This window comes from Cricetulus griseus, chromosome X (assembly GCF_003668045.3).
Source record: "Cricetulus griseus strain 17A/GY chromosome X, alternate assembly CriGri-PICRH-1.0, whole genome shotgun sequence".
In the NCBI taxonomy this organism is placed as follows: Eukaryota; Metazoa; Chordata; class Mammalia; order Rodentia; family Cricetidae; genus Cricetulus; species Cricetulus griseus.
Genome location: NC_048604.1, coordinates 116,945,002 through 117,017,090, shown reverse-complemented (window position 1 = coordinate 117,017,090; position 72,089 = coordinate 116,945,002). Strand labels below are relative to the sequence as shown.

General features: G+C 44.6%; 1 long non-coding RNA gene across 1 annotated transcript; it reads right to left on the bottom strand.

Moving 5' to 3' along the window:
- Positions 1–41,184: 41,184 nt before the first annotated feature.
- On the bottom strand, positions 41,185–69,144 carry LOC107978812. Its single transcript, XR_004771486.1, has 7 exons — positions 68,850–69,144; positions 57,917–59,147; positions 57,228–57,406; positions 54,606–56,180; positions 51,766–52,054; positions 47,969–48,242; positions 41,185–42,975 (listed from the first exon to the last, which is right to left on the bottom strand). It is a non-coding gene; the product is annotated as an uncharacterized LOC107978812 (long non-coding RNA).
- Positions 69,145–72,089: the final 2,945 nt, after the last annotated feature.

The window sequence follows — 72,089 nt, the reverse complement described above, 5'->3', positions numbered from 1 at the left end:
GGTGTCCAGAGCCAATGTGAAAAAAGCCAGGTACTGCTGTGCTCATCTATAATTCAACCACAGAGGGAGCAGAGACAGACAGACCCTAGATCTGTTAAATCTGTGAGTTCCAGGCTAATGAGAGATGCTGTCTCAGAGCACAAGGTGTATAGCTTCTGAAGACTGACACCGAAGGCTGTCCTTTGGCATCTACATCACACACACACACACACACACACACACACACACACACACACACACACACACCACGCGCGCGCACAGCATATACACAAAGTAGAGAACCTCAAGTAGTTGTTCAGGAGTGTCTGATCCAGGTGCCTAGCTGGTGTCATGACTTTCCCCCTTGCCCTTGCCTTTCTAAGTGGTTTCCTACCTTTTTTGTTTTGTTTTGTTTTGTTTTGTTTTGTTTTGTTTTGTGACAGCATCCTAATTTGTAGCACAGGCTTGCTAGGACCTCATGATGTAGCCCAGGCAACCTAAGCCTCCTGGGTATAGGGATTATAGGTGTGAGCCACCATGCCTGGCTCTTATTAGTTTTTAACTTGACTCTTTTTTCCTATGGCAACCGTGATCTTATCTCCTAGGAACTCAGGAGCTTCACTGGGGAGACAGGTTCTTTCTCATTGTTTCTTTGGACATTTCCTGGCTCATATATCTTACTGATATAGCTTGAATAATATACTGAGTATGATCCAGCTCCTCTGGTCAGAGGGGGTGCTTGGTCTGCTCTAAGTGGCTAGGTCTGGAGCTGGGGATGGGATGATCTTCATTAGAATCCTGTGATGGAGAAGGAAGAAAGGTGATCTCTGTGGTGATATTTTGTTTATGATCTAATAAAGCTTGCCTGAATATCAGAGTGAAAAGCTAGCCACAGCCGTAGAGGCCAGGCAGTTGTGCTACACACTTTAATCACAGCAGCCACACTAGTTAGAGCCATGAGAGGCCAAGCAGTGGTGGCACACTCCTGTAATCCTAGCACTCAGGAAACAGAGGCAGATGGATCTCTGTGAGTTCAAGGCTACCCTGGGATACATGAGAGTGAACCAGTCTAAAAGAGAAAGAGAGCTCACACAAAGGTGATCTCAGCATTTTGAATCCCACTCCATTAATCCCAGCATTAGAAAGGAATATGAGGTGGAGGAGACAGGATCTGAAGGATGTCTGAGGTTTGGTGGAGACGGATGCAGTCTGAGGACAGGATCACCCATTTGGTCTGACCATTGGTAGAGGTGAGAACTCTGTAATGGCTGGCTGCTTTGCTTCTCTGATCTTCAGCTTTAACCCCAATATATGACTCGGAGTTTTTATTATTAAACCAACTATAATTCATGCTACAGATTTTCTAACTAAAATCTATGTTGGGAGAAAAAAATAGATGCTGTCTCAGTTAGTTGTTGTGAAAATATTACTATGTAACAAATCACTCTAAAACTCGGAGGTTTGGAATGGTTCTTCTGACTTCATCTTGTGGAAAGGACTAGTCACAAGTTGGCACTTCCTGGCCCAAGTGTTAAAAGAGGAAATAACATGTACAGAGCTTCTAAGTCTAGACAGCTCTTGATGTTTGGAAACCAAAGGTATACCAGTGTCAGGGAGGATGAGTGTGGCAGGGAGGGCCTTGCAGTAAGTGAGTTACAAGCAGGTCTTTTACTAGAGAAAACACTTCTCCAGATTGATTTCTGACTGCTGGGTGGAGAACCAGGGGATAGACTAGAAGGGGCAAGAGTCGAAGTGAGAGTCTTGTTTCCCAACCAAGGTGAGCAGACAGCTTGAAGGAACAGAGATGGCACGATGTGGATACAGTTGAGAGGCATTTTGAAGATGCGACTGAGAGTTATTGGGGCCACTATGGAGAGGGAGGAGGCCAAGCAGGGAGACCTCTGACATTGGGCCCTAGCACTACATCAAGGAATGCCTGGGAAGCTCATGGGCCATAGGACAATTGCATACTCCCAGGGGGCTAGTGGAAGCATTAATTAGTTCATATTTGTCTGCATATTCTCAGATGAAAGAGGCTTTATAGTCCTCTAGTGATGCATGAAATTCTGAGCTGAAAGAGGCCATGTAGTGCAAATGAAGACGGGAATGGTGGTGTTGGGTGGACAGGGTCATTAGTCAATTACAAGGAGCTTGAACCTACCCAGTCAGTGTCTCTCAGAGAGTGGGCATGTCTGATGGCCACCAAGGGTCTATTAATGACCAACCTTCCACTCCAGCTGTGATGGGGTCTTTTATTTCTTCCTGCCTAAGAGCCCTTTCCATGAAGATTGCACCTGCCATCAGGTTAATGCCTTCCAAAAGTAAGGAGGAATAAAGGAACGATTTCAGGGGTTCTGGGCAGACTCGAAGACTCATTAAAACTTCATTTCCACCTGAGGCAGCATCAACATTATTCAGAGAGGTTCTATAAGAGGTGCTGGAGAGGAAAGATGAGGGGCAGAGAAGGATGGCCAGAGGCCGGTTGGGGGGCATAGAAACCTTCCCACGAAACAGTTCTAGTGGCCTAAGACAAGATGAAAGTTTCATCTTTGGATATTTGATGTTTGCCCCTATCTTTTATCCTTACATTTTTTCCAAGTTGCTCAGATAAAACGTCAAAGGGTATATTAAATTGCTAGTTAGGAAACATCACCCTCAACAAACCCTGTTCATCAAAATGTTAGTGCTTTCTCTAGGGGCCCTGCGTTCAGTTTGTCAACAAGCTGAATCCGTTGAGCTGGGACTCTGTGAGGCCCGGGAGCATGATTTAATTAATATCCTACCCATAATACCTTGCTGGGTTTATGCCAACAAAGCCCTGTCACTCCTCACCTTAGGATTTCCCCTCTCCTTGAAGCAAGCATTTATTTACCCACAGTTTGACCTCATGATGGTGTTCAGCAGATGTGGATCTAACTTATTTGCATTGGTTTGTGACAGTTGCAAAATTCATTAGTGGCTCAGGGATAAATCCTCAGTGGACCTCCCCGAGAATAGGTGAAGAAAGAGGGCTGGTACTAATTAATCCTCTTCTTTGGTGAGATTGGGTGTTGAGGATGAGCTGGTACCCCTTTCAAAGATTGTCTGCATCCAGTTTGGAAGTTGGGGGGATAAGTGACATAAACTGACTCTTGGCTACCTTGGGCCAAAGGGGACCTTGGGTACTATTGAGAGCTTAGATGAATCGATGGGAGGGCAATAGCTCTGGGCAAAATCTAACTGAGCCATAGACAGTGTACAAGTTGGCCTGTACAGCACTTCTGGCAAAGTGGATGCCTTCTAAGTGTGCTTTTGGCTGTGTGTTGCTCCACACTGGAATCTCCCAGAACATTAAATAACATGATAGCCCTGTAATGGATGATGATAGTGATGGAGAAGACTCTTTGGCTTGTATGGACTCTAGGCAGGTTCAATGGGCATTTCTGCCATCCATTCATAGAACCCATGTAGGCAGAAGGAATTCCCTGTCAATATAACTGATTAAGCGATGAGCTACTAGAAGACAAAGAGTTACAAAAGTGCTCAATTTGGGTAGACATCCAGCACACTATGTATTGCCCATGAACCCAGGTTCTCAAGTTCTACAAGCATTGGGTATTCTCTTCCAAAATAGCATATCTGAGGCCAAATGAGGGGAAAGGTGGTTTTCCCACTCAACAACGACGACTTGGGTTGGAATGGGGGTTAATGGTGTCTAAGCCTACCTTCTCTTTAGGTCAGAGTTCGTCAGAGCAACTTGGTGGCAAGTCACACAATACCCAGGATCTTTGTCTTGTTTTATACAGAAGCTAAAGATGGGGCTCTCCTCACATGCTTTTCAGTCCACAGTGAGATATGTCTATGTGAGAAACTCCCATCAGACAAAGTGCTTGCCTGGAAAATAATGGCCAGCTTGTTTTCATCTATGCTGAAAGATAAAATGGAAGAAATGGACTATGTGACAGGCGTACTGACTGAGTAATCGCATGATAAAATGTCCTCTTCTAGTCCACATACCTGAGCTGCATGCCTATGGTGTAAAGACTAACTATTAGGGGGTAGAGTGTTTTATTGGGTGTGTTCTAGAGATAGGTGAACAGAGGAATGATTTCCCAAGTTCTCATATACCAGTGCCTCTTTTAAAGCAGCTTGTTCTAGACTAGATATTTTTGCCTGCAAGGGTGGGAAGAAACTGCCATTATTAGAAAAGCTCCTCAGACAAGGGCATCTGGTGCAGGGTACTATAGTCTGAATCTGGGGTGTCTGCTAAAGGCATATGCGATGAAGCTTGGCTCCTAACCTACAGCACTATTGGGAGTTTGTGGGACTCTTTAGATGGTGCCACCTACTGAAAGGTTTTAGGCCTCTTGGGACATGCCCTCAAAAGGGGTTCTGTGAGCCTTGTCTTCTCTGTTCCATGGCATGAGTCATATGCTCCAGCACGTGCTCTTGCCATGATGTGTATCTTCAATACAGGCCCAAGTGATCATGGGCTCAAACCTCTGAAATGGTGACTAGGAACAGCTTTTGGTGTGTGTGTGTGTGTGTGTGTGTGTGTGTGTGTGTGTGTGTGTGTGTGTGTGTGTGTGTGTGTGTGTGTGTGCGCGCGCGCGCGCGTGCGTGCGTGCGTGCGTGCGTGCGTGCGTGCGTGTGTGTGTGTGTGTGTGTGTGTGTTGAATGGACTTGCTAATAAGGATATATGCATATATGTGTGCACTTGCATGTGGAACCAGAGGCTGACACTGGTTTTCTTTCCTCAATCCCTTTCTACCTTTATTATTATTATTTTTTTTTTGAGCGAGTGTCTCTTCAAGGCTGGCCGGCCAATGAGCTTCAGGAATCTATCTCTTCCCTTCTTCAAAAAACTGGGGTTACAGGTATGTGTCACCCTGCTTTAAAAAAAAGTGTTCTGGGGATCTGAACTCAGGTTATCATGCTTGTATGGCAAGCACTTTACCAATGGAGCCATCTCCCTAGCCCAGGCCTTTCTTCATTATAAGCTGACTATCTTAGGTAATTGTTGCAGTAAGATAAATCTGTCCAGTACAAGGTAGAAAGCTAAGGATGGGATGAAGGAGTGGAAGAATTTTGAAGTCCCAAACATATTGAGAGTAGGGGTAAGAATGCCCTGAGCACGCTCTGTCTTTTTTCTGCCTAAGACTACCTGGAAGGGAGGGAGGGAAGGAGGAAGATAAGTTGGTTTGAGAGGGTTTGTGGAGCAGGGCTAAGAAGATGTGGCACATGGCCTAGAGTCTTTGAAGGAGAAGTTGCTTAAGTTTCCTCCTCAGCTTCTAGAGCTTTTCGTCTCCATTGGCTCTCTCTCTCTCTCTCTCTCTCTCTCTCTCTCTCTCTCTCTCTCTCTGGTTTTTGTGAGACAGGGTTTCTCTGTGTAACAGCCCTGGCTGTCCTGGAACTCACTTTGTAGATCAGGTTGGCCTAGAACTCACTGAGATCTGCCTCCCTCTGCTTCCCTAGTGCTGGGATTAAAGGTGTGTGCCACCACCACCCTGATCCCTTTGTCTTTCTGATGGCTTCAAAATGTTTATCTTGTGATCCAGAATAGTCCTCAACTCCAACTGCACACAATGATCAATAGGTTTTTGAATTTTCACTCTCAATTCGCTTACTTTTCCATCAATATTTACCATCTCAGCAAGTGGCAAATCCCTCTACACAAGTACTTGGCCTTGATACATCCCTGTCCATCACTCCTCCCTCCAAGAGCAAACTTGTTACTAAATTCTGCCAATTGCCCCTCCATAAACATGTAGGACATGTACAACCTGGCTATTACTCTCTATTTCGATGGATGCTGTACTGATGCAAGCTCCCTTGGCCTCCCTTTCAGTGACTGAAGTCTTGCTTTTCATAACAAGTAATCTAGTGCTCTCCAGCCCACGCATCAATTAGAGTGAATTTTGCAAATCTCTCAATCTTTTTTCAATGCACTTAGGAGCAAATCCCACCTCCAAGTCACTCCTGATGTGTTAGCCCAGGTCCAAAGCCGTCTTCTGTGTGTGTTCCATGTATCACCACCTTTACACACCCCATGGAATGAATACTGAAAGTGATCTCCTGCCTGGAAATCTGGACAAATCCTCCCGATCGTGTCATTGTGCTTTGCTTTGAGCTCATCTAACCTCATGACCATCTTTCATGGGAGGACTAGCATCTTTTCCTTTTGAGACCAGCTGGTGGGATGGACACCAGCCAAGCCACCAGGATCCCTGCTTTCCAAGAGATGTTTTAGACAATTGAACGAACTATCAGTGCCTGATTCACACTGATGCCATCATTTACTTTACAGAGAAGGAGGAGCCATGAAAAATGTCCCCCCCCAAATAAAAAAAAGAGTTACCAAAGATGTAAATGTCAACTGCTGTCAGAAACAAGAGTAGACTCCATCTCCCGACATGCTTCCATACCACACTGCCTCCCAGGCTGCCAAGAAAATGATGTAATCTGACCCACGAATTCCCCTCTGGAAGCTGCCCCAGCCTGTCTATCTGAGGATAAAAACAACCACAGATTCAGTTTACATCTTCTTTTGCTCCCTAGCCTGTCGGAGCCAAGGTTGAATGGTGCCAATTTGCCGATGGTGGTTTTTATGATGTGGGCTGGGGTCATTGGGGACTATTCTGAAACCATCAAATTCATTTCAATTAGAAGTGTAACTTAATGTCCAATTTTCAAACCAGATTCTCTGGGTAAAAGAAGGCCGTTTTGTTTGCTGGGCTGCTTCAATACAATGAGCAGTACTTTGTGGGTACCAGTGGTGCCTGGCTCTGTATTCTGGCTAGGGCATTTCTCCAGGTCAATATGAGGTACAAGTTAGGCTAAAGTGGAGGTGAAGAAATAAATGTGGAAAATGGAAGGGGGGCGTGAAATTTGAACCAGTACAGATCAATTCCAGAATGCTGCCCAGGGATTCCTAAAAATGAACCCAGGGAAAAATAAATACATCTCATCCTTATTAACACTCCAAGCCTTAAATGAGTCCCGATGTTAATTCCGAAGAGATGTCTAAATGCCTTCTTCAAATTGCCGCCCCACTTGCCCTATAAAACAACATGTACTTCTTTTTATTCTCTCCATGTTCAAAAAATAAAGGCAATTCCTTCTGCAGTCTAGGGCCAAGGAACAGCCCAGGTCTGGCTTTGATTACTGAGAGCTGGAGACTTTTGAGTGAAAGCTGCAGCCGGCTGCCAGCCTTGTTATTAGCAATAAGCATCAAGCCAGCCTCGGGAGAGCAGGGGCCTTAGAGAATGTCAGACAGCAGTCGGCACTCCCTTTGACAGCACCTGCAGTCACCACTGTAGGTGTGGGCCTGTCCAGAACACCCGTTCCCCCTTGGCTGAATCATCAGCACTAATCAACAGAGAAATAAGCCCTTCTATTTATATAATATCTACCCACAAGCAGCCCAAATTGCCATGTTCCTGTTTCAGAGTCTACAATGGCTCCCCATGGCCCCTCAGACCAGGTCCAATGCCCAGGTTCATTGTTCCAGGTCTCATGACGACAGAGCTCACCTTGGTCATGTGGGAGCTTTCTTTTTTTCCTTCCTTTCATTTTGTAAAAATAGAGTTCCAGCCAGGACATTCTTCCACAGCCCAACAGGGTTATTATGGTGAGATTGGAAAGGCCTGCTACTCAAACAGCTCTCTGCGATCCCAGCTTCAGCACTGGCTGAGCACTCCCAGCTCAGGGCTCACTTCCCATCTCATTGATAAAGTGAGGAGATGAACAGAGCAGATGACCTGATCCACTATGTACTTCATGAATCTGAAATCATACAAGGTTTCATAGCGGTCTTGGCCCTCTCTTGTTAGCTTTTCCCATCCTTGCTTCTGTTCTGGAGGCTGGGAAAGGATAGGTTCAGCTTTCCTAGCCTCTCTTACAGCTAGCAGTGACCAGTCTAGGTAGTTCTGACCAGGGAGGCACAGGCAACTCCAGCTGGGACAGATGACCTTAGTGCCCTGTGTTCCTTACCCACAGCCACTCTTGATTTCTGCAGCAGGTATGATGGGCAGATGATGCTGTTTAGGATCCCTCCATGCTGAATGCATCTGACCTCAAATGCAAGCTGTGCCTTGTCCTTCTATGTGCTCCCAGGCTTCAGCAACACTGTGGGAGCCCACCAGGCCAAGACACAAGCAACACCCAAAGTAGGGATGCCTGCCTGGGTTGCTCTCAACCCTTAGCTAGTGGAAGACAGGGGGCAGGTGTTTCAGCCACCTGTTTTTCAGGATTAAAAGTCTTGGAAGCATTGTGTATTCATCTCAGGAAGCCAAGGTGTAATGAAGCTCCTGTTGCTCAAGACAGAAACCTCCTTGTCACACATTCATATTGATCTCATTCTAGTCTTCTCCCTCCACCCATACTCTTCTTCCAGCTCTTCCTCTTCCTCCTCCTCCTCCATCCACTGCTCCCATACCTCTACTTTCTCCTGTTCCTTCATCTCGAATCTCCACCTCCAATCTGTTATCCTTTTCCTCTTTAGCCGTCACTCCCTCCTCTGCATTTTCCTTCTCTTCCTCTTCCTTCATTTTTCCTTTCGCTTCTCCATCTCTTCCTCTTACACCTCCTTCTCTTTTCCCTCCCACAAGGCCTCCTCTTCTAGCTTTTTCCTCCTCCTGCTTCTTTACCACCTCTTACAAGCTCTAAGCAAGTGATCTTCCACTGGGCTCTAGCTTTCTTTTTACTCTCTTATTTTGACACAGAGATTCATTAAGTTACTACGATGGCCTCGAACTCACTGTACAGCCTAGGCAGGCCTTGAGTTCAAAATCCTCCAGCTTTGGGTTCCTGAATAGTTGGCCTGTGTCAGCAGGTCTGGCTTCTATGACTTTTCTTGCTTCCTCATATGCTTCCAAAGTTAGCACCTAAACTCTCAGCATCCAAGTCCTTGGTTTGAGCTCTGCATTTGGAGGGACTCAAATTCAAGTAGCTGACATAATTCATCCCCCCCTCTTTCATCTTAAATGCAGATGTTAATGTGGTAGCCAGAGCTAAGCAACCAGTTTGGAATAAAAAATGAGAGAAAGGCTACAGAGGTGTCAGAGATTCCACATCTGGCATATTTGATTGGCTGATTCAATATGAGCAACTGCAAGGTATTATTTTTGAGACTCCATGAAACTAACCCCTATTTGTTTAAGCTACCCCTCCTTGCGTATTCTCTTACTTGCAGTTGAACACAATCCTCGTTGCTCTGTTGGAACCCAGCATGCTAGCAGTGGTAGCCATCCGTGTCTTTGCTCATGTTTTTCTCTTTGCCTGGTTCTCCCTTCCCAGTTTTCTGTTGCTCTCACTTGCCTGCTTTCCTTCATAAGCCAAATCAATACTCATTTCCCTCCCCCAAACCATGACAGTTTCTATTTGACAAAATTCTTAAAAATATTTGTATATATATAGACAAAATACAATCTTGTGTTGGTTATGAGGTACCCCTGGAACAGCTCCAAATTATGACTTTTAAGAGGATCTCACTTAAATTGAGACTTTCTTAAAAACAGAGGCTGCATTTGAGTGTGTGTGTGTGTGTGTGTGTGTGTGTGTGTGTGTGTGTGTGTACTCATGCGTGCATGTGTTTTCTACAGACTTCCACACATGATCAAAGGGCCCTGTGTAAATCGTGTGGGGGTAAAGGACACATGTTTTATTTAATCAAATTCCCCTCATGCTAGGGAAGGCAGTTTATGTGACACTGATGAAGGGAGAAAGTTGTATTCCTCCTGGGATGTTGGTCATGGGAGCCTTACGTGAAGAATGGACACTGCTCTTCACAGTGCTGTATCCCTAGGAGGGATGGAGACTGTATGTGATGGTGATGTTACCGATGGCTTTAATAACCTAGCCCCATGCACACACAGTGCACACTCCAGACTCTTTTCTGGAGTCCCAAGTTCTCTTCTCTGAATGTCACCCCTCTCTCTGGGTCATGTCCTCCACTGCCAAACACAGCTCTCTCTCAAATGTCTGGAGCCACATTGTAGGGGGCCTGCTGTTCATCTTCCCAGGTTCCCAGGACAGTTCTCCTTGTATATTGTAGCTCAAAGTGACTGGCCCATGTGCCCAGCCCTAGATTATCACTCAGCATTTCCTGCCAAGGCTATGGAAATGATCTCTTAACTGTTCCTTCACAGCTTGTCATGCCCCCATGTGACACCTAGAAATTATCCCTGGAAATAGCTCTGTTGAGCAAGACAACTCCTTGCTGGGACTCTTTTCTTGCTTCCCTTCTCCCACCAGATACAACTCAGATAGCTACCTTTCTCTTGTCTATTTAATTTTCTAGTCAACATGAATAAACCCCTAATGCAAGAAAATACCTAACCTTCACAGGCCTCCCTCCGTACTTAGGTTATAGGGCCAGGGCATTTCTTCTTGCCAAATATACCCCTCCCCACAGTGTTCCACTCCACCTTTGACTGTTTTGATCCTCCTTCCAATATGGCACCCTGCCCTTGAGATGACACAAGTCTTCAGTTACATTAAAAGGGCCCCACCTGGTTCTATGGAGCTCTGGGCACTTCTGTCATTGAATCTATCAGGCATGCCTTTGTCTTCTACTCACTTGGACATGATCCTGAGGTGGGATGCTTGGAATTTCTGCATATCCTGCTGTAGTTGGACTTTCTTTTACTCTAGCCCCACATTAGAATGCCAACAGGCTGTCCCCCCCTTTTTTTTCTCTTATTGCTCTTTTGGTCTTTTTACTTTTTGGGGGGCCCACCACCCAGCTCCCAAATAAATTATACATGGAAGCTTATTATTTCTTATAAATGCCTGGCCTTAGCTTGGCTTATTTCTTGCTAGCTTTCCTTAACTTAAATTATCCCACCTTGTTTTCGCCTTTGGGCTTTTCCCCTTTCTTACTTCTCTATATCTTACTTTCACTCTTATTCCGTGGCTGACTGGGTAGCTGGGTGACGTGCTTGTGACATCCTCCCCTCCTTGTTCTTTCTCCTTTTCCTCTCTTCCCAGATTTCGACTCCTACTTATTCTTGCTGCCTGTCAGGCCCACCTGTCCTTTCTCCTGCCTTGCTATTGGCCATCCAGCTCTTTATTAGACCACCAGGTGTTTTAGACAGGCAAAGAATCACATCTTCAGAGTTAAACAAATGTAGCATAAACAAGAGCAACACATCTTTACATCATTAAACAAATGTTCCACAGCATAAACAAATGTAACAGACCTTAAAATAATATTCAACAACACCATGCTTCAGTGAGCTTTGGCTTATGTTACCTATGTTACAACAGAAACCATAGGCCACAGTTACCCTGTATTCTCTATGTGCTGGGCAATGTGCTTACCTCATCCTTGGGAGTAGCTTACTGAGCTTCCATAAGAGTCCCAAGGAGTCTGAGAGTCCCCTTTATCAGATGAGGAAAAGGAACTGTGCTTCCTACCTTGGTCACCCTGCCGCATGTGTGCTGTGAGAACCAGCCTGTTCTATGCTTCATGGGTTCTTATTTGCACAAGAGATGAATGAATGTCAGGTCTACAGAGGGAACATTTTACTGGGAACCAGACTATCTGGGCCATTGTACCAGCTCTGCATGCTACTTTGCCATATCAGCTCTCACAAGAGACTTCCCAGCACTGAGCTTTAAAATCTGCCTTGACAAGTTTGGGATCAAAATCACTCCAGTTGTCCCCAGCTGAGGAGACTTCCGTGGGACTAGGCATGAGTTCAAGTCTGTAAAAGCTGTCTTCTGACAGTGAGCAGAGCAGCTGCCTGGTGTGTGACAGTGACAGAGGGCAGAGAGAGAGGGGGGAGAGAGAGAGAAGAGAGAGAGAGAGAGAGAGAGAGAGAGAGAGAGAGAGAGAGAGAGAACTTGTGGAAGGAGTTGGCCATGGTGAGGAGACAAAACTTGGCTGTGGAGTCATGGCCCTGGGGACTACAAGTCACAAATCTATTCCAAATACTTACATTTAAAAAACAGATTGATGGATTAATGTTTTTAATGGTCAGTTGATAACTGCTCATTGTTGTGGAGTATGAAGCAGTGCTTTGGAACTTCATACCTTGTGCAATGATCAACTCAGGATATTGCGCATATCTATCATCTCAGTTGCTTATCATTTCTTTATGGTGAGTGCATTCCAAATCCTTTCTTCTGGCTGTTTTGAATTATACACTATGACGCTGTTGACTGTAGTCACCCTTCTGTGTAATAAAACACCAGAATGTATTTCTCCTATCTGGGTGTGACTTTGTGCCCATTAGGCAATCATTTCCCCTTCCCTCCCTCCTGCCCTCTAAGGAGAATTCTGTCCATATACAAAGGAAGTTAAGGATGATTACCTCCACTAGTTAATTTTGAGTGTATTTTCCTTTGCACAAGAGTGCTATATCATACAAATCTGTCTAAATACATTTTAAAAGTGCTCTTTTAATAACTACACAATAAAAATCCTAAGAGGTATGAAAGTCTTATGTTATCAAATAGTGGATTTTTTTCTGATTGGTACCTAACATATTGATAGGTCTTCAAACTGAGGAATCTCAGACTCAGTAGAACAGGGGCATAAGGAGGGGCCCCTGACTGTATCTTGAGCATCTGGGGGGACTTCATTGAAGAAGTGATGTCAATTGAGACAAATACAGGGAAAAGTTATTAGAAAAGGGCCCTTTACTCTTCTTAGGAAGGAAGAAAGGCAAATGTAATCAGAATTTCCTCTCTATAAAAAAGATTTATTTTTTTAATTTCAGGTGTATTTGTGTTTTGCCTGCATGCATATGTACTACATGTGTGAAGTGTCTGTCCACAGAGGCCAGAAGAGGGTGCTTGATCATCTGGAGCTGAACCAAGGTCCTCTGGGGAGCAGTCTGTGCTCTTGACCTCTGAGGCATCGCTCCAGCCCTGTCTGCATTTCTTCTTACTCTCATGAAAGCTCCCTCCACTTAGGAGGTGTCTATGGCTGCTCAGGAGGCTCAACTACCCTCCCTCCCTAAGGCCGGTCAAGGTCAACTGTGCTGTGTTCAATGATGGTTTTACCTTTTAATCTAGGGATGAATGATTGACCAGAACAAGGAGAATCTAGGTGTTTTATTTTTGAGGGAGGTGAGCAAAAAGTCAGCAACTAGTTCCTCTAACTTAAATGTCTCCATGCTACTGTGACCTCCTGACCGCCATCTAAGATTGTGACTTTTGACTTTTCAGACCCTAAGCTTTCTTTTAACTTGGGACCCTATTTGTGAATGTTTGAAACCTTGAAAGATAACCACTAGTTTTAAAAATGCTTCCTTGTCAACACAACAGGAATTACTCACTGTTATAGCTGAAATCTGAAATGCCGGCCAAGGACTCGTGTGTTTGAACATGTGGTCCCCAGTTGGTAACACTGTTTTAGGAGGATGTGGGGTATGGCTGGTTGAGTTGGTTCCTCATGGATGGGCATTTTGCAGTTAGAACCTTTCTCTGTTTTTGTATAATTTGGGTCTTCATGATCACAATATGAATAAGCCTGTTTTACCCTATCACCAGTATGTGTAGGACCATCTCCACAGTCATGCCTTTCCTGCCATGATGGACCTAAATCCCCAGAAATCATGATCCTCCCAAAATCTTTCCTTCCTTAAGCTTCTTCTGTCAGACATTTTGTTACGGTCACAACAAGGGTAATTAATATACCAATCTTGAGTGCTCTCAGAAAGGAATCAAAAAGAGCCTCTGGAGGTTTCAAAGTGTTCTTCCAATTAGGAAGGAGAAAAAGGAGAGATTAACAAAACATCTTTATAATAATTATAAACCAATGGGCTAAGCTACAGTTACCCAGAAGCAGTGGTGAGGGTATTTCTCCAACCTTACTCCTGGAAGATATGGCTAATTCATTATGGGTCTATCTTCTTTCATGCCAGAATTCTCATCATACTGGTATTGGGCAGGTCTTGCTAACCAGTCATGGAACTGATGTCACCACTGGGAAACAGAGAACTGGAATCATAGCCAAGAGACCTGGCCAACAGGTCTAGCTTTGCTTCCAGCCAGCCACGTGGCCATGAATAATAATTGAATCTCTCTGAGCCTCAGCTTGCTTGTTTGTATAAAAGGAGGAGATGGTTCCCATGCTAGCTTAATCCTTTTCTAATTCTCATGTTCTAAGACTCTGAAAAGCAAGGAGCAGTGGCATTGGAAATCCATGTGGCCTTAGAAATCACACCTGCAGTTTAAAGGTCTGCCGTGTGTTCATTGTGTCTCTAAGAACAGAAACAGAGAAATGTAAACTTTGGCACTCAGGCGATTGTGGTCAGGTTTGGAAGGTGACACTCATGTTGATGAAAGAATGAGGAAACTGAGGAAGTTCCATACAGAGAGAGACAATGAGAATTCACAGAGCAGGAGTTTATCCTGGGCTTGATGGCATTATAGCTGTCTGCTATTGCCATAATAAAGCTGTGTAACAAAATCTCTACAATATCTCAGTGACCTATAACAATAAACATTTCTTTCTTTCCCAAGTGTTTAAGTTTCAGAGACTGTGGGTTGGAATCATGTGCTCCTGCATCCACAGTCGTCTGTGAGAAAGCTGTCTGATTTTGCTCATTGTGGCTAGTCTTGATCGTGTGTCTGAGGGTTGGATTTTTATCAGCCCATCTAGAAGGGTTTTGCTTGGTGTGACCGGGTGCTTTGGCTCTGCTCTTTCCATCATTCTTTATCTGGTTTCCTATAGCATGCTGTCATGATAATAGATTTAGTGGAAGCACAAGGCAGAAACACAGAGTGCATATTGCTGGCATTACAGGGCTGGTTCTCATGGAGAAAGACGGCCATTTTCAGAGTGTGCTCTGGTAACTTGAAGCTGTGTTGCCCTCGAGCTGTGTGATTATTTTCTTCACATGACAACTTGCTGAGCCTCTTCTGTACATGACAGGCAATCTCCACTGGTGGATGAGATGCTAAACTCCAGAACTTTCTAGCATCATAAGATAGTTTAGGGAGTCGATGGAGGAGGATACTTGGCCTTTTAGGCTTTGGGCCTGCGTGAGATGGGACTGGATAGACTGATCCTTAAGTCCATTCCTTTCTGATTTTTTCAACTGGGGCACAATGATCCTTCCAATCCAATTTGAAGCAACAGCATCATTTGGCTGAGCCCCATTGATCCCTACTCCCACTCATTGGCCGCTTGGACTTCCTAACCATTCATGCTGCCTACAGCTCGGAACTTCCACTTCACCTGCCCACTGGACTTCAGCTTGGCTTTATCTTACCAAGTGCAATGTTTCGAGCATCAGGTCTGGAACACAAATGTGTTGGCTTCTCTGGATACTCCTAAAGAAGCTTTGAATTATGGCCTGGAAGTGTGGGGAGTTATCATGCCCTGAAGGTGAACTGTGACAAACAAGAAAGAGATAAGTGGTCATGAACGATTGGCATTGGGTTTCTACCTCCTGTCAGAAGGCTCTAAATGCAGGCTTTTCTGCAGTGTCCTTGAAGTTTTCCAGTGTGACTGAGTTGTATACTATGTATCTCCAGCCTTCCTTTCCTTTTTCCTTTCCTTTCCTTTCCTTTCCTTTCCTTTCCTTTCCTTTCCTTTCCTTTCCTTTCCTTTCCTTTCCTTTCCCTTCCTTCCTTCCTTTCTTCCTTCCTTCCTCCCTTCTCTTTTGCCCTCATCCCCATGGAGCTGGCATAGGAGCACCTCCTCTCTACAGCACTAGCAAGGAAGTTGACCTCAGCCTCAGCTTCCTTGGAATCCCCAGCAGTGGCATCAATTAGACATGACTTATATAATTGGATTCTTCCAGTCCACAAATGCAGAGAATGGGTCCAGCTCTACTGAGACGTTTTATCACCCAGCAATCCCTTGACCTCAAATATGCAGACATTTTTGGTGAAATGGTATTTGAGATTCCAAACGGGTTTCCTGTTAGGCTGTTCTAGAAAGAAACAAACACCAGCAAGAGAATGCCAGCTGACAAAATGTGTCAGTGAGCCTGAGCTTGGGCCTTTGGCCTGAAGACTAACTTAGGACAAAGCAAGAAACAGAATGAGTATTTTTTCCCTTGGCACCTCCCTATCTTGCTTCCTTGGGACTCTCCGATCATCTCCCTACTCAAAGAGACCCTCTTCTGTGTACCTCCTAAATTCAGGCAGAGGACACAACAGAAAATCTGTGGTAACCCTGGGTTAGAGTGACAGTTCATCAGAACTCTACACACAGTCACTACCCAGAGCTTTCCACTTGAGGGTATACATTGGTTACTTTACTGGTACTGTGATCAGCCGTCTAAGCAAAGTCAGTTACATGCTGTCTACATCTCTGAAGTCCTACTCTGCCTGACCACTGGACTTTAGCTTGGCTTTATCTTACCCAGTGCATTGGTTCCAGAGGGGACACAATCCATCATGGTAGGGAAGGAGGCATGGTAGCATGACACTGGCCTGGCAGTCAGGAAGGAGAGAGACAGAGACACTGAGATGATGGGGGATGTCCTTCCGTATACATGTTTCTCTTAGTGGTTGATGAATAAAACACTGTTGGCTAATAGAGGTTGGAAGATAGGCAGGACTAAGAGGCGAGGATAATTCTGGGAAAGGTAGACAGGGGGAGACCTCTAGTAGATGCCATGTAGTGGAGGAAGGAATAAGAGGCCCGGGCCCTTCTCCGGTAAGATAAGACCATGTGGAAACACATAGATTAATAGAAATGGATTAATAATTAAGACAGATGTAGCCAATAAGAAACCTTAGCCATTGGCCAACAGTTTTATAATCAACACAAGTCTTTATGTGTTTATTTGGGGATGAAGGGGCTGTGGGACCTGGTGGGACAAGAAGCTCCAGCAACACAGAGAGAAAGACAGAGAGACAGAGACAGTAAAAGAGAAAATATAAACTGCAAGTGGAGTCATGCTATATCATACTATAAAACCTCAAACTCAGTGATGCACTTCCTTAAGCCAGGCTCCACCTTCTAAAGGTTACATGACCTTATCAAACAGTGCCACCAACTGGGGACCAGGTTCATATACATGAACCTATGGGGACACTTTACATTCAAACAACAACAGTAGAAGTCCTTCAAAAACAGAAGATTATCTCCATAAAGACACCAATGTCTAGTACAGAAGTTCAGGCACCCTAATAGTAGGTAATTAGGATACTCTGAGGTGAGCTTTTGCTTGAGTGATCACACACAGGTGACTCAACTGTCTCTTGCTCCCCTTTTGTTTTGATGTATGGCAAGCCAGAGGTGGTTGTCTTACCAGGAATTGAAAGGTAACATTTCTTGAACAAGTTCATTCAGCTATCTAGTACCAGAGCTTGGATCATCTTGTCGTCTTCTACCCCTACCCTAGGGTAAAATGCAGGAGCCAAAAACGGGTAGCCCTGTGGAATATTCCTTTATACTGTGCAAATATGTGTCACTGTGATTGGGTTAATGAAGAAGCTGACTGACCAATAGCTAGACAGAGGTTACAGAGAGAGAGAGAGAGAGAGAGAGAGAGAGAGAGAGAGAGAGAGAGAGAAGGAGGAGGAGGAGGAGGGAGAAGGAGGAGGAGGAGGAGGAGGAGGAGGAGGAGGAGGAAGATGAGGAGGAACCACTGAGAATCAGGAGAAGATGTGGAGAAAAGGAGATGAACTTGTACCAAAGTACCAAGCCATGTGGCAAAAGGTAGATAAGAAATTGGGATTAATTTAAAATATATGAGTGAGCTAATAAGAATCCTGAGCTATTGGCCAAGTGTTTATAATTAATAACAAGTTTCTGAATGGTTATTTGAGAGTGGCTGCAAAGACACATAGAAACTCCACCTACACAGTCCCTCTCAGCATATGACAGAAGTTGTCTGCAATCTGGTGGATTAAGAAGGTCACCAAATATAGGTCAAGAGGTGAAGTGGGCTGTGAGTGGCTTTTGCATCTTCTTCCTGAACCAAGTCCACTACTCCAAAGGGCATGGCTTTGGTTCCAGTGGCAATATCTGAGCAGCATCTCATCCCCAGGCAGAGAGGAGAGAAACTCCTGGAAGCAATAGATGTGCTCCTGCGTGAGAAGGTCCATAGTATGCAGAACCAGGAGCAAAGCAGGAGTGTGGATGGAACTACTTCCTTTGCCAATGTGCTGAGAAGTCTGGGACTTCTTTTGAGCCTCAGCTTCCTCAAAAACATTGAGCTAAGGCCTTCCTAAGCAACACTGACCATTGCTATGAGGGGCTGCCAAGAAAGCTCTAGGTTCAAGCACTGCACAAATCCAAGATGTCAAGGAGAAAAGCTGACCTTTTCACTCCAGAGCTCACTCAGTGGCTCAGTGGAAGAGGACTGTAGGGGTTTGCAGTTGTTTCTATAACACATGTAACCATGGCTTCACTGACTTAAAAGCAACATACACTTACTTTTTTTTTAATTTTAGAAGCACTCTTATTTTACATATCAATCCCCCCATTCCCTCACCCTCCCATCTTCCCGTGCCTCCTACCAACCCCCCCCCCCCCCCCGGCAACCCAGCTTCCCATCCTCAAGAATAGTGAGGCCTTCCATGGGGGAATCATTAAAGTCCTTTACCTCATTTGGGGGAGGGCTTTGGCCCTCTTTCGTGTATCTGGGCTGCAATAGTATCCCTCCATAGGGAATGGGCTCCCAGTGTCCATTTGTGCACTAGGGATAAACACTGGCTCCACTGTTAGAGGTCCTGTAGACTACCCAGGCCTCCTAGCACACATTTACTTTTACAGTTCTTGAAGTCAGGCACTGAAAATCAGTCTCACTAAGGCTTCAGCTAAGGTACATGGAAACCTGGTTCTTTCTGGAGGCTCTAAAAGGTGCTGCCTTCACTATCTGCCTTTCCCAGCTTCCAGATGCTGCCTGAATGGTGTGCTTCATGGCCCCTTCTTCATGGTTTCCTCTCTTCTTCCAACATCACACTTCCTATTGCACACACTTGGTCCCCTCTGATAATCCAGGGTGCTTCTCCCACCCTAAGATTGCTAACTTCATCTATCTGCAGTGTCCCTTTTGTCATGGAAAGTAACACAATTCTAGACTCTGGGGATTAGGAGGTGGAAATCTCACGTACATACGTGTGTGTGTGTGTGTGTGTGTGTGTGTGTGTGTGTGTGTGTGTGTGTGTGTGTTATTCATTTCACCACCTCCAGAATGTGTCCTAGCTCAGCCTGTCAGTATCCTAACCACATCCCTATGGGATAAGACATTTTTTGTGTGGCTATTGAACACCTTGCTGTCAGCACCTGCTTTTCCACCTGCAGGTTTCAGTTGGCATGCTGTACTCCAGTACAGGTGTGTCCTACCTATGCACAGAGCAGGTGGAGGAGGGGAGGCAGAACTTTAACCCTGGGAGGACCCTTTGATGATGCATAGTGGGACCCAGTAGATCAATGCCTCCAGTGTCCCGACCTTGAGTGGGGTACCTGGAGCTCATTCTGTCCTGTCCCCCAGACTCCTCAGAGGGACAGGCAACGGATAAGCTAGTGCCTGTTCTGTCCTGTCTAATCTTCTACTACAATCCCTCTTGATGGTTTCTAGGAAGAGATCACAAATAAACTACTGGCACTCAAGTCCTTACCTGTAATGGTTCTTGCTATTATTTCTTCTTATAAGAATATTAGTTTTTTTTTCATTGTCCCCTGGAGAAGGGGAAAGGGTCACAATTCCCTGAGCAAATTGAGAGCATGGGAAGAGGGGGGAGGGAGCTACGAGAATGAGAAGGGAAGAAGAGGAAGGATGCAGAGGTCATGAGGGAGCAGAAAGGTTGAGTCAGGTATAGATTAGAAGAAAGGATATGTGATAGGTAGGGTTTTAGTTGGGGGGGTAGGGGAGGATGGGAGGGAGAAGGGAACTGGGATTGTCATGTAATTCAATATTGTTTCTAATTCAAATAAAACTGATTAGAGAAAATAAATATTATTATCATGAAAAAAAAAGAAATCAGAGGCCATGAACCAGACCAGTGACTCTGTAATGAACACTTGCACGTTAAGATATATGCACAAAGGGGTTAACAGCGTGACTCACTGGGTCACATTGCAGCTTCCAGGACGAGATTTTTTTAAGTTTTCCCCTTATTTTATTGTATTTTTTCCTTTTTTCTTTTAAATTTTGTTTTATTTGGGGGGGTGTGGATGCAAAAGGACAGGGAAATGAATGCGCTTAAGATGCATGAAGCAAAAGACACTTAGAATACATTTTTTAAAAATAACACTTTTGCAGAGATCTTGTTAGGACGAATTGATACACTTTCCTTGTAACCAGAACATGGTAGAAAATAAAACCAGTTGTCAATAAAGGATTTTTAAATATTAAAAAAACAAACAGACAAACAAAAAGAATATTAGTTTTTATATATAGATATTTTTGCCTGCATGTATGTCTGTGAACCTTGTATGAAGGCCAGATGAGGGTGTCTGATCCCCTAGAAGTGTTGCAGACAGTGTGAACTGCCATATGGATGCTGGGAATCAAACTTGGGTCCTCTGCAAGAGAATGGAGTGCTCCTAACTTTTGAGCTATCTCTCCAGATGCTTGCTAATAGTTTTTACAGACCTTGCCCACGTTCTCTTCCTGCTTGAAGAGTCATTTTCATCTTGTGTCCACCTATTTGCCTTTCAAAGGCTTCCTCTTCTCCAGTGTCTTCCATTTGAGCACAAGCTTCTTCTTTTCCTTTCCATTTGAAGTGGACTCAAGAGGTAACTGAGGTACCTGATAATTGGGAGAGATGTCCCAGCAGACAGATGAAAGCAGAACATTCTGAAGAAGCTAGAATATGTGTGTGGAATCTCCTTCACTAGTGATTAACCATGTCATGGCATATAAGTTTTTCAATCATCTAAACCTCAATGTAAGGATAGTACAAGAACCTCCCTTCTAGGCTGACAGTGAGTGACAGACCTTAGCCTAGATGACCTTCTAAGAACACTGCCTGGCCATGGCAAGAAACCCCTCTAAATGATAGTCATTAGTGATCTCTTTACTATGCAGTATTTTCAGAACATTTCAGGTAACTTTTTCTTTGGAGCGTGTGTGTGTGTGTGTGTGTGTGTGTGTGTGTGTGTGTGTGTGTGTATGTGTCGGGGGAAGGTTCCAAGACAGGGTTACTCTGTGGAGCCCTGGCTGTCCTGGAACTCACTTTGTAGACCATACTGGCCTCAAACTCACAGAGACCTACCTGCATCTGCCTCCCAAGTGCTGGGATTAAAGGCATGCACCACCACCATTCAGCATTTTTCAGCTTTTTCATTTGTTGATCAAACTCAGATGAGAATAGTTTGTTTTGTTGTGAGTTCAACCACACTTTTCTCTGTCCTAGAATGTAAGGTATTTGAGAGTAGAGGCCACTCTGTGGTATGTCAGTTCAGCCTCAATACCTTTGGCAGTGAGTTGACATTTTATCGTGTTTTTAAACTAACTAAATGAGTGACAGAGAAAGCAACCACATCTACAAAATGATGGGAGGGACAGGGACTGCACAGGAAAAGGCAGGCAACTTCTCCAGTAGATGAAGCTCATTTGATGCCTGGCAGGGCAGGTGGAGTGGGCAGGCCTGGAGGTTCCCAGCAGCTGGGAAGCCCTGGGCAGCACTTACATCCAATTTTGCCTTCTGGATCTGTGATAGACAGAGTTGTACTGCAGGATCCTTCCTTCTTCAAGAAAGGGCTTTGTTGCCCAGCTGCGAGGAGCATGGTCTACAGACAGCCTCCAGCTGTCAGCTCCTCTGGTGAGGCACCTCTGCTGCTGAGAGCTGTCTGGCCCCTGGTCTTGCCTTCTTCTGGGGTGGTCTTGGTCCTGCATCTGAGTGGTGTGTGTGTGTGTGTGTGTGTGTGTGTGTGTGTGTGTGTGTGTGTGTGTGTAGGCTCAGCTCTTTCTGCCTAATATGAGGCTTTCTATCGGCAATCCTGCTACAGAATAATAGTCTGGTTCAAGTCTTATGCCGCAGCATAAAACAGCAGTTATTTGCCTTCCCCTCTCTCCCTGGTAGCCTCCACCACTGTCAACCTCTGTCCACTGTGCTTCTTCCCCTCCTACTCACAGGTGTGTCTGTCCAACAATCTTACATCATAGACTCCACTCCTGATTCTCAAAGGCACAACCTTGGAACAGAAACAAAAATTCACCTCTTTCCAAGTTGGAGTGAGTGCTTGAGGCTCTCTTTAAAAGTTCAGGGACCCAGAACCATGTTGCCTTTTTTCCTTTCTGGGAGTTTAATTCCTCAGGGGTGTTATGGAGCTTGATTGCAGCCTGGAATGTTTGGATCTCTGTGTCCTATTGCCCAGACAAATAAGGGCTGTTTAACTTACAACTTCACTTAGAATAGTAAATTGTAAAAACCTCATTAATACAGACTGTTCTTCTTTGGAATGTGTGATGATTCAGAGAGAGATGCCCAAGGAGCATTTGTTTATTTTCACGTTATCAGGGAAGAGGAGCTTGCCCAGCACAGAACATCAGCAAGATGCTAAAGGAATTTTTCTTCTACTTTATGGAGGGAAAGACCTCCCACCATTTTGGACACAGTTTATAGGCCCCAGATTCACACAGCATTCTTTCTTATCAGTTCATTAACACCAAAAGTGGCAGTCTTTTCGGGCAACCCACTGGTGGTCTCTTTGGCACATCTCCCTGGACTTGTCTGCCCTTTGACATTGACCGGATTCCTAGTCCCCACAGCTCCTGGAACCTCACCCAGCCCTACTGGTAGCCCCCATCCCTCTGAGCCTTGTTAGCTGTGCTTCCTTCCCTCCCTCTCATCATTTTGCTTCATAGACTCCATCTCTGTTTCCTCAAGCTTTGCTTCCCCCAAGGCATGGCCTTCAGGCAGGGGAGCATGCCCTAGGTCCCATAGGCTAGATCAAGAAGAAAGCAACACATTCTTAAGGGGTTTATAAAACTCCTCAATGTAGCCTTCAATGTTATATCTGTATTAAGCTGAGATTTAGCTTATTGGTAGCACACTTGCCTGGCAACACCCTAGATTTGATCCCTAGTACCCCCCAAAAGCAAAAGCAACACTTGCTTTGCCTCTCTTGTCAAACATTTAAAAATACTTCCTAAATACAGCCAAAGGAATCACCTGCTCAAAAGGATGAATGCTTCTCATGGCTTTCTGGCTAATACCGAAGATATTCAATCAGTCTGGGTGCTCAGCAATAGAGAAACAGATAACAAAAATGAGAAGTTATTAGTAATTGATGGGGGAGGTAGAAGCAGTGCTCTTTAGGGATGTGATCTAGAGGCTACCCATGTTCCAGCACCTACACCCATGAACACATAGGCAGCACTAAGCAGACTCAGTGGATTAGAAAGATAGAGGGCCCATGAAGTTGGGAGGGTAAAGTCAGGGAAGAGACATGGAGAGAATATGAAAGGAAGGAAGAGGGGCATATTTGTTCAAAATATATGATATGCATGTATAAAATTCTCAACCACAGAAAATGTGATATGATGTAGTTTTCATGAAATAGATAGTATTGGAGCTCGCCATACTAAATGACCTGAGCCAGACTCTAGGAGAGAGCTACCATATGCATTCTCTCATAGATCCAACCTGGATTGTACACACCCAGGCACGCCATGAAAGCAGGATTACTTGCTGTGGGGCAAGGAGGGAGAAAAGGGTACACAAACAAAAGTGTCAATACCAAACCTACCATTTTATACAACAAACATACACCTATAACGGATGTTTTCTGGGAGGCTGAGGCAGGAGGACTGCCATGAATTTGAGGTCATCTGGGGCAGTAATCTGGTAAGCCTCAAAAAAGCAAGCAAGCAAGCAAGCAAGAAAAAAAAAAAAGCAGCTATCTAAACATTTAGCCCCTGCCTCCATCCAGCTTGGTATGTGCTAATTATACAGTAAGTCCTTGTCAAACGAGAGAATTTGAAATTGGCTTGACAGCCTGTGGTCACTGGTCACCCAGGGCTGGTGCCATTTAGTCCTTGGAGCCCCTACAGGTAATATGCTCACTTCATGGTGCTACAGGAGTGCCCTCCACCCCCAACGGTGGCTAGGCAGCTGTAGCTCACATCACAGAGGAAATTCTCACCTGCCACAGTCTGCTGTGATCTCAAGCTTTCTGAGAAAAGAACCCTTTTAAAATGGCAACCATGACCTTGGCTTTTTTGTGATTCCTGGGGACAGAGCTGGCTGGGTTTCTGGCCTGCGGCTCAGCCTGCAGGCACCCAGAACTTCCAGACAATTATAGTTCCCCTGGAATTGCCCTCACTCCTGATTGCTATTGGTTAATTACAGAAATCTAGGCTCCAGACTCTATTACCCACCCATATGTCACATCCGATGTCACTAACGAGTTCTCAGCAGCCCAGGATTTGGGGATGTGTGTGGCAATGTTGTTAAATTTGATGCCTACTAGTGCCAGCATGCTTCTCTCTGCTGAAAGGAGTTCCCTTTCTTCCTTGTGACTTTTCAGCTGCGGCGGTGCAAATCTTGAGCTCTGCCAGTTGTAATTCTGTAAATTTCATAGTGTCTCCCATGAGGTTTTTCACCTTTGTGGTGCCGCCTCTAACGTTTCATTCTGCTAGCAACTCCCTCTCGTCCAAAGAGCCTGAAACACTTCTTAAAATCTAACTTGCATTGGTCTGGGGGAAGTCAATCCTCTCATTTAGCCAAGCAGACTAACAAAACAGACTTAGGAAGACTTGTGTAGCCAAAATTGAGTTTATTGCCCTTAGTTCAGTTCAACAGGAGCCGGACACCAATCTAGGTGCTTTGGAGACAGTAGACAGACCTAAGCGTGAATGGTATTGTCATGCTGGACAAGCAAAACAAGAGCCTGATACCTTTTGCAGGAGCATACACTTCAATCAGGGGACTCTCACTGAGTCAGTTATGGTAAAGACTAGCCATTGTAACATAAAGTCCCTTTTAGTGCTGTAGCTCACCAAACATATTTCATTTGTTCTACGTGTGACAGTCCCAAGATCAGTAGCTCAGCTCTGCAGATGGTTATTCTGGAACCCAGGACCCTGTGTTTTTGTGCTCTGCCATCTGCTATGGCATTGTGCTCATTCTAAGGTCAAAGCCAGGCTTGGACTACACTTGGGTTCTAGCTTGTAGTAAGGTCAAGTCTCGAGACAAGCAACTCTAAAAGCAAGTGGGGCAATGTACACACACCCACACATCCTCCCCACACCCCACATCCTACCAGGGAAAATTTAATGCATGACCATATGTACCTGCAATGAAGGGTAGGAATGTCACCTCTACCTTTGTGACTTGTCCAGAAAAAAAAGGATAGGTTTGGGGAAACATTCACTGGTTTCCCCTAACTTTCTACTATAAACTAGTGATTTCTGTGCCTACAGCAGAGATCAAGAAGATGGGGGTGCTGACCTCGGAGAGCTTACATTCCAGCAGGCAGGAGAAAAATTAATGACTAGCAGGAAGCAGGATGGAATCCAGATCTGACCCTAGGGCCTGTGCTCCTAAGCATCGTGTGCTTGGAGTCCCAGACTTCAAAGTTGTGTCCTTGCCAAAGCTCTTATGCTTAACATTGGCCAAAGATTTGTGCCAAGCTCAGGATAAAATCCAGATTTTGTTAGCAGCACCCTGGGAGAACTGGCCCCTGCCTGCCTACATAGCTTACTTTTGTGAGCAGATTCCTTTCAAGTTCTTGGCTTCGGTCATGATGGACTACTTACGGTTTCCTGAAAACATATTATGCTTTCATCTTTTTGTGCCTTTGCCCCAAATTGTCCCTTGGTTAATAACACCTGCACAAACCCTAAATGATGTCTGACACACTCTTTCCACCCCTTCACCTGAACCCGCTGGGTTCACGTGCCTCCACTCACACCTGGTGCATTTCCTTGAAATGCAATGTCCTTGAAAAGGCTCAGGCCTAGGAACCAGGCAGATCCACACCACGCTCAAATTTCACCCGCTCTGGCTGTGTGGCTTTGGAAAGGTTTGGAACTTCTCTACCTGGAGAGAATGCATGAGAAGAGGAACTGGTTAAAGCAGGCTCTGTAGTCAGGGCCTGGAACAAAACAGATGCTCAATGAAGAGCGGTAATTGTGTTGCTGTTGCATGACTCTAGTCCCTAAGAGATGCAGTTTCTCCAGCATGGACTCCATCTTGGGGTTCCAGGTTTGGAACAAATGATTTGCTCTATAGGAGTCTGTTAAGTGAGCAAATGTGTTGTTTTACATTAAGATGCAAATAAGTTACTTCCATACTACCTCTTTTGGGGAATATGTATATATATATATATATATATATATATATATATATATATGCCTATAGGAAATAAATGAAGAGATGGCTCACTGGTTAAGAGCACTTGCAGCTCTTTCAGAAGACCTGGGTTCAGTTCCCAGCACTCATATCCAGTGGTTCACAATCAACAAGGGATCCAACACCTCTCTATCTCTCTCTCTCCTCTCTCTCTCTCTCTCTCTCTCTCACACACACACACACACACACACACACACACACACACAGGAGCAGCTGGAGAGATGGCTCAGCAGATAAGGGCACTCACTGTTCTTCCAGAAATAAACCTGAGTTTAACTCTTAGCACATTGGGTGGCTCACAGCTGGTTCCTTGGGATCCAACATGCTCTTCTGGCCTCCACAAGTATACCCCCCCCCACACACACTAATGTGTGCATGAATACAAATAAAAATAAATCTTAAGAAGGCAACTAAAAGGATCATATAAAGATTGAAATGTTTAATTTAAATAAGTGAGTTTCTGGTTGAAATTTAAATAATCATTTAGAACAAAGCCCCCTAGTTAGTGTGACTCTCAGCAACTGGCTAGCTACCCCTTCCAGCTATTGCTGAGTCATGTTCTATTCATATGACCAACATTCATCTCTAAAATTATTCTGTCTTTTCCCCCTACCCCAGGGGTGTCCCTGACTGCTTGGCATCCTGCCCCCATGAAAGGGTAGAAATATGCCAGGATAATTAATGTATATGGAACTTCCAAATACTGAGGCCTGGGGCAAGATCGATTTGGGGTGGAGGAGTCAGAAGACATGGATGTCCCATTATTTCTGTCCTTCAGGAGCAATGTGACTTTGGCCAAGCCCCCTCCAGTCTCTGAGCTTTACTCCACCCTCTACAGATGAAAGATGGTTCATTGAGGCCTGATATCAAAGATCCAAGAGACACTTTTGATCCAGAAATAAGACAAGTCCTAATATGAGAGAGCATCCACATCTTGGTCCATTTCTGAAGCCATCCGTGGATTAGAAAGCTCAGCGGTGCTGAGACTGCTCCAGAGGCTGTGTCCTTCCAAGGCCTAGACCCTGCCCTGCCTGGCCTTTCAGCCCTCCCCCATCAGATGCCTCTCACTCTGCCCAAGGTTCTTACTTTGCTCACCTCTCTGACTCCAGCCCTGCCTCATCAGCCTGTTCCCTACTGTCACACACTGTCACCCTCCTCCCCTACATCTCTTTGTTCAGGCCCATATCAGTCTTGCTAATTATAATTCAGCCCAAACACCTCCGTCATTCTGGCATTTTCATTGATTCAAATTAAGAGTCAGACATAATTAATGCAAACTGTCCCCTCGTCCTCACCCTCTGACTGATGGATTTTCAGTGTCAAAACATTAACCTTTAGGTTTGGGACTGTGATGCATTCAAAGCCCATAAGCACCTGATAAGCAAGCAAACTATGGAACCTATCCCCAAATCAGCACTTTCTAGCTCATCAGCCCTTATTTATCTATGCAAAAAGGTATTTATTTGGGGAAATAAAATAAACATGTTCACAAAAACACATACACAGAGAACCAAACTATGCATTCTTACAGCAAAGGTGGAGTTTGAAAGCTGTTTAGTTGCTATTCCCTGTAACAACAGGATTGGAGGCACTCAGTTGAATCCAGAGAAGAAATGGCATGAGGCAGTGTGGAGAACCCCCATTAGGAACTGTGCTGAGCCCAAGAAGAGGAGAACATGCCTCTGACTGTGACTGGTATACCAGTTATCTATCACAATGTGTCCAACCACCTTAAACATTTGTGGCTTCAAAAATAGCAGACATTTCTTTGCTCATGATTGTGCAATTTAAGCAACATTTGATGCTGAAGGCTTATCTCTGCTGCACACCACGTTTTCTGGGGAAATTCATCAGGGCTGGTTGGGCGGGGGGGGGGGGGCAATTTCCAAGATGGTCTCCTCATGTGCTTGCAATTTGGTACTGCTGTTCCACTAGCTGGGGCTGTGGTTGAGAGCCCTGGACCTATTCCATGTGGCTTGGACTTATTCCAGTATGGCAACTAGGCTCTGTCCTCAGTATATAAGAGGCAAAGCACTGATAGGTAGATGAGAGAGCTATACATACCTAAGCTTCAGCTCATGTCTTGCTTGCTAGTGCTAAGTCTACTAAACCCATCACCTAGCCAGTGCCAAAATTGGTGAGAGAGGGTTCCACATGGAACAGTCTACCACAGGTGGTAACCCAGAGTGAGAGACACTAACATGAATTTTCTTTACATACAACCACTACACAGTTTTTTTTCCATGAATGATGTTTTTGCAATTTCTATCCAATAGCATATTTTACTCAAGGGGGGGGGGAGTAAGACCACATTAGTCCCTTCTAGTTTTCTTGTTTAGAGCATGAAGGAATCTGGTAGCTCTGGAGATCTCCAAGCTCCATTTTGTTTCACATGTCATATGACTCTTAAACCCAATGGCTCTTTGTCTTTGAAACTCTCACTCCTACCCAGTGATATCTCCCTCATGCTTCAGCCTCAAGATATGAAGGAGATTTAACTTTCTGAGTATTTGGATTGAAAACAGAAACCTCTTAATGCATGGACCCAGAGAGCTGGAAAGAGGCTGCACCATCATCTGGTCTAGCCCCCTCATTGGAGAGATGGGAAAGCTGAGGATCTTTCCTCCAACAGAAACTGGGACTCGGCTAGCTTAGAACAGAGGAAAAGAGAAGAGATCCCCAAGTCCAACTGTTCTCCAGGGCTGTCTGATCAAAGTCTGGACTCTCCTATAAAGCCAAGGAAATTGCACAAAATCAAAGAGAGAAAATGCGACGCTGTAACAATTAGTAATAAAAACCAAAAAGCTGGAAAGTGATGGCAACAAGCTGGTAAATGTCATCTTGAATCCTCATCCCAAAGACACACATGTTTCCAGTGAGCAAGAGCATCATTCTCCTAAGGCTCAAGGAACAAGTTTACTCTCCTTAGTAAATCCAGCTAGCTGTTCGTTGAACCCAGATCTGAATAGTAACCTTTGTGATACTAGAATAAATCCATTGATGGCACTAATACAGGCAGGTTTCATAGTAAGCCTGGCCCGAAAGCCATGTCTGTATTTGGAGTATGGGAGAAAAAGTTTGGTCCCAGGGTACTCATGAGACATGAACAATTCTCCTGGTGGATTGTTTTTCCGCAGCTAGTAACAAGTTTAGCTAGAAATTCTCCCTTTCAGACACCAGCTCAAGCGGCAATCTCATAACTTATATTTGCCACTAGGAGGCTTAAGTAACCCCAGTTCTTGTTCCGTATCCAAACTAGTGTGGGAAAAGCTGGGGCCCTCTCATTCTTGCCAGGATAGAAAAACTGTAGCTTGGCCTATGATTCTTTAAAATGAACAAATAAAGGTTTCACTATTGGCTGAAACTTCTATAACTATTGCCTTCTCTGACCAACAGGCCACTTACCAACCACTGGGCCAGCATCTGCCACCTCAACCTGAGACAACTAATGGCTTCAGAAAGAATGAGTCAGGTGCTAGAAATCTACCAAGAAGGATGTTTCACAGAGGCAGTAGAGTAGGCACCAACACATTTACGTGCCATGCTCCATCCAACTATGCATGGATCCATAAATTCTCAAATCTATCTACCCACCCACTCACTCATCCATTTGTTTATCTGTCCATTCAACTATCCAAACATATAATCATTCACCCATCTGTTCATGAATTCATCCATCCATCCATTCACCCATCCATTAAATTTGTAGTTAGTAGGCAATAGCTAAATTTAAAATGTTGTATCAAAGAATTTGATGGCCAGCTTATAATCCAGTAGCGATCACCAGACCAGGTAAAACTTTACATAGGGTTCACAAGTAACATATGCCATCAGAAGAGAATTAATTGCTAGGCAGATGATTCAGATACTACAAACTGGCATTTAAAAGTAGGTGAAGGTGAAAGGGTTCAAAATAAGGGTTACAGGTTTAACCAAACGCGCGTGTAATTTCTTTTGTATTCTTTCCCATAACCTGGCAATGTCTAATATGTCCATTTTACAAATGAGACATCTGGGAGCCAGAAATTCAAGTGACTTTAAACAAAGCCAAATTGTTTATATATAGTGGAAGAGGAGCTAGAGATCAGGATGGTTTAGATCCAAAGGCACATCTGTCCATTATAACATGTTGCTTCCTTGAGACAAATGCTGCCTGCTTCAGCCCTTGGAGGCTCCCTGTATTTGTAAATGTAAAGAGATAGTTGTGTAGGCATAGACCCTGGTATTCTCAGGACATGTTTCACATTGACTGTAGCAGATTAGCCCTTTGCTATTTGAAGTGGTTCATGGACTAGTAGGGTCCGCATCACTCAGAAACAAGATAGAGGTTTCAGATCCTGTGCTTTCCTCAGAGTTCTTGAAAAATTACCTGAATTTTAATAAGATTCTCAAGTGACTCATATGCCCGTGGAAACTCATAGATCCCTGGTTTGAAGCCATCCACAGATGTGTCAGTTTTAACAAACATAAAGTAGTACACCAAAAGAAGGAATTTCTGAGCCTTAAGGAATTTATCATTCAGTTCCATTAATTGTTAATATGATGTTATGTGTGACTTCTCCAGAATGTATCCTGCATTTACAAGCATAGCTGGCAGAGGTGTTCATCTGTTGTGTGATAGTAGACCTAAATTGGACACAGACAAAAATATTGGTGACTGGGAGCAGAAAGCCAGAAGGCTGCTAATACATGGCTAGGGCATTTGGAACTCTGCATGGAAAGATCACATGGCTGTGCCTGTGGGTGGAGTACAATTGGATCCCTGAGGAATAAGGAGCTTCCCTTCCCCATCTTGGCTCTGCCCCACAACTTTAGGGACATGGTTGGCAGGGCAGCAGGCTCCTGTCTTTAACTCCCTTTCTATGTAGCTTTAGGCTCCACTGAAACCCTGTTCATCAGGAAGCATCTCACAGGAAGAAGGTAACTATGCCCTGGAGATCTGCAATCCCCCAGATTCATTTCCAGCTTCTGGGCCTGGCTTGGTCCAGTTAGGTATGGTTGCATAGAATAGCAGAACTTTCTCCCTTACTTTCTTAAGGATCCAGCATGTTATCTTTACAGCCACGCCTCATTTACAGATGGCAACTGTCTACACAAGCGTCTCCCTCACTCCCCATGTCTTAAGGCCTCCTCCTGGGCTTCAGTGTCTTGTTGGGTTTATGAGCATATCTTGTTCACCTGCCATTATCTTGTAGGGCCTGCTGGTGTTCCCTCTCCATATCCTTTCCCTGCTCCATTCCTCCTCACCGTGTATTTTATCTGAAGAAGCAGTTCTTTTCCCTAATGACAGAGCATGGGAGGAGTCATACCAGGCTGGCCCCAGGGCTCACTGACACAGAGATGCTTAGCAGCTCAACCAGCTGTTCCATGAGCTGTTTGCATGTCCAGGTGAGTATTCTGGGAAGCCTGGGGCTGGAGAAGACTCGTGTGGGAGGAGGCTCCAAGAAGCTGCCAGAGAGAAGGAACACAGACAGCCCTGCTTGCTCCCCATGGTGGCCAAAGGAGCACAGCTTTCCAAGAGGCCCAGCCTTAGAGAACTCCCTCACCCACCAGTCTTCTTTGCCCCGAGGACCTGGACTGCAGCTCATGTCTGCTACTCCTGTCAGGAATGAGTTAGAACAGCCACTATGTTTGGATGGTGAAGAAACAGGTAATTTCTAAACAAATGTTTTCATCAGACCAAGGAGTTCTGAGAGATCCTCTGTCTCCTTCACACCACAGAAATTCCGGCAGTGCCTAGCAGTCCCAAGTTCTGCCTCTTTGCCTTCAGTTTCCCCCCTTGACTCTTTGTATCCCCCTTTTGTCTTTCTCTGTTTTCCTCTTCATCACTCTTTCCAATCTACTCTTCTGTTCTATGTTCGTCTTTGGTCACTTCGCAATTATCTGTGTGTGTGTGTGTGTGTGTGTGTGTGTGTGTGTGTGTGTGTGTGTTACTTCATCTCGCTGCCTGCCTTTGCTTCTTCTTGCTTCTTCTATTTGTCTCTGTCTGTGCCTCCACTGCGTGTGTGTGTGTGTGTGTGTGTGTGTGTGTGTGTGTGTTGTGTGTGCATGCGCGCACACTCGTGTACTTCTGTGTTTCTGTGTGTCTGTTTGTCTGTTTCTGATTCTGCCTGATTCCTATTTTGCTCCATGTGAAACTTCCCCTCTCCCTTTCCCCTCCTTCTCCTAGTTCCAGTCTGTTATTCAGTCTCTGGTCATGTGTCTTAGTATTCTGTGGCTTTGTTTTGTTTGTTTTTCTTGTTGTGATCAAAACACCCTTACAGAAGCCAACTTCAGGGAGAGGTTCATTTCATTTCCATCATGGCAGGGAAGTCACAGTGGCAGGTGCTCAGGCTGGTTACCCTGCATCTGCAATCAAGAAGCATAGATACAGGAATGCATGCACAGCTTTTCTCCATGTTATACAGTCCATTGAGGCCTACTTGCAGAGCAGCCCTGCCCATGTTTTTTTTAACACATCAATTAACTTAATCAATCTAATCCCTCACAAGCATGACCAGAATCCCATCTCTCAGATGACTCTGGAGTCTGCCAAGTTGGCAATAAACACCAGCCATCACACCAGAATCTTCCTATGTCCCTGTCCCTGCACTTCACTTCCCAACACTGATCTCAGTCTGCCACTCGCGCTCCTGACTTGCCAGATACCAGTGAGTAGCTCTGGACCCTTCTTCATGGTTTCTTTGTGGGTGGATGCGCTGCTCATAGTTCCTCTGCTATGTACATCCTCCCTACAGTGACCATGGCTGTAAAGTTGGGTGGTCAATGGTTTGTGTGGCAGTTCAGCACAGGAGCCCAATTCCAATTGTGAAAGCAGTGATGACAATCATACATGCCATATACTCATGCTCGGATACAACCATGCTTGTACACATGCATTTTGGTGGACATGCTGACATATGACTCTAATCTGCCTTCAAGACTGCTGGGAATGCCATAGTAGCCTTAGAAAACACTACATTACCCCTTCCTGGTGCTTCTCATATACTGGGAATAATTTACAGAGGATTGAAAAAGGCTTTACCATCTCCACCTAATTCCCATAGAACATTCTAGCTCCACAGCTCCGGGTTGCCTTGACCAAGTCCATTAAGGCTTCTTCCTAGCATCCAGGCAGCTTGCTCATTCTGTTCCTTTCTGCCCCTACCCCTGTTCCCCCATCTACATACTTCTATGTAATTTTCCTCTTTTGCTGATGATAAAAACCCTGCCTTTCTCCTTGGAACTATCCTTTGTAATGAACTGAAACCTTTATTCCTGGGCAACTCATCATGCCTGTTTCTTGCCCCCACAGGCCCCAGCAGCCTTCTTTGGACCTTGTCACTGTCTCTCCAATTGTGTTAGAATCGTTGGCAGGTCCTTACTTCACGAATTCTTCATCAGCACAGTGAAAGAACATGGGTTTAGGAGGGAGAGGCTCCCTTGTGAAAACCATTCTCATACCCTGCAGTTACCTGGTTTGGGAGGAAATTCCCAGGAAGACTACCTCACAGCATGAGAGGTAGCATCTACTCGGAGTGCTCTTAAATCTGCTCAGCGGATTATTTGCTCTCGGCTTTTTGCTTTTGGTTCTGTCACTGGCTGCCGCCTCCCCCCCATTCTCCTCCTCCTTCTTCTCTTCCTCGTACTGAACTGAAAAATCTTCCATGCTGGTCCCTTGGCTGTTGGATAATAAGTAGACTAGAACCAAGCTCTGTAGAAAGTAATAAAATCATTGTCCCTCTCCTAGAATTTCCAGGAGTCATACCTAAGGATCAGCACCACCCCACAGTGCTAGTTGTGGCATCTAATAGCCCATCTCTCTTTGGGTAAGAACAAAGTGGTGTTTGGAACTTACACGCTGTGTGAACTTGGATAAATTCTCAACCCGCAGGATGGGTTTCTGAGCTCCTCGCTGGAGGAGAGGGCAAAAGAACAATCTTCCCAGGATGGCTGTGGGAACGAAATGAGGCATTCAAAAGACAAGCCAGGATGGGGCCTCAGTAAATAGTAGGAGTGCTGCTTTGTTTTGTGGTCTTTTGTAACGGAGAGATCTAATCCAAGCTCCCCTTAACGGATTGGAGGACTTGTGCAAATCTCTTAAATGCAGGAGGCTTCCATTTCCTCCCGAGAAGAATAGCTCTTGATTTCTGAGTTCTTTTCTGCCTCTCAAATGCAGCTCTCTCACTGCAAAGCTAGCTAAGAGGTGCATGGAAAGTAGCTTACTACTGTGGATAACTGCGGCTAGTGTCAGAGGGTGCTGTGGGAGACACTGGAGAGCATGGTTCAGAGTTGCCTCGCCCAAAGGTTGAGCAAGTTAGGCTGTGGTACACATTGTTTTCGTTTGTTTTATTACTACAACAAAACACAAGGGTCTGGGTGATGTATAAAGGAAAGGGATTTGTATTGGTTCTCAGTTCTGGAGGCTATGTAGCACCAGGATCTTCTTCCTACATAATTTCGTAAGAGGGAGGCAGAGAGGCAAACTAGGTACATATGGAAGGAGCATGTGCATGTGGAAGAGGGAAAGAGTGGAGACAAAGGAGAGTAAATAACACGCTCAACAGATTTACAAGCACTCTGAATTCTGCTTCACATCATATCTCACTGCTGTCCGGAGAACAATTGCATTCCTGTAGGATCTTTCCTAGTGTGCTGAGTATGCTTGGAATCCCACTGTCTGCTCCAACACTTCTACGCATGGCACCAAGCTTCAGCATGACTTCCAGCGTGGACAAACTGTAGCAAACCATAGCAGGCCACACCTTCCTGTCTGACGTTGGTTGAGAGCTGTTTCTTCTGCCTAGTTCAGGAGTCTGGTACCAGGCCACGAATCTCTCTAGATCAGAGTCCTTGCCTGACCTCATTTGTGAGAATATACTTAGGGGCTCAGTGGGTACACTGCTAGCTATGAATTGAATTCAGGTCCCCAGAATCCACCTAAAAAGATGGGTGTGGCAGCATATGCCTCTAATCACAGCTCTGGGGAAACAGACGGGAGGGATCCCGGAGGTTTTTTAGCTGGCAGTCTGAGCCAGCACAGTTGTCAGGCTCCCACGTAGCTGGAAACAGCAGTCTGTGCTTGTGGCCTCTGAATCCCAATAGTTCTGAACAGCAGGCACTCAAGGAGAGCAAGGGAAGTCTTCAGTGTGAGTGCAGGCAGGAGCTCCAGTTGTTACCTCCTAGGGGCTCTGGGGCAGTAGGAGCAGACACTGCTGGGATCTAGAGGGCATGTTCCCCACACTCTACACTCTGCCTGGAATTTGACAGGCATTCTTGTCCATCCCCCCACACCTAGATGATGATGGTGCCTCTCCCAAAGGCATGATCTAGACACAGGGTGGTGGGGAGGGGCACATGGGTAGCTGAGCTCTTATTTTAGCCAGTAGCATTCCCCCCACCCCAGTTCTTGTTCATCAAAGCTTGGCAGAGGGATGCAGGAGAGGAGAGGAGAGGAGGGGAGGGGAGGGAAGGGGAGGGGACAGAACAGGAGATGAGAGAGAGAGAGAGAGAGAGAGAGAGAGAGAGAGAGAGAGAGAGAGATGAAGGGAAGAAAGAAAGAAGCAGGAGGAGGAAAAGGAAGAATGCAGAGAAGATTGTAGGCCTAACGGTTGAGGAGAGGATTAGCCTTCCTCAATTTAAAGGCAGGGTTGAGAAATAGGGCAGACATAGTTATCTTCTTGGCTCTTTGACAGTGTCTCTCAGCTATATCTGATTCCTGTACCCCAAGGACATCTGAGAATGAGCCGGAGTTGGTAGCTGCATGTGTAGCTGTAATAAGGACACTTGTGTATTTGGACAGAGGCAGAGGAAGCACAAAGTGTAGCCCTCTGGGTGTGCTCTATTGACAGATCTCAATCCAAAACAGGAAATGGCCCTAGCCACAAGGACACCATCAATACCAAGATAGCCATGAGACTTGTGGTGTGGTGTAACTGAGAACCACAGGACAGCTCGCCACCTCTCTTGGCAGACAGCAGACGAGGTTGCCATCATCTCCCTCTGTTTCAAGCCTGCATTTGAACAAAGAAAGCTTTACCCTCCTTCTTAGTCTACTGATAGAGCAGAAGTGGATCTCTTCTGAGAGTCAGGGGTTAGGCCAAGCCTGAGGCTAGATGCAAAAATATGTGGCTGAATGTGCCTGGGCACACATCCCAGAGGCCTGTCTTAGTTTGTTTGGGTTGTTGTGCTAAACACCACAACCAAAAGCAATTTGGGGAGGAAAGGATTTATTTGGCTTGCAGTTTGGAATCTAACCTGAAGGGAGAGGACAGGAACCTAGAGGCAGGAGCTAAAGGATAGACTACGGAGGAGTGCTGCTTAATGGCTTGTTCCCTCTGGCTTGCTCAGATTACTTTCTTATACAGCTCATGGTCACTTTCTCAGGGATGATACTGCCCAGAGTGGGCTGGGTGCTGCTATGTTAATCATTATTCAAGAAAATGCCTCATAGACTTGCCTGAAGTCCAATCTTATGAAGGTGGTTTTTTTGTTTGTTTGAGGTTTCCTCTTCCCAGATGACTCTAGTGTGTGTTGAGTTGACAATAAAACTAACCAGCACATGTCAAAGAGCAGTGTGTTCAGAGGATCCAGTGCCTTACAAGTGTTTTACCTGCCTCTGTGATGGGCTTTGTAAGTGTGGAGACATCATCTCCAAAGAACAGGCAACTTCTTGGTATCAATACTCAGAGGCCCATAAGATGTATACAGCTAGACTATGAAGTCTGTAGCACAACAGTGCTATAGTAGGAGGCCTTAGTGACAGATGGTCTATCACTAGACAAATTTTTAAGGGGAGCAGGTTGAGACATTTTAGCAGTCACCAAGAGCCTTCAGTCTCTTGGTAACCAACTACTGGACATACAATTTTGGAGATAGCTGGAGGCTAGGGTGGGTAGGCCATGGCTACCTTGGGTGGCCATTGGAGACCAGTGGTTGTCTGATTGAGTGGAGAAAGTAGGGTTCTCTGATGGGGGTGTTCTGGGGCCTACAGGAAAATGCCTGAACCACTAGCTACCCTTCCCACTCCAGTCTTTATGGTACAATATATAAAATGTAAGAGAAATACCTCACTTAGGCTTTGAAAACAAAAATCCTTCTATCCACTGAGTACTCCAGGCCTTGATGTGGGCATTTATGCTAGACTGTTGCTCACACTAGCTCCCCGGGTATCTGGATTCTCTTCAAGTACTCCATTTGCCTCTGAGGGAATACTGGAATAAAGAATACAATCAGAAGACAGGTGGAGGTGCTAGCCATTCTCTAAACCTTCTTTCTGGAGATGCAGAGCTGGTGGGAGAGACCAGAGGGCAAGTGCCTGTACCACAGGGAAGACAGTGGCCCCTGACCTTGAGTAGTATTGCCTCTGACTTACCTTTGTAAGGGTCTTTTGAAGGATGTGCCAGGTGACTGTGCCTTTTTGTGTTTTTAGACACAAATGACTCATGGCTTCTCAATGTTGAAAGAAAGCAGGGCACTGGCTCCTTGCTGTTCTTCCAGGAAGGAATATTCTCATTTTCATGTCAGGTGCAGGGTGGAGACGGGTGTTTAGACAAAGGCTGTTTCCCTTTGTTCCTTGGTAACAGAACCATAGTTTGTTCAGTGGCAACGTATGCAGGCTCCAGGGATAAATCGTGCTTACACCAAGGCAACTAGAGTAATTCTGCTTTCCTTCACAATTGACTCATACCTTGTGACATAGTTCTGAGCAAATAGATATAAGAAAGTCACAGTGGAGGGATGCTGAGAAATACGAACTCGCATAGAACAGAGGCCCACAGAAAGATAAGTCCCATTTACCCTTGGCTGTGTCCAGTTTTGGATGTTATTAAGTATGGGTGCAGTCTGAGGATTGAGATCATGAGGCAGCAAGCCTGAGGATAAAGGTATTAGGCTGAGGATTTTGTAATTGTAATGTCTTCACTGGATTTCTTAACCAGTTTAGTGGATCCCACAACTGCTCACCTTCAGATTACAAGTGAAATAAGAGACAGGCATATTCATGGCAAAGGCCAATGTTAGGTAGGCTTTTTTATCGAACTGAAATATATCCTAACTGCTACTCCATACTAGTGATGGAAATTGCACAACAGTGGAGAGAATTAAGTGAGCACGCATGTGACAAACTCCAGGAAGTGGCAAAGATAAATCATTACGTGCTGGATGGAGTACTGAACTTTCCTGACACCACCCCTTTTTGTATATTGATTCACAACCCAATGGCTTTTTGTGAGTGTGGGTGTCCAGAGATGCTAGTTTTGGTCTTGACTCTGTGATCTGGGGCACCAGTTTCCTCTCTTTAGAGAGGAAACAAAAAAGATTAAAATAGACTCAAGGTCTTCTGGCGTTCAGTTGGCATTGGTTCAGGACAAAGATTTGGATTACCTTATTTTGCCACTGAAAACCTTCATCTCCTAAAATCTATAAGATTATGAAATTCATTTTAAAATAAAATGTCTTTAATATGAACTAACGTTTTACTGTGGTGGGAAGAGAAATGAATGAGAGTTTAAAAAGGTTTCTACTGTTTATTAAGAAATTTTAATAAATGTCTATTACATCTATATAATTTTAATTGATCCTTTGTGGAGAGTTTAGAGCTTCCCCTTCAAGCAAAGTTTGCATTGAGAAACACGGAACTAGATGGATCTTTCAGATTCCTTCCAGCATTAGCATTCTGATTCTAAGTAGGAAATGTGCTGGAGTGCTTTGCCAACAGAAAGAACCAAAATGGCAGCCTCAGCTGGCAGTCTTCTCATCTTAGGGAACTCACATCAAGAATTGAGATGCCATCAGACTCTGACTTCCTCGTTGTTGTTGAAGGCCACACACTGACTTTCTGGGTCAATGGAGGCTATTTGCCAATGCCATGCCTCACTCATGATCCTGATTGAAAACCAGAACACGTTGTTCTTTGGGAATATAACCGAAAGCTCCAACTGAAGAACACTGTAAGATCCTGACTGGTGTCGAGCCTTTTCATTCTTGTTTCAGTAGAACAGGCTGAATGGCTGAGAATCTGATTGCTCAGGGATAGAGAACTATTTAGCAAGTCCTGCTGTGGTCCTGGTGCTTCATGGAGACATAACCTTGGTTTCTTTCTTTCTTTCTTTCTTTCTTTCTTTCTTTCTTTCTTTCTTTCTTTCTTTCTTTCTTTCTTCTGTGTACCCATAGTCTAGAGCAGTTGTTATTATAATAGGCAAATCCCAGGTTCTTTTGGACTGGAGGAAAGCAGCTGACATAAATACACAGATATAATTATTTTCCTCTGGAGTGGGACTGCTCTCTGATTTGATTAAAGCAGACATGATTAGCCCATCTCAATGACTGTTGAGGCTTCTCCCTTTCAGTGTGGCCTCGGAGAGCCTCTTAGATTGAATTGTCTTGACATAAAACCACAGCTGAGCTTTGCAAATGGAGCCCAATATCCCCACTGTATTTCAGTGAAAACCTAGGAGTATCTTTTTTAAATATAGAAAGCCAAGAATTCAGCACATCATGACTTTTACCACAGAGCCAGCCATCTGCAGCCAACCAATCTGGAGTTCCACTGAATGACCTGCATGCTTAACCCAGAACAGCTCCTCTGTAGAGGACAAGTTGCCAGTTCTTTTCTTATTTAGGGTTGCAAAGGCTTTGAGGGGGTACCCTCAAAGCTTCATGTGATGGTAGCTTGGTCTCCAGTGTAATAGTGCTGGGGTGGTGTGGTTCCTAAAGAGATGATTAAATAATGGGAGTCCACTCTCTGCAAGGGTTAATATAGTCCTCAAAAGACCGTGTTAATTCACTCAAAAAAGAACGAGCCTAACTTTCCTTGGTCTCTTCCTTCCTTGCTCTCACACACACCCATTGGGCATGTGGCCATTTTCCTTTCCACTTCTCTGCTGTGTTGTGACACAGCCAAGAGGGTCCTTGCCAAACATCTGCCAGGCTGTTTGGACTTTCCAGTCACCTGAATCACCAGCCAAACAAACTTCTTTTCTTTAGGCATTAGTCACAGACACAAATTTTGTTATAGCAACATGATAAAACTAAGACATCTGGTCTGACTCTCGCTCAGGAGACGGAGCAAAAAGACAAGGCTGGCTGAATACACCTACCAGGGCTGTCTTAAGAGGCAAAGGGAGCTGAATAAGAAATAGAAGCAGTCTCAAAGGACACTGAGCAACAGAAGGTCAGCACAGCACTCTTCAACAAAGGCAAAGACTGCCTGATACTGAAGCTAATGCCAACGAAAACAAAACAAGATGGGAGAAAGGAGGCAGATTCCCCCTAGGTTCACACAAAGCCTTATGTTTACAAGGCCGATAAACCACTAGACTCCTCTTTTTCATTAAAAAAATTACAAAGTCAAGTGGACCAGATATGGTCCCCAAAGTCTAGCTCCTTTTTCAAGAAAATAGGCAGCAAAGTAAACCCTAGAATTTCCAGGAAGGTCAACTAAATCAGGAAATCAAACAACTGGGCTCAGAAATGGAGAAACATAGTGATGATAATGAAAAGGTTGTAGAGGTATAGAGTTCTTTGGAGTCTCTGAACCCTCATCAGCTCCCCAAAACACACAATATGTGCTTTAATGTGACCTCAGCCACAGAGGGCTACAGAACTGACAATTCAAACTCAGATCTCAGTACTGTATGCTTAGGAATGCAATCTAGGATGGCATTAGCTTGGTGACAAGTGCTTTATCTTATTACAAAGGACCTGATTGCCACAAGTTTTCATGGATTTGGTAGGTTGAATATTGTTGTTTTCATCCTCTTCAAATTTACATTTATTTATTTTGCATGTGACAGAGGGTACACTGCAAAATACTCTCTCTCTCTCTCTCTCTCTCTCTCTCTCTCTCTCTCTCTCTGTGTGTGTGTGTGTGTGTATGTTTGTGTGTTTATAGAAGTCAGAGGACAGCTTTCAGGAGAAATTGAGTCTTGTACTATGTAGGTCTCAGGGATCTAATATAGGTCATCTGGTTTGTGGAAAACATCTTTACCTTCTTAACCATCTCACCATTCCCTATTTATTTTTACTATTATTACTATTATTATTATTATTATTATTATTATTATTATTATTATTACATCACTGGGGATGGAATCCAGGGTCTATGCTACTGAGCTACAACTCTAGCCCCAAATATTGTTACTTATTGTTACTCTCATTCTAGGTATAAAGAAAGAACTGGCAGGCTCACAAAGAGGGTAAGTAGCAGCATTGGGAATGGCACAAGCCATCTGAATTCAAGGCTTACAAACTGAGTACTTCCCATTACTGAAACTTTTTCATTCATATATTCATCCCCCCTTCCTCCATCTATAGCCTTTCTCTATTTTCCTTCCATAATGTTTATTCACTAGCCTGTCTGCTCATTTAAGTTCTTTTACTCAGTATTCATCAGGCTTCTTTTATATTACAATCTTTTTTATTCTCAAGATAACAACAACAACAACAAAACACAACTTAGGCTTCCCCAGGCTTTGAAGGCAAATGGAGCATTGAGAATTGATATCTGAGCTGAGTTTGAGTTCCTCCCCATGAATATTCTCTCCACTCCAGAGAACCACAACTAGGAGAGAGAGAGAGAGAGAGAGAGAGAGAGAGAGAGAGAGAGAGAGAGAGAGAGAGAGAGTAGATTAGAGATAAACACAGAGAGGTTGAGGCAGAGATAGATTGATTTATCTTAAAGAATTTTCTTGAGTAACTACAGAGGCTGAAAATCCCCAAATGTACCATGTAGGTTGGCAAACTGAAAACCCACAAACTAGTTCATGTTCTGGAAAAACTTCCCTCTTGCTTGGTAATTGTTTTGTTCTATGCATGCCCTCAACTGATTGGATGAATCCCATATATATATTAGAAAGGGAAATCTGTGTTATCTAGATCTAGTCTATCTTTTCAAATGTTAGTCCAATCCCCAAACACCTCCACAAAATTTATGAACCTATTGGAGTTGGCTACAGTCAATCATCTCAGTATTTAAGTTGTAATAGTTCATTATTCCGGGAAATAAGATTACAGAATCACAAAGTTTCCTCCAGGTGTTTCTAGGAGTACTCAGAGAAAGTCTTGAATGTGTCTTGGAATGCATACAATCAAATTTTGCAACCTTGGCATCTTAGTGGAAGGGTACCAACAGAAACTACTGGAAGAGAGAGTGGTCTTTGTCCCAAGGCCTCCCAAAAGACATGGTTCTCCCACCGTTCTACCACAAAGCATTTATTTCTTGGAAGTTTCAACTTTGAACTCCTAAGGTACCAAAGTTGCCTTGAGCTCTGGGATGTTGAAGACAAATGTAGAAAGAGAGACATTTCCATGCTTGGGGACTGTTTATCCCTTGGGTTTTGGGTAGTTCCACTTGCTGTCATCTCACAAGCTCTTGTCATGAAATCAGCTTTACTCATGTGGGTTTTTATCCAAAGGGACTGAAGGATTCATTTAAAACATATGACCAAGAACATCAAAAAGGCATGCTAGCCATATGGCAAGCCTGCCTTTGAAGCCTGTTATCTGTCCTTGGATAAAGTTAATTTACAATTTCTCCTCTTTCTGAAAACCCCTCTTTACCTGCAAGTTCATATTTTCATCTTGTTCTTTGTTAGGAAAGTGAAAGCAAGAACAAGGATGCCCATATTTTTTAACACTGGACCAATAAATTTATTTACCTTCTTTTACCTCTGTGTTAGTACCAAGTTATAAGGGACACTCCCAATGAATCATATTGCTGGTTTTTAAAGGAACATTTGATGCAGTTAGTGCCTTCCTGGTTCTTCAAATTACTTCTGGACAGCAAAGGAAACAATACCAGAGTGAAGAGACAGCCTACAGAAAGAGATAATCTTTGTCAGCATGTGTCTGAGGGGTTAATACAATACTTAGAATATATTAAAATTAAAAACATTAGATACCTACAAATCATATCATGTGATCAATGACAGACAGATCTCAGATTAATATGTACAAGTAGCCAAAAACATATGAAAAATGCTCAAGGAAATTTTCATGTCAGAGAAACTGACATCAAAACTACACTTGAGATTCCATCTTCTTCCAGTCAGAATGGCCATCATCAAGGAAACATACAAGAAGTGATGGTGAAGGTGTCGGGAAAAGAAACGCACATACACCGCCAGTTGGGTAGTAAATTAGTGCAGCCAGTATGGCAATCAGTATGGGGATTCCTCTAAGTATGAAAGTGGAGCTAACATACAATCCAGCTGTACTTGTCCTTGGTATCTATCTGTAGGACTTTAAATCCTTGGACCACAGAGATGCTTGTGTGTCAGTGTTTATTGCTGCACTAGTCACAAGATTGAAGACATGCTACCAGGCTAGATAGCCTTCAACAGATGAATGCATAAATAACATATAGGTTTATTCAACAGGGTTTTGTTTAGTCATTAAGAAAAAGGAAATTAGTCATCTGTAGGAAAATAGAAGTGGAGATCATTATGATAAACAAATTCACATGTTTTCTCTGATATGTGGACTCTATACTTCAAATGTATATGAGACAGAAGAGCAGAGGGAGAACTCTTTAGGAAGAGAAAGATGACACGTAGAAGGATATGAGAAAGGACAATGGGTATTATGAGCAAAGTGCACAACAGACATGTATGAAAATTACATAGTGAGTGAAGTGCATCATATTGTACAACGAACCTAAGCTAACAATACTAATAGAAAACCCTTTCACATTTCTGTTGTCATGCCTCCATTCTTTTCTGTGTCCTCTATACAACTTCAATAAATAAAACCTCAATGTTTAGTCTCACACAATCTTCTAAATTTATTTATAACCATACTTGTTAGGTGATATCACCTAGGCTCACAATATAGTTCAGATTTTTACCTACAACTCAACTCAGACTTTTCTACTCGCACCAGGCTCATGATTTACATCCTAGAGGTGCTTCTTTAAGTCCCTTAGAAGCAGACTGGATTATATGTGCAGGGAGTTTCTTGGGGGAAAATATCTGAAATATAACAAGCAATCTAGGGGGTGGGAGCAGGCAAGATGAGCTTCCAGACTGCAAAGGGGGCCTGATGCCATGGAAGAGTCAGTGCAGGGGGGAAAGAGGAAGTGAGTTGGAAGAGTTTCAGACTGTAGCACAGTTCAAGAAAAATATCCGTGGCCCAGTTGCAGCCAAGGTCTGTGTTGATGTCCTTGAGTCCTGGTAGGACCAAAAGCAGTGAGGATAGAGCTGTACAGAATTGGTTTCTTCCCTTGCTGCATGCAGCATTAGGGAGAACTAGTCCCATCCCTCGGCAACTGCAGCACTCAGGAGAGCAGGCCTGCACCTCATCTGGGCAGCACAATCGAGATGACCCTGTTGGTGGGGGGCACAGGTGAGCTGGCCTGAGGGTGTGAGAGCAGGAGAGCTGCTCCCTCCCTCTTTTATGCCATGTGGGTAGCATGGGTGAGGGGATTACACCCTCCACCCACTCCTTGCCACCTGCAAGGAGCGAGAGCTGGCCTGGGGGGAATGAGAATAGAAGAGCTGGCCCTGCCCCCTTCCAACTGCAGTAATTGGGAAAGCAGGCCCTGAACCTCACCTAGGCAAAAGAGTAAAGCTGGCCCTGGTGGTGTGAATGCAGGTGAGCTGAACCTGAGGGCATGAAAGTGGGAAAACTGGCCCTGCTCCTTGAGGCCTGCCATATTGGGTGAGCTATCCAGGCCAGTGCTATTGAGCTCACCGGGTGGTGATGACTAGGGAAAGCTGACAGGCTGACCAACCCAGCTACCACACAGGTCCAGAACCAGGACTATGAGTTATCCCACCACAAAATCCACCTCATCTATGAACTGCTAGAGCATGTAAAGGAGGCAGACAGGCAGATCCAGAGGCAACAATAGGATATCCAAGAGGAGTCTCAGTGAGGGCCAGTATCGATAGTGTAACAGAAGCCAGAGGCCTTGAACCAGATCAGTGACATATTGAAATGAACACTTACATTGTTTTGCTTTGGAGGGGGGTGTTGCAAGGGCAAAAGGTGGAAGTGAGGGGACAAGGAGATGAATGGGATCTGGGTGCATGATATAAAATCCACAAAGGATCAATGCAAAGTTGAAAGAAAATATTCATGTCTGTGCTAATGAGCCCCTTAGCCCAAGTTACCTGTTAGAGGACTCCCTGTCTTGTAAGAATGAGTCTGTGGAGCAATCAGGGTCCCGGAGCAGACTGTCAGGAATGTGGTCTCATTGTGAAGCATAGAATCTTATCTCATAAATCTATTTTGCTTCCTACAGCAAAAGATCTTAGTGACACATTTTCATGTCCTCAATATTAGTTAATCCCTGCTATTGACCATCTGACAGACATGCCAAACTGAAAACAATAGAACTCTATTGTCCATATCATGTAGGTGCTCTTGAGTTTGTTCTACCTTGGAAAATGTCCTATCTTTCCTTAAGATGCTACATCCAAGAGCATGGAACTCATTCTAGAGTTTTCTTCCTACTACCTATGGTGAGTCCCGCTGGCCTTACCTCATAAAGCTCAAAGCCATTTACTTTTCTCCATTTTCACCATCAACATCTTATCCCAAGAGGGCTCTCATGTGCCCTCTTCATTGGCATCTCCATTGTCACTCTTGTCAACTTCCAGCTACCTTTGTAACACCTTCATAAAGTCACTTAGAACCCCTTCTATCCAGCAGCCTTTCATTGTAAACCTCCTAAACCCTGAGCACATTAGCATACCCCAACTGTGTCTTTTCATTCCATGAATATAAGCACTATGAGAATAGAGACCTTGTCTGTTATGTTTAATATACTTTCCCTGTTGTCCAACATAGACCTAGAATTGACAGTAAGAGCATATTGCCCATTTGTTGACTGCTTAATGGGTGAATCTCTTCACAAGACCTCAGAACTGAACTATCATGTGCTATTGGTGGCTATGTTATAAATATGTTTGCAGCACTTAATGGTGGCTTTGCCAAATTGTTCTCACTTTTTGTGGACCAAGAAATTCAGAGGTAGTCAGCCAGTGCAAGCATGTCTGGGCTTCCACAATGGTGTCCAGAAGAGGCTCCTTTGTGCTTCCTTGAGTGCTCCAAGCTCCCTAGTGGATGACTTCCATCCAGATGCATTTGTTTTTTTCATGGTCACAAGATGGCTGCTCTGCCATCCATACAGCTAGCATCTGTGCTCCAGGCAGGAAAAATGGAGATGCCAAAGACAGATGTTGTAAATTGAATGAGTGTTCCTCTTTCAAGAGCTGTAGTGAGTTGGCTTCCTCGGGATTCAGACTCTACAAAGATTAGTATGTAGAAGGGCAGTGCACTTAAGATGAAGACCCATAGAAGGGAGGGGAAGAAGTGGGGTTGTACGGGGGTGAGGTGGGGAGGAATAGGGCCATGAAGCCATCCCCAATATCATTCGAGCTCTAGAGTTTGGGTGGTCAGCTATAATATATACTCCATACTGACAGGTCATTGGAATCCAGTAAGAAGGTCATTTCTCTTGTAGAGGCAACCATATAGGTGTTAACTCCCAAAGGCTGTCTGTCTGTCAGTATGCTCATCAGTTGAGGCAACAAACCATTCATTCCTCAACCTCAGCATCACAGATGCACCATACAGGCTTTCCTGAAGACCTCACATACCAGGATTTACTTGTATCTTAATGATCGGAGCCATGACATGCAGCTTTCTTTAGTTACAAGACAGCTGGGATGTGTGGATTTTTAGCTGGGCATGTTGCCACTCAGAATACAACAAAGGTTCCATTAATAAGAAAAAGGTAGAATGTTTAGGGCATTTAGGTGGGCCACTAGTAGTCTTTGGCAGAAAGCCTGTTCTTCACTTCCTTGTCTCTTTTCTCTCTTGACTCTCCTAGTGCCTTAGCATTGAAGTAAATTAAGCAGGCAAACAAAGCAAACACATAAACAAAACAAACATGAATAAACCTCCACCCTCCTTCATTAGCCAATAAATCAAAGCTTATGAAAATCTCATTACAAAAGCAGATACAAATCCATGCATACATATAGCTCTTGTGCAGAAGATGGCTACCACCATGCTCAGCATATTTTGGTCTTCATTGGGCCTAAAGGAGCCAATGTAGACATGTAGACCTTACCCTTTGGAACTCTCATACAGAATAAGGAAACAAACTAATATAAAATAGACTGATATAAAAGATCTAGCTGGGAGAGGGGACTCTAAGCAAAGGGGACTAAAGAGCATAAGTACTCCGGTCTCTGGCAAAGATTCATGGAAGCCTGGAGAAGCAAAGAAGTACTGGAGATACCATATGGAAGTGAAAGCACTAGATATTTTCTAGGAGCTGGTTGGGAAGGGAAATAGTGACTCTGAGCTTGAGGACTGGGCATTGAGAAGTCAGAATCTAAGTATGAGAGAGGCAGCTTGAGGTACAAGGTCAGTTCATTGCAGCAAAAAAAAAAATAGTTATGACAAAGAAGCCATAGTCCTTTAACTGGCTCTTGGCTCTCATTGCCCAGCCTAAAGGTGCTCTGCTAAGCAGTCCTCCATGTTGAGGTAAATATGGCCTCTGACAGAACTGATGGAGAGAGAGTAAGCGAGGAGGCCTGGAGCCAGTGACAGGTGAGCAATGCCTATGAATGAATTTCCATAAGCAGCCCTTTCATAATTGTCTAGACAGGAAATGGAGAAGAGTGCTCAGTGGAAACATCAATTGTGCCCACACAGCCAGCTGCTCTGCTAACATGAAAGCTGCAGCAGTCAGAGACACTTAAAGCAGACATGGTAGGGCAGAAATTGTAGTGTGTCTGAGTCACAGCTGGAGCATTGGCCAAAGGCAAGGCCATACTTCTCTAAGGTTGCTTACCTCATCTTTCTCATGAGATGCAGGGGATCCTGTCACCTGCCTCTTTTATCTTCTTCATCCTTTCATGAAAACACCTGATGGTATTATGGGCTTTCTCTCTCTTGTTCAGTGAGGATGCATACTCAAAGGAAGTAGGTCCCACTCCTCTGCTCACAAGGCAGACACCTAGTGATTCCTGTGTGTTCACTGACCTGGCTCCATTCCCTTTCTGGTGATATGGGTATATGATTTAATTCTGACCAATCCTAGGACAAGACAGATGTTTGCAAGGCTTCTGAAAAAGAGTTAGACATTAAAAATGAGGAGTATTGATTTCAAACCTCTCTTATCTTCTGTCTGACTTTGTATTATCTGCAGATGAATTTCATTCTTGCCTCCATAAGACAATCTGGTCAAGGAGAAGACAATACACCAAGAACATATAAGAAAAGATAGAAGGAAATGAAACATGGACAGCAGATATGAACCACTGATTAACCAACCCCAGAATTATTCCACTTTGAAACTCCTTATTACATAGGAAAACAAATATTTTGTCATTTGCATAAAGTGCATGGAGATTTTTCTGTCATTTGCAGCTACAGTAAATCCAGTTTATAAGGAATTCCTGACAAATTAGGGTCAAACACGATGGTATGAGAAAGTACCAACATGAATGGCCAATACACTAGGTCATGGTTCTATATTATGAATTTATATTTTCACACCCACACCCACACCCCCCCACACCACTAGAGTTTCATTTTGTTACAATTTCTTTCGTAATTCCACTATGCATGTAAAAAAATAACTTGAACATTTTCTAATCTTTGGCTCTGTCTGAGGGTCATCACCAATCTGGGCAGTTATCCAGCCAATTCAGTATTTGACCTGCTCCCTAATAACTTCCAACTGTTGGCCCAGAAGTACCCTCCAGAGCATGCATCCCTGCCAGAACCTACAGTGTGGGGCTTGGAACATAAAGACAGAGCCTTCAATTTTTGGCCTAAGAGTTATTCTTCCAGGAAAGGACCAAGGCATCTTAAAAAGTAACATGCCTTTGTAGAAAATGTAGTTTAGGAAAATTGGGATTTGCTTTGCTTAGAAATTGGTTTCATGTCCATATTAGGGATCTCGAAAAGCAGCCCTGAATTTACAAGTTCAAGAATCTCACATTACTTGTCCAACTTGGAAATTAGTGCATGGATTTCAGATGAAACAATTGGACAACACAAAAGCAATGCACAGTATAAATATTCTTATTTCCTAACTACTTGTCAGCTATTTCCAGTGAGTAAATATTTACACGTTTTCTTCTCCCTCTGTGGAAAGCAGTACTCACATATATGGACATAAATATTTTGGTGTATGTAAATATTTACTTGCACGAGCAATATATTTCTTTTTCCAGTCTCCCTCGTAAGTTCTTTAATAACAGAACAATTCCTGCTTACAAATAAGTTCTGATCTTGCAACCCTCCTGGAATGTTGTACAAAATAGAGACATTTTATGAGGATGGTGGATTGCTGCTTAGCCAGAACGGCTGGTCTCAAGTTAAAACTTGGCCTTCTAGTATCTGTGCGACCAGAGCAAGTTGTTTAGTCCTTCTGAGCCCTGAATTTATCCATTGGTAAGTGAGGATAACAGTAGCATCTACTCTGTAGCATTGCTGAGAAGATGCAATGATTTTGTGTATATAAAGTGCTTCCGACACAATCTAGCATATTGTCAACCTTAATAAATAATATTAAAATATTTTACTGTTGTCAGTCACTGGAAATAAGTATATCACTCTTTTCTAGATGGTATTGTGGATACATCTTAATTTTATCTAAGTACCCCTTTTATATCATTCAAAAAATTCAAATGCTAACAATAAGAGCAAATTGCTTTAGACTGGCTTTTGATTATTTTCTACTCTCCACCGGTGAGTGGCTATCATTTCTAAGCATTTACTTTGTATCAGGCATTTTGTGCCTCCAAAGATAATGTTGTATTTTGTCATTACAGTAACCTTATGATGGAAATAATATCTATGTCTTCATTTCTCAACTTGAGATTGAGGTTTAGTGTTGATAATTAATGTGTCTTCAGTTAAATAATGTAGGGTTGGGATTTGAACCCAGGTACTTTGAATGTGAAAGATCTTAAATCACTATGCCATTGTAGTGTTCCCAATGTTTGCACAGAAACATTCCATACAGGAAGGATCAGAGTCAGTCAGCCTCTTCCTATTTTTTCCCTACTTTTTCCTGCCCTGCCTGTCATGAAAATGGATTAAACTCGATTCTACCTTCTATTCCCTGGGGGTAAATCAGCAAACCAACATGTCCCACTTAAAGCCTTATGAGGGGCCATATTATAAAATGTGGTAGATTGGATAGGAATTTTAGCTTGGATTCTTTTTCATTACTCTTGTCTAGGTACAGAGTCTCCCTGCTCTGTCTCTAGTATTGCATTCATGTTGTCCAACTCCTCCAGAAGGTATGTTGAATTGAAACCTTGGGTTACAAATATATGGTTCCTGTTATCAGGACACCCCCAGGGACATCATCAAAATGGCTTTCCTTGTTACATGAGATTATCACATCCTTCAGCCATACTGTTTCTTATTTAAAGCCTTCTCTTGTGCTTGATTGCCAGGCCTCTCAACAATCATCAGACAAAGGTCAATGGTATTTTTTCAGTTCCCCAGGATCTTGTAACATCTTTATCTATAGTGTTATAACATAGAGATCAGAAAAATTTTGCTTCCACTGCCTATTCTATCACATACCCATCAAAACTGATAACTAGATAGACTGGAGTCCACTTCCTTCTAGCAGTCATGGGCAGTCTACCTGGCCATGTCAACTGGTTTAGGCAGATGGGCTCGGCCTCTCTTTCATTGTTCAATCCTCTCAGGATTGTAGCACATTGCCAGAAGCCTTGTTCTAAAGACATCTTCAAAATGCAGTTTTTAGCTTGTCAATATGCCCATGTAGAGCGTAAGAAAAGCAAATCCAATTACCCAACAGAATTCTCTCACACAGAGCTGCTCTGAATCATATTTACGAAATTTAGGTGAAGAACATGCCTTCTTATTCTCTTGGGCTCTCTCTCTTAGATGAAACCCACATTCCAGTTTGTGAACCAATTAGAAAAGATGACTGATTGCTTCAGAAAGGATTTCGGAGCATCTGCTGCCATGAATTCAGTATGGAAAACATAGAAAGAGGGTTTGGTTCAAGTTCATGAAAAGTGTTCAGCCCTTACAGGCAAACGAATGGGAATGTAAATGATGGAATCTAGAGTGAGAAATGGTGAAACTGATGTGTGTTTAGTATTCTATGGGAGCTGAGAAGAGCATTAAATAGAAAGGTTTGTAACCATGCTAAGAGAACTGAACTGTATTGGTTACTTTCTGTGACAAAAATACCTTACAGAAGCAACTTAGAGATGAGAGGCTTATTTTGGCTTACAGTATCAGAGTATGCAGTCCATCATGGGATAGCATGGCAGGGTGGTTCAGTCTGTGACAACAGGTGCTTATGGCATGTTCACAACATGATGAAACAGTAAGCAGAGAACAAGGCTGGAAGTGGGGTTGGGCCATACATAATCCTCAAGGCCCTCTTCTAGTGACCCATTTCTGCCAGCAAGCCCTATCTTCTAAGGTTCCACAACCTCCCCAAATAGCACCATCAGTTGGGGACCAAATGTTCAAACACAGGTTTATGGCAGCATTTTATATTAAAACCATAACAAGGATGATAGAGAGAGATAAAGGGGAGAACAGAGAGATTAGGTTTAAGGCTGGCATGAAACATTACCTCACCTTTCTACTGCTGCCATACAAATGACCCGAAATGTGTTGGCTTGAAACAGCATTTTATTTGCTAATCCTTCTCCAGTCAGGGCTGAGATCAGCTGGGTGACTCTTCTGCTGGCCTTTCTGGTAATCCCTCTTGTGGCTAAATTCAGCTGGCAGTTGGGCTGGCTGGAGACTGGATTGAGCTAAGCTTTTCTCTCTCCACGTGGTTTCGGAGTCTTTGCCTCGCCACATAGTTATGTCATGTGTTCTGTCTAGCACAGCAGCCAGACTTCTTACATGGTGACTCAGGATCCTGAGAACACAAGAGCAGAAGCTGTCAGGCGGCCTCATGTGTTAGGCCTAGAACTGTCCAATTGCCACTATCACTGCAATCTGTTGATTAAACATAGCTGTGGAACCAGCCCAGATTTAAAGGGAGGGACGTGACTAGAGCTTGACTATCAGGAGGCTGGGTTCACTGGGGCAGACATATGGTGGACCAGCTAAATGAAACTGGGAGAGGCACTGCAGAAAAGAAGAAATGTAAGCAAAGACATAGAAGCATGTCAACCCATGGCTTTGGGGAGAAAGTTATGTGCTTCAGCACTATAGATGTGAGGGTTGCATGGGGACATGGACAGGCACAGTGACATCAACTGCTTGCTTCTCTTAACTATGGTCTCTGTGGGGTCCTTTATTTGGACTCATCTTTTTTCTGTTGACTTTTTGTCTGGGAGTGCTTGATTTTTTGGAGCTCCCATGTGATCCAGCTCTTCTTTGATATACTAGGCTTTGGTCATTATGACAAGATATTTGAGGTAATCAACTCAAAATGAGGGAAGATATATTTTAGAATACTGTTTCAGATAGACATGTCCAATCTGGGGGCCCACAGGCCACATGTGCCCCGAAACAGCTGTGAGTGTTGCCCAATACATTTGTAGATGATACCTTACCACAATGTCAAAAGGTTAGACATCCCCAGTTGTAGAGATTTCAGCCAATGTTGGGTGGGTCTCCTTGCTTTGGGACTGTGGCCAGACAGAGCAGCATGGGGGAGGGAGCAGCATGTATTAAAGCAGTGCTCATGAACGTTGATAAGCAGGGGTGGGTGGAGGCTGGAGTTACAGTATCTCCTTGAAGGTCATGACCTCAATGACATAACTTCTTCCCACTAGGCCCCACATTCTAAAGATTCCAACACTTCCCAATAGCACCACAGACTAGTGAACAAGCCATCAATGTAAGAGCCTTGAGTAGACATTGAAGATCCAAACTCTAACAGTGGATCATATGACTCTAAAGGTTATATCAGTGTTATTGTCTGGTCACCAAAGACATTTTCTGTTTTGCCTGGTCACTAAGACAGTCTACCATTATTAACTTCTTTTGCAGTTAAATGTGGCCGTGACAATTAAGTTCTAGTGGAATGGTGATATGCAGTAGCACAAGACATTGTCTACATTCTGATGTTTGATCTTCCATATTTTCCCCCTCTCAAGTTGACTGAAAATAGAGAACTCCAGAAAGAATTTCATGATGATGATGACAATGGCATACAATGGACGGCATCTGGGTTCTCGAATCACTGAATACGGAGATGGAGTCAAAACAATTAGGTTCATGGTGCCTGCTTGTCACATAGAATGAAACATTTTTATTATAAGCCCAGAGCTGTGAGGGTCTGTAAGTTACTGCAGCCAGCCTTCCCTTAACTAACATAATTAGGAACTGAGGAGGCAGAGAACTTATTAGCATCACCCTGAGGAGCTAGGAGATATGTGAGGGAGGAGGTTGAGAAGAGGGGAGATCGGTAATTGAGGCTTAAGTAGGGCCATCCAAGTATGGGAAGAATTCTTTGAATGAGGTTATGATAATCTTCCTTTCCATGAGGCCACATTTACCTGGAGGAGAATCTGGAACCTGCTGCAGGTGGACTCATTGACATATTCCCGTCTGAAACTGTATTGTACTTTTAGTTTTTTCAAGGGCCTTTGATAGCTTTGTAGCCTTGGAAACCCTCCATGAGAGTGTATTCACAGGAAAACAATGCAGTAGCTTTTTGGACAAGGGACCAGGATTTCATATTAATATAAAACACTGTGTATTTTGTTCACTGTCATAATTTGGTTCTAAACAACCTCTCAACGTTTCATGGACAGAACTGTTTTTTTTTTTTTCCTAAGTGGAAAAACAGAGGCTGATTTGACATGAAAGATCTTACAGTTGAGTGCAAGAGACCTGGGGTCCACATCTTCTAATTCTAGGCCATTTGTAAAGAAAATATACAGAACCTGCTGAGGCCACGCCCATTTTCTACAGAGCCACCCTGGGTTCAAAGCTTCTGATCGGATAGCTCTTGAGGGCACTACATCTCCTCCCCTTCAAGGACCTGTGTCTCTCAGCTTGTCCACTTGAGGGCTGGTTCCAGCATCCTGGAAGCTCACTTAGCTCAACGCCATCATGATTTGGAAATGCAAGGAAGGATATAGGTCAGGAGCAACCCAATTGCAATGGAGGACAAGATAGAAATAAATATTGTTCTTCAGAGGCTTCCCAAGAGAACAAATGCCTGAGCCCCAGCAAATGTCTGCAGCTACTTAGTGCACCCCAAAGTGACTCTTCTTTTTGACCTGGCTCAATCTCCAAGCAACCTCACCTCTGCTTTACAGGCTCATCTCCCAAAGCTAACTGGCTGAATTTGTGCCTGGTTTGAGCCTGTCTCGGGCAGTTCCCTTGGACTAGGGGGAGTAAGAAGCATGGGGTTAGGGAGAGGCAGCTGTTTTTCTTTTGCTCTCTCTGAACTTGCCTCAGACAACTTGTCCTAGCAGTGAGGAAGGTTAATGGCCATGTGATGTTCTTACCAGACATGGAGAGTCAGTCAGTCTCTGCCCTATCCCAGGCGTTGGTGGCCCCTGACAATTTGGGCTCTTCTATGCATTGGTGACTTTGCTCGGCTGCCCAGCTGGCACCAGGAATGACAACGAGCAGCTTTGGTTCCAAACAGCAGCAGATGCTGCCAGCACACCAACTTCTGCCAGCAAATCAGGGGTGGGGAATCGGCAGGGGAGTGCAATCGCTTGCTCCGGCTGCCACAGTCCCCGGTGTCCCTTGTATCCTCTAGTCACCAGGGAGGCCAGGGTGATAGAGATGTTATCTCAGCAGTAACTGCTTGTTGAGACAAGTTTAGTATGGCATGGTGCCATGGGGAGGAGCAGGGGGGACTTTCACCAGATGCCAAAGGGTCCATAGGCCCAGGTCTGATATGCTGGACCTCTGTGGCCAGTTATGCAAAAATGCCACCTGTGGGCTCTCTCTTAGACCAGCTGTGTTCATTTATTCTAAAATCCATTCGTTCATCCTCATAGTGATGCTCCTTATGTGTCTGGCACTGTGCTATGAATTGGCTATGCAACAAGGAACAATGGCAATATGATCTTCCCCTCCTTGGAATTTATAATATGGACAGAGATAGATCTTGATAAAAAATCTTTGTTATTTTTGAGACAATGCTCTCAATGTAGCCCTGGATAGCTTGGAACTTGCTATGTAGATCAGGATGGCCTCAAACTCACAGAGATCTGCTTGTTTCTGCCTCCCAACTGCTGTGATTAAGGCATGTGCCACCCATACCTGTCTTGATTAAACCTTAAACTTCTGTAGTTAATATGGCAGCAGGTAGCTTTCCTCTTACTTTAGCTGAATTGCAACACTGTACCCAAGACAGTGTGTTGTTGAGCATTATTACAAGTGTTGACTTGCACTTGCCATTCTAACATTTGGGAGATAAAGGCTGGACGAACAAGAGTACAGTGTAGGATCATCCTCAGGTGCATAATGAATTCAAGGCTAGCCTGGGCTACATAAGACCCCACAACAAAACAAAAACAAAGTCAAACAAAACAGACAGTGTTCTTTAGTGTGGTACAAGCTCCAGAGTTATGAAGACACAGCCTGTGCTCATCAATAAGAATACAACATGCAGAAATTCTGTCAGCTAGCCAGTGTTCAGCAGTTCTTCTCTATAGGCCAAAGAGACAGGGGTCAACCTGTGGTGACTCAGAGAAAGACCAGGGGTATTTTTCACGGGGAGGTGGGAGTGGTGCTTTGCTTCCTTAAGTTCACCTTATCACAGTCTGGCATTCCCGAGTACAAGCAAGCAGAGTTCTGCAGGTGCACTTTCCCTCTCTGGAGGGAGGCCAGAAGGCATGGTGTGGGGTACCTAATTCCTTCAGCATCTTCCGTGTGTTTCTTGCCTGAACTGCCATGGATCCCAGAGTGCTGGGCTTGGGGCTTGAGCTTCCTGCTTGTCTAGGAAAGGGCCAGATCCCAGCTTCAGTCATTGTTGGTCTCCAGGGCTACTCCAGCTCTGGTTCTTGTAGATACTATTTGGAGCAGCTCCCAAGCCATTAAAGCCTTGCTCCTGGGGAACTCCACAGCTGTGGGAGAGGAGGAGGAGAGGGGTGGAACAGCCAGTTCAGATTCACTTCAAAGCAGAAGTGGAACAATCCCCGTTACATTATTAATCCCTGGAGCCATGTAAAGTTTCATCTGTTTTCTCTCAACGAGTTTTTACAAGCTATATTTCCTAAAAGCTGCAAGACCTACAACCAAATGGTATCTTTCACGTGTGTGTGTGTGTGTGTGTGTGTGTGTGTGTGTGTGTGTGTGTGTGTGTGTGTGTGTGTGAAAACCTTGGGATAACTCCTACAGGGCCAGGGATGGGACCGCAGGTTCTAATCTTGCTATCCACACAACAAGCCAGGTGTGTGAAAATAGGTAAGCCACGTTTCCTCTCTGGGCTGCCATATCTGTATTGGTTAGCTGTGACATGTAAAAATAATATTCAAAGTATCAGCAATATACAACAGTAACAAATGGTGCCACACATCTGGGCTAGCCAGGATGGGGCTGACAGAGCCTGGGTTTCAGGCCTTTGGCTTCAGATCAGGGGGCTTGGTTACAACAATTTTGCTCCACCTGTGCCTCTTCATGCTCGTCCTCAAACCAACAGGGCAGGCAGGTATTGTGGGTTAAATGTCCAGTCCTTTCCTCAATACACATGCTAGACACCGCATCTCCTGAGCAGCCGAGCTGGGAGCTGGGAGCCCTCTGGGGAGTGTGTAGCTTCCAAGGCCCTGTTTTCATGAGTGGACTGCCTCATGTTGCTCTGGGAAGTGCTCATGATTACACTGTTTTCCACTGTCTGCCATACGAGGTCAATTTGCCTCCCTTGCCTTCCTTGCTTCTGTCATGACAGAAGCATGCAGCAGAGGTTAGAGTCTCCATCTTGAACTTCTCAGTTTTCAGAGCTACCAGAGAAATAGATCCTTGTTTTTTCTATATGACCCAGTCTGAGGTATTCTGTTACATCAACACAAATGGTCTAAGAGAACTGTCCTAAGTAACATCAGAGGCACCATAAGAAGCTGAAAAGGCCCGAGGCCCTGCCATCGACAAAAGGAAGTTAGATGGCCACACCTCACCTGAAAGGCAGGGGAATATACTCCGCCTACGATGCACCTTCAACACAAAGTGGGGTGAAGGATATGGAACCATGAGGCAATTGGCCATAGTCTCCTCACCTACAACCCAAGGAAATCACCAGGTCACAAGTTCCCCTGGTACCTCCTGGCTTAAGTATTCTGTGAGGACAAATAGCGACCTGGAAGCACAGAAGCAGAAACCATGTCAGTGAGTGACAGCCAGCAAGCAGCCAGTCTGTTCTGCCTTTATAAAATGTCTCTGACCGGAAGAGCAAATGGCAGCCAATGACAAAGCTGCAGCTCTTGCAAACTACCAGCCTTCCCCACATAGGGCAACTGCCTTGCACAAGCTCGGCATATGTGGACAATGACAGAAAAATGCAGGGGAACTTTTCTCTGAATGCCTACACCTGTCCTGGCCTCCCTTGTGCCAAGAAGGTGAGTGAACCTGCCACAGAGGTTGAATGCTCCGAGCTTCCTCTCTGTGTACATGTTTGCTGCGTTGGAGGCAAAAGGAGCGGCTTCCTGCCAGAGAATATGCAATTAAAAAAAAAAAAACAAATTATATCAGCAGGACTCTCTTTGCTGGAAGTGTGAACTTGATAGAAATCAGAAATGCAAATGGTATTCAAGTGCGGTTAAAACTTCCGCTTTCCAAAAGGGGGAAAATTAATTGCTTTTATACTTACCGTAGTGATAAGCCGGAGGCACATGCTATACACAGGGAACGGCATCCAGAAACCTTCCAAAAGGAGGAGGGAAAGGAGGCAATAAATCTCCCCTAGAATGCCTCATGTTCCTCGCTGCAGATGTGCACGGCATGTAATTTTCTAGCCATGCAGTTCAGGGACCTGCCAAAGAGTTCCAATTCCAACTGACTTGCGGGAGGAAGGTTTGGGAAGGTTTGGAAGAATATTAAGACATGACAAAAGAAGAGCCGAGGTAGAGGGTAGTCGCCAGGACCCCTTCTTTACTAGGGAAAGGTGCTAGCTTATGGTTTTTAGTTGCCAGGATATTTAAAGCCTCTCTACTTTCTAAAATGCATGTTCTTGTGAAAACGCCTCAAATCCCTAAATGTGAGCCACTTCACCTCCTCCCCCCCAAAGGTAGGCCTTGTAGGAAATGGCCAGGGATATGGAACAGGAGGCCTCTCTCGAATGCAAAGACAGATTGTCCTGGGACAGTCCATGTTTAGTTTTGTTTCTCTGATATGTAGTTTTCTAAGGAGGCAATCCCACTGGCTCGCAAAAGTGTCTCAGTGGTATATATTTGAACAAACTGTTTGCAAGCATCTACTGAGAGTTAAGACACATGCTCCCCCTTAATCTAGCTATTCTACTCCTACGCCTCTCCTCAACCGAAATGCATGCCCAGGTTTGCTAAGAGAACACATATAAAAATAGTCATAATAGTAAAAAAGAAAAAACAGAAGAAAACCTGGAAACAATTCAAACACCTATCTGCAGGAGAAGAGATAAATAAGGCATGTCATATTCACACAATGGAACAGGATCAGCAATGGGAACCAACAACCTCCAATTAGACACAATGATACGGATGACTCTCACAAACAGTCTTGATCGAGAGCAGTCAGACGTGAAAGAGTATGTACTCTGTGACTCCACTGATGCAGCATTCTGAATCCAGTAAAGTTAGCAGACACTGTTAGAAGGCAGAATGTGGGCCACTGTTGGCCATAAGCAGTAAAAGAATGAGAATGCAAGGCGGTTTCTGGGATCGCACTGCTTACCCATTGAATCTGAAGTGTCCCCCAAAGGCCTCTGTTATGTCTGGTCCACAGCTGGTAGTGCTAATTTGCAGATGCTCTGGAAACTTTAGTTGGTGGGGCCCAGCTAGAAGAAGCAGGTCCCTGATGACTTTTCTTTGGAGGTCCCTTCCCCACTCTCTGCTTCTTGCCTGCTACGAGGGGAAGCAGCTCCTTAGTCACATACTTCTATGGTTATACTCCTCAAGTGTAGGTGGGCAGGCAACCATGGACAGAACCTCTTGGAACTGTATGGCAAAATAAGTAATTTTCCTTTGTTCTGTTTCTCTTGCGTGTTTTGTCACTGCAAAGAGAGAGCGGGTCTACTACAAGTTCTTGGTCTAGGTGCTGGGAGGTCAAATGTGTTGAGTTTGTGAATTCTTAGGAAACTGTACATTGTGATGTATGCATTTTTCTGACCCTTCATCTCAATCTGGTAAAAACGGTAAAAAAGATATGGCCACAGAGCACCTCTCAGCCTCACCAGCCAGATCCCTTTCCCATTCGTGGCTTTGTATCTGTTTGGTACCTTGACTTGGGCAGGAGACACATCACTGTCCAACACTTGTGTGCATCTTTCTTCCCGTCCTAGAATGACTAAGATTCCATGAGCTCCTGAGGGTAGAATTCTCCTGGTTTGCAGTACCCTAAGGAGAAAGAGTGCCTTCTCGCTGTGAACAAGGCCCTGGAGTCAGACCCCAGCACCACAAGAAAATAAGAGAAGGGAAATCAGTCTCTGTCTGTCTCTGTCTCTCTGTCTGTCTCTATCTCTGTATCTCTGTATCTCTCTCTTTCTCTCTCTCTCTCTCTCTTTCTCTCTCTCTTTCTCTCTCTCTCTTTCTCTCTCTCTCTCTCTCTCTCTCTCTCTCTCTCTGTGTGTGTGTGTGTGTGTGTGTGTGTGTGTGTGTGTGTGTACCTCCACACTCTGCTATGGGACATACAGCAAGAAGCAACCATCTGTGAATCTGAAAAAGTGCCCTCACCAAGAACCTGACAAAATTGGCACCCTGATCTTGACTGTCCAGATTCTAGAAGCATGAGAAATCAATATATTTTCTTTAGCGATCCATGATCATTTGCTACAGTGGCCTGAACTTGCTTGCCCAGCTGAGGGTGGCCCACCTTTAAAGCCAGTCCTCATAGAGCTCTCCAGATACTGGCTGTCTTTGATCTCTTCAAGTTATAGTAAGTCTGCTTTCAGATGCAAAACCCAAATCAAGGCTGCTACTCAGGTTCTGGCTTTCGCTCAGTGTTTGGTTGCAGAAGCTTTCACAATGCCTTCAGTTTCCTTCCTGATCTGAGTTCTACAGAGACTTATCAGTGGTTTATACATCAAAGTAGGCCAACTTGGGCACAGAATCATTTCCCAAGGCACATGCATACTCTTTCTTTCATAACCATCACAACATGGCTGTCTGTCACCATCCAGCAGCCATTCAGTTAGCATCCCCCCACCCATGGACCTGTGCACATTTTCGATTGTCTCACTAAGAGCCCATGAACCCCTAAAGGCAGGATGTGGGTCTGACTTGAAGCCCTGGCCTTTCCCATCCTTGCTCTTCTCACAGTTATTTCCCCCTCTTCTTTCCTGGGCTATGTTCTGCCAATCAGCATTGTCTCGAATACATTCTAGATAATTCTTCTCTCCCAGTTCTGCCGTGTCCCTTCAAATACCCATCAGTTTATAGCTACACCCCATCTCATCTTAAGGGTGAATGAACATAATACCACAAATAATCCACCAGTCAGACAGTCTCAGCAGAGTGTCATGCTCTAACCAGGAACTTCTAGATTTCATTCCCTCAGATCCCATGTCCTTTTTAAGAAAAAAAAAAACAACAATTTCAAGTGTATGTGAAATTTTTAAAAGTCAATCTTAAAGAAAGAGAGAGGAGACAGATAGCTACTAAAGGCTAGGAGGAAGAGGGTGTAGGGAATGAAAAGATGTTGATGAAAGGGTACAAAGTTTTAGTCAAACTGAAGGAATAGTTTTTGGTGATCTGTCACATTGCATCATGACTACAGTTAATAAAAACATTGTATATTTCAAAATTATTCAAAGAGATATTTGACATTCTCATCACAAAAGACAATAAATTGGAGAGGTGATAGATATGTTAATTAGCTTGCTTTACTCACTTTATACTACAGACATAGATCAAAGCATCACATTGTATCCTATAAACATAAAGATTATCTGTCATTTAATAATTAATAAAAATGAGATACTTTAACAAGGTTTAAGGTTATCAAAGTTTAAGGTTCTATTTCAGAGATAAAAATAGTCCTAAATGTGGAGATACTAGCTAAATATCTATCAAATATATTTTACTTTAGTCCTGGATGCTAACCTAGACTACATTTCCTAGCTGCTCTTAGGTAAAGTGTGGACATTTAACTGACTTGTGACTGATTAGTTATAGCCAAATGTGATGTAAAATACTTCCAGGTTTGGCTTATACTTACTTCCCACATGGGTTTTGGATCCCTTTCTCCCATTGCCCATCCCTGCTAGTTAAAAGTTAATGTATAAAGTGATGTTGAAAGACTAACTAGTCTCTGCATGGTTGTCCACTAGGGATACCAGAGAAGTCTAAATCAAAATTCTATGCCCATGTCTCATTCGTAGGCAATGAGATTAGAATTCCTACTGTTAAAGAGACAGAATTTCCTATCGGTTTGAAACCCTCAATGAGGATGTAAAGCTAAGTCCCTTCTGCCATATTATGGTTTGAATCTGAAATGCCTCCCACAGGCTCATGTGCCGAATGTTTGGTCCCCAACTGGTTGGTGATGCTACCTTGGTAGACACTGGAAACTTTGGGAGTTAGGATCTTGTGGGAGGAACTAGGTTATTGGAGTCTTTGAAGGTTATACAAGGCCCCCAGTACCTTCCCCCCACATCTGCCTTCTGATTGACATGAGTTGAAAGCCTCTTCCACCCACATTCATGCCACCAAGAAGTTCTTCCCAAGAGCATGCAGTCAAACAACCATGAACTAATAACTGTACTGTACTGCTCTGTTCTTGCCAATAGACTACTCATACTGTAACTAGTTCGTGCCTGACAAGAGACTGTTGGTAGGAAGCGAGTTATGAGGTTTACAGCAGGACAAAGAACACGGACCTCTATCTGAGCATCTAGGGAATGCTCGGGGATGCAGGCTTTAGTGGTGTGGTGACGAACAAAAAAAAATGCAGAAGAGTAGCTCAAGAGCTATGTCAGTGTGGTCTGAGAGAGTGGGTGGGAGTGCATGCGATGGGAATTTGTTTGGGTGGGCTGATGTACACCACGTGCAGACTAAATCTGGAATCCTTCTGACTTCAGAGTCTGATCCCTTGGGTTGTAGTATCTTTCAACTGGAAAACAAAATCTTGGATTAACGTGGCCCTGCTCCTCTGTGTGGAGAAATGTTTCACTTGAGTGATAGAACTTGGCTTGCTACAAAGGTTTTGCGTTCTTGTGGTTTAAACAACAATCACTGTTTAAGGATAACTACAAGGGAAGCCTATCAACTGGATGCCATTGGCTTATCTAGTGACTTTTCCTTCACAGTAGCCATCACCTTCTTTTCTTGTTTTCTTCCTTGCTAGCTCCAGTTCCCTCCTTACCTGCCCTTTTCCTGTGAATGTCTCCCTTACTCGCCTTCTTCCCCGTATCTCTCCTTGACCTTCCCCTCCCCATCCCTTTCCCAATCCTTGTTTCTATACATATCTTCTTTCTCATCTCTCCCCTTCCTGTAACTGTTCCTGTCGCCCTTCCTCTACTACTGAAATTCTACAAAAAAGTAGCTTTCTACTTTCACACCTCTAGAAAAATGTGCTCATCATTCATTCGTTTAACATTGTTAGCCTCATGTAGAAGATCAGGCAATGGACTACAAGGGGGAGCACAGAAGAAAATAAGGTGGTATTTGTAGTGGAAATGCTGACTTGTCAGGGATGGAAGCAGAGAGCTATGCTGTCAGCATCCAAGGATGAAGATGGTGAAATCTTTAAGAGTTAGCAGCTGCTTCATGTCTAGCAAAGAGTGCCTAATATCCCTAGGGAACAGATATTTTTGTCTGTGAGGAAATCATCACCGAAGCCTGACGTTTTAGTTTTGTGGCTCTGAGATAAATAGGGCCATGTGCTGTGGAGAGGGATCAGCAAAGACTACCCATCACTGAAGGCCAGAGAGGAAGAACTTGATCTTCTCTAGGGGAAGCATGGTAAACGTCTTTTGGGAAGAAGAGATTGCAAAGGAAAATGGAAATTGTGGCTTTGACTCTTCTCTTTGAAGGGGCTGGATGATCTTAGAGCACCCTGATAGACTGGAGGCATAATTAGACTCAGGAGGCAAGCAAAGACCCAGTGTTGGTTCACAAAGAGGAAAAGAGGGGGCTACAATCCTGAGCTGAGTTGGACACTTAACTTGACCCAACCCTTTGAAACCTCAGGTGTGTCCTGGGGACGCTGCCTACCTATGTGTTTATCTACCATAACTGATGTTTTCAAAAGTGAGTCTAGGGGCTGGAGAAACAGCTCAGTCAGTAAAGTGTTTGGTGCACAAGCATAAAAGCCTGAGTTCAGATCGCCAGCTTGGTATGTCAGTACATGTGTGAAATCCTTGTGTTGGGGAAGTCTTGGAGCTCCCTGGCTGGCTTGCTCCCTAGATAAATCAGTGACTTAAGGTTCATTGAGAGACTGTCTCAACAATTCATCTAGAGAGTGGCTGAAGAAGACACCCAACATTGACATCTGGTCTCCACACACATGCACACACACACACACACACACACACACACACACACACACACACACACACACACACCTACACTTATAGGTAGGTGTACATACACTCATGAACATGAATGAACACACCCATACCCCCCACCACACACATACACACACACACACACACACACACACACACACACACACACAAAATAAAGTGTACTGAGAAATCCTGGGCTTCTATAGTTTTGGACTACCACAGACAAGTGAAACTCCTGAACCTCCTGAGTTGTTTTCCTGGTCCCCATAGCATGTCTTAGACCAGGCAATCCCCGAATTTTCCATTCTTCTGGATGCCAATATTATTGACTACACTCACACACAGAGAGACACACAGAGACACACACAGAGCATACACAGAGACACAGATACAGGCAAAGACACACACACACACACACACACACACACACACACACAGTCCATAAATGGTTGGCTCAGAGAACTACTACTGAGCAAGCAGCACTCAGGTGAAGACCTATCTCTAAAGCCCCAAAGCCTCCCTCATGCCTTCTACTCCCAGCCCTTCCTTGCACTCTGCACATTCTTTCCTAACACCACATTTCCCCTTTGTCTACTTCTGAAACATGTGCATCAATAGATGCCTGTGGACTCTTTGATATCTGTCTTCTTTTACTCGGCAGGATGTGTGTGAGATAGACCCATACTGTTTTTCCTTTTCTGTGCCTTGTTTATGTATATAACCCTGGTTCTTCTCTCTACTTTGTTCTCAATGGACATAGGTTACTTCTGCTTTGGCTGCTCCACAGTAAGCCGCAATGAGTATTCCGGAACACATTTCTTAGAGCATTTGAGAACTGTTGGTTGAGTGATGGGAACAAGACCATGACTAGAAGAGAATTCGTTGGATTTGCAGGCTCCTTGACCAAGTGATCTCAGATGCTGCTCTGACTTATTATGGGATAAAGGCAGACAGGAAAGGGAGGTATCAGGGGCTAGGTATGATGCTGCAAGATGGAGGATTGCAATCAGAGTAAGTAGAACATTTACAAATACATAGTTGTCTTCAGACTAGTTGTCAAATACTATATTTCCCCCCATTGTGCTGGGGTATGAGTAACAAAGTGCTGTAATCTATACATATATGAAAATGTCAAGGAACAAAGATGATGGGAAACAGAAAAGGCCCCCAGAAACAGTATCAAGAGGAATCATTTGCTCTGGTCCCTTCAGAAAAATTTATGGAACTCTGCTTTGAAGTTTGCCTTGTATGAACTTATCCTGGGCCCATTCCATGTTCCTTGTTGAGTCATGGGTATACTCTACCCACTCATCCATTGAGGCACAGTTAGCTCCTCTCAGCTCAGATACCTCTCTCCCTATAGCCAATGACTTGCTTCTACTTCCTGTGGTTACTCATAGATTGTTACATGGTGACCCACTCACTGGCTTTGCTTTAAGCTGCTTTCAGCTCTCTCTTCTAGCATTCATTCATTCATTCAACAAATGCTTATGATAGGCACTCAGGGAAAGGACTGGCATTAGCTTCCTAGCCAGAACCTAAGAGGAAGTTTTGGCCCTGAAATTCCATTATATTCCCCAGTATACATTGTGCTTCTAATACAAACATCCCTTCTGAAAGGCTTCCCAACCATTCCCTTTCTCCACTCAGAAGCCCCTCTTTGAAAATCAGGGCAGTAAAAATCCATTTCAGAGGCAGTGAACCTCACAGTGCTGGACCACTAACAGTTACATCTCTCCTGGTAGTAGTAGGTGGCCTAGATTTCTTCCTTCGTCCATCAGCAGAAGAAGAAATCTTTAAGCAGCTCCAGAAGAAGCAAGGTGAGTGTTCTATCCTCCTTGTTGTTCCCCTCCCAGGAGTTATAGTGTTGTGCCAGAATGCTGGGAACTCCAACATGGCCAATGAGAGAGGTGGGAGGAGGCTCTAAGTGGCTTAAACCAATGTGGATGCAGCCCAGACTCTGGCATAGGACTGTTTAACCTAGAGCCTGGCTGTGGGGGCGCATTGCTCCCCATGTGAAGGTCAGGGGTCCTTTTGACCCACAGAAGGCAGACCAGCACAAATGTCCACAGGAAATGGTTTACATGACCTGATATGTGGGTGTGGAGGAAAGGCAATAAAGAATTACAATCTCTGGCATTCCTTTTTCTCTATGTGCCCACCCCTACCCCACCCCCAGCCTAGTCAACTGTAACTCAGTCTTCCCCAGGAAAGCCTTCTCTCACTTTCTGTGTGTTTCTGCTGGAAGGGAGCAGGAAAGGCTTGGGTGTTAGTTTCTCCTCTCCATGACAAATAGTTGGGAGAAAGCTTAAAGGGAAGAATTAATTTGGGTCACAGTTTCAGAGGGTTCAGTCCATGCTTGCCTGGCTCCATTGCTTCTGGGGGTGATGAAGCAGACCAGAATGTTGGCCAGATATGGAGGGGTATAAATACTCATTTCATGGCTGCCAGAGTGAGGGTGACATAAGATATAGTCCCTAAGGACAGGTCTCCAGTAGTTCACTTCCACCTGCTAGTCTATAGCTCTTAAAGCTTCCAGAACGTTCATAACAGCACCTCCAGCTGTGAAGCAAGAACCCCACACACACAATACATAAACCTTTTTCAGAGTGCTCATATCTGAACTGCAGCTCTCTGTGTGAATGATGAATGTCTATGTGTTCATGAGCATGTCTACAATAGTGTTTACTCGGAGGAACTGAATAGTACAGGAGAGGAGATGTAGACTGCTTAGTCACCTAAGTCCTTACAATGGTAAGGCTCAACCTTGCCTGTTAAAATTAATCTGGAAGTACTTTGAGGAAATCAAGAGTCTGGGTCCCTTCTTCAGGGATTGTCATTGTGGATCTCAGCTCCTTTCATGGACAGCGAAGCCTAGGGATTGATGACCATGAGGCTGAAGCTGAGGGCCCCTCTTGATCATGGACAATGAGCTGGATTTAAAGCATCACAGTCCCACCCGTCTCCACTCAGAAAAGCCTGGCTCCCGGAGCCTAGTGGAAATCCTGGGCTGCTCCAAGATACTCTGAGAAGACCCATTAACATGACTCACCCGAAACCACCTTTTGGAAGGTATGGGAGCCCTGGGAGTTGGGGAGATAGCCGCATGGCATGTGGCACTAAAGAGGGAAGGGTGTTAGAAAGGCATGTCTTTCCAACTGGTTCCTTAAGGAAAAACAGAGGACACAGGGTTGGGGATGGCAAGAGGACTGCAAGTGCGTTTACTGATGGCATCATCTATGATTAAAGTTCATTGCTTCTGGCTCATTCTTTTGAAACAAGGAGATAGACTCTTTAGCAGAATCAAAAACTTCAAAGGCAATAGCCCCCCTATTCTTTTAGGCTGGAAATGGAAACAGGCCTGGGACAGTTGTCCACAGTTCTCTTCTCCACTACCCAGCCTGTCACCTTTCTTTGCTCTTGTCCAATCTGTTTCTTCTCACATCCTCGCTCTTGGACTCTAGACAGCATGCAGGTTGTGCAACCCCTCCTCCTTCCAATCCCAGTCTCCCTCCCCCTCCCCTGCCTCACCCCACACCCACAGATCTCTTCTCTTTACTTAATTTCCTGCAAGTTTCCTTATCCCCCGCTGCCCTGAGAGAGAAGAAACCTGGCCTCTGTAGGTTCTGACCCACATCCATCACCCTTGGCAGGGTGGGGCAGGGCCAAGGCCAGGTGTCTACTTCTCATGAGAGGCAAGGGGCCCCTTTCCAAGTGAGCTGCCCTAAAGAGTTCACCAGCCCCCAATTTCTTGCTCACCACAGTGTTGCCTTGCCAGATGGAAACTGTTCTTTGGGTTCACCAAAAGGCCAGAGACGCTGTTTCATAAATAAGCTTAGCTCTACTTTTGTGTATTTCCTTTAACTTGGCAGCCCCCCTCCCCCAGTACCATTTTGCTGGCACTTCATAAATACCTCCTTATGGCACCCTTCCACAGCTCACAGCCTCAAGCACTTTTGAAAAAGCAAACTTCAGGGTCCCCCATCCCCCGCCCTATAGCCCCATATCAATCCTCTATGCAATGGCCACTTCTGTGGGAAGGAAAATTGAGGCTTAGGGAACAGGTCTGTGGCAGAATCAGATTGGAATTGAGGTCTGTGGGTCCCCTAGCCTGTGTTCCTAGATCTTTGCTCTCATGGAGCTCTCCCCTCTATTCATCTGCTCCCTTCTGTGTCTGCATCAAGGTTTATTGCATTTGCCCTAGTGGAGTGTTTGGCTGGGACCCACCTCACCTCACATTGGTCCCCTGGACTCTTGCCAAGCTACTCTTCATCACACAGTGCTGCCTGGCCCAGCACAGCCTGGGCACCAGCAATGGTGGAATATGTCCACGTGTTAGTGTTCTCAATAGCTTTGCCTGGCATCTCACAGGCAGGATCTGGACATGCAGCATCTCTCCCTTTCTTCCTGCTTCTGTCAGGCCCCATCATTCAGACACCCACTTGATGTAGGCTACAACATCCCATTTAGTTACACACTGGGTTCCATTTAGTTATTTACCAACCATTGGCCACAACATCCCCTCTAGCATGAGCAGGGCCTTAACAAGATATTCTCATCAACAATGCAAGACCTAGTGGCTACTGGCCTCCTCTCCATCTCTGGCCTCCACCCTCCTCCGCTTTTCCCCCTCCTCCCTCAGCCCTCGGGGACCACGATGAGGAAATTGTCCTGTAATCGCATTTTACATGCACGTGGATCGAGTCGCTTCTCTCATCTGGTTATCTTTGGAAACACTGGGAGGGAAGAGGATATTAAAGAAATCCTCCCCTGCTCCATCTTGGGGGAAAAAAGGCAGCACATTTTGAGTCACTACCTTATCTTTAAAGAAACCCGACATGGAAAAGGCAGGGTGATACGATCTATGACTTCATCAGCTTGTTCTCTGAAGTTGTTTTAAGCTTTCCCATCCCCCTACAGGCCCCTTCATTTCCTGTTTTCAATCCCTAATGGCAAGGAATACACAGGCTCTCAGAGCTAAGTGAGCTTTGCTGGGGGTGGGGTTCAGCACAGGAAGCTGACCAGAGAGGAAGCTTTTAAGGTCCAAACTGGAATCTGGCCACAAGTTGGGAAATCTTTTGAATTCCCATTTTATTTTTACCTTCACTTTGTGGTCAGTGGCTGTGGATGCTTTGTGGTCTCCGAAGAGCTGCTGATTGGAAAGACCAAAGGTTTCAAGTGAGAAGGAAAGGAGGGCTTTCGGATTTCGTAACAGGAATTTTCAACCACTTCTTGCAAGATGCTCTAAATGCCTCCCAGACGTTCTTGCATCAGCTCTTGCCTCCTCCCACAGTGGAGGCCATGGAACTGGTACCATCTGAATCATTACATGCAGGGGAAAACAGAGACACCCACTTGTTCCTGCTTACCCAGCAAGTCGGCACAACATTGTGACAGTTGTTTTCCCAGGCCCAACCAGCTTCGGATGGTGTGTGTGTGTGTGTGTGTGTGTGTGTGTGTGTGTGTGTGTGTGTGTGTCACCCAAGAATTTCTGTGAGTGCATGCATAGGCTATGGATCATATTTTCAATGTCAAGAGTAAGAAAAACCACCTGCCTTTGGCTCCAGTTGCCTTCTGTGGAGTGGAGTTCCTGGGTTTTGGTTTGTGCTCCATCTTTTCTGTCCATAGAAGGGTCTTTGGGTGGGTTTTTATTGGTTGCCATGGTAATAGTGCCAGCCATTCTCTTGTCAGTCAGAAAGTGGCATCCTCTGCAGGGGCATCACACAGAGACGTTCCCATCTGCCAAGCTCATTTGAGGGACTGAGCACATGGTGCCTTCCCTGGAAACCAATTCTCTGGGGTCCCAAGCTCTTTCTAAACCCTCAACTGGCCTTCTCAGTTCTCATCTTGGCTACATCAGTGTGGGGCCTGAGCACACACATACAGACCTTAGGTTAGAGAGCAAAGCTGCCACCTGCTGCCGAAGGGTAGACTTCTCTGGTGTGCATCAGAGGCCAAAGCTCAGGTCCTGTTGCCTGAAAGGCAGGCATGGAACACGACTGGTCCCTTGTTTTAGGGACCGTAGTAGGTGTTGTCAGTGTCCTACTCATATGCTCTTGCCCTTCCCACTTTAGTGAAATGTGAGGGGAGAAGGGAGAGAGCCAGATGGTCAAGAGCAGTGGCCAAGGGGCCAAAGGGGATGCATAGCCAAAATGGTTGAGTTATATAGGAATCAGAGAAGCTGGAGGAAGGGGCTGTTTAGCCCAGCCCCCAGGGATGGAGAAGTTTAGGTTAGGGAATGGGCATGCCAGCCAGAAGGACCCCCGTATCAGGTAGGGACTGAGGAATGCTGGGAGAATATGGTGGCAAGTACCTGCTTTGATATGTTAATAGGCACCCCAGTTAGCTAGTTGAGACCTAATAGCACCTTTTGCTGTAGTGTGGATGAGAGCCCCTTAAGGTCCCTGAGTAAAAGCTTGGTTCTCAGGGTGGAGCTATTGGGAGGTGCTGTGCACCTTTAAGGTGTGAAGCCCAAAGGGAGGGTTATATTATTGGGATCATGCCCGCTTAACCTAGCCCCATGATTCTCAGTTGTAGACATGAACACCTCCTTGGACAGACAGACCTCCATGGTATGTTGTGTCTGCTTCCCTCACCATTAGCCAAGCCAATGGGGCTGCCCAATTTTAGCAAACATTTACAACAATCAGCCCAAGTAAACTCACCTGTTCTAGTTTGCTTTCTATTACGGTGGCAAACACCATGATCAGTAGCAATTTGGAGAGGAAAAGAGTTTATTTCAGCTTACAGTTTACAGTCCTTCACTGTAGGAAGTCAGGGCAGGTACTCAAGGCAGGAGCCTGGAGGCAGGAACTGAAGCAGAGACCATGGAGGAATAGGGCTCATTGGTTTCCTTTCTGGGCCTTCCTTCATTTGCTTGCTTACACAACCCACTACCACATGCGCGCAGTGAGATGGGCCCTGCCACATCAGCCTCCATTCAGGAACATGCCCAACATACATGCCCACAGGCCATCTGATGGAGGCAATTCCTCAGTTGAGGTGTCCTTTTTCCTAGTGTCTCCAGTTTGTGTCTCCCTACTCATGGTTTCTGGGATTATTTTCCAAATAAAAATGTGTGTGCTTCAAACTTTCTTCTGCCACCATAGCCATGGGGCAGGAACTTCTAAGTCTATGATGAAGTTCCTAGAAATTGTCCTCTGCCCAAGAATTAAGACTGAGAGCATCGGTGACATCGTACTCACCTTTTCCATAGCTTTTCTCATTATAGCATAATTTTCAAAGTCCTGTACCCAACCCCTTACACAGTGCACAGTGCCAAAGGGGTTAGTATAGTGACTTCTTACAATATACAGAAGAAAAAAATACTCTGTTGTGGAGCTTTGCCAAAGTTCATTTGGATTTATCTGATCTTGGGGAAGGCAGGGACCAGAATGCATGTGTTTGAATTCATGTTCCAAAGTACTTTCAAGTACAAATATATATGTATAAATGTATGTCATAGGCTTTTCCCCCTCAACTTTCCTTTGTTTTCATTAGAACAAAGAGTTGAGTACCAAAAGAAGTGTCCTTCAAGGGGACCACAGTTTGAATCACTCATGCACACCAATAAATGTGTACCTGATTGTCTACTGCACCTGAGATATATGTGGCTCAGCACGTTTAAGGACAGAACCCCACAAGGGTCTGTTGCTAAAGTCCAAAGACCTGGCTGCCTTATGGCAGAGATAACTGGTCTGTGAATGAGGTTTGGTTGGTAGAAGGCAGCTAAAGCAGGTAACAGGGACCTGTTCTGACCAGGGCAGGGCTTTTATCTTCACTCTTCTCTTTCTCCAGATAATCACTGGCTGAGTTCCTCACTTGCTTCTAGCAGGCGCTCAATGGCCCCTCACACAGGCCTCCTGAAACCACTGTGAAAACATAACCCTCTCCACCTCACTTTTTCCCCCTGTAACCTTTCTTCCTTTAGCTCTGCTTATGTCTGCCCTTCACTCCCTCCACTAAAGCGTGCACCTATGAGGAGAAGGACTTCTGATTTATCACTCTATCCTTAGTGCCTAAAACAACGTTGGTACTTTCCAGAACCTCGATAAATACTGAGCGGATTAATGAAGCAGTGAATCGCTGACAGGAAACTCTGGCTCTGACGGGGCCGCTTCCTTACCTGAGCCTAGGGAGTATCACAGCAAAGTGGGACAGAGGTAGGAAGGATCCCCAAGCCAGCTCAACTCCGAGGCCTCTGGCCCATTTCTCTGCTCCATGCTGTGCTCATTAAATCTCCAAGTAACACGGGACTCATAACGCAGAAAACAAGGAGAAGAGAGATGGATTCTCAGTGGAGATAGGACATCCCGCCCTTCCCCCGCCATCCCCCCCCCCC